The sequence below is a fragment of the Sinocyclocheilus grahami genome, unplaced genomic scaffold (genome assembly GCF_001515645.1).
Source record: "Sinocyclocheilus grahami isolate Dianchi unplaced genomic scaffold, SAMN03320097.WGS_v1.1 scaffold592.1, whole genome shotgun sequence".
Lineage (NCBI taxonomy): Eukaryota > Metazoa > Chordata > Actinopteri > Cypriniformes > Cyprinidae > Sinocyclocheilus > Sinocyclocheilus grahami.
This window is the reverse complement of record NW_015505771.1, coordinates 57,995-130,083: the sequence shown is the minus strand read 5'-3', so window position 1 is coordinate 130,083 and position 72,089 is coordinate 57,995. Positions and strand designations below refer to the sequence as shown.

Below are 72,089 nucleotides of genomic sequence, written 5' to 3'. Positions count from 1 at the left end.
CTCTTCTGAAATGCTGGAGGTCCCCATTTGTTCTCATTTAATCTTAGTATATCTGTCTAGGAAAAACAATTAAAGGGGTTATATGATGCGATTTAAATTTTTCCTTTCTCTTTGGAGTGTTACAAGCTCTTGGTGCATAAAGAAGATCTGTAAAGTTGCAAAGACTAAAGTCTCAAATCCAAAGAGATATTCTTTATAAAAGTTAAGAGTCAACCACACCTACCTAAAACGGCTCGTTCTAACACGCCCCCACATGTCTACGTCACGATGTGGGAAGATTTGCATAACGCCGCCCAAATGTTCACGCAAAGAAAGAAAGTGTAACTTTTATTCTCGTTGTAGTATTGTTGCTGCCACCATGTTGTGAAGATGTTGTGAAAGTGAATCTACTTTGTTTGGCCTTCCAAAAGAGGACGATATCCGCTTCGTCATGCCTAGAGCTGATCCGTGCTGGTCGCTGAGGAAATACATCAACTTCGCGCTGTGGATCGCCGGATCGGCTTTCACCGTGGACGAAGTGGAGTCCAGCCCGGGGTCGTCACATGTGGTTGCCGCAAGCCCGCAGGCCTCCGCTCACTCTAGGCCGCCATGTGTGATGCAGTGTTTCGTTGTGAAAGCAAAACTACTTTGTTTGGCTTTCCAAAAGAGGACATGACTAGAAATCAGTGGTTAAGTTGTATTTACAACACTGTTCAAGGACCCTTCAACCCAAATATTCAAAGATATCTCATCTGTTATTTTTCTTTGTTATGAGAAGACGCACAGGCATCTGACTTTATTTCAATTGATGATATTTAAATTAAAGTTCCCTAGATCTTTTTATTACAAAATGTTTGTTTCTTATATAACCTTTATTGCTTGAATTGCTTCTCTTTTTTAAATAAGAAAGACTCACAATAATGCAATAGCACTGAGTGAAGCACACACTCACACACACACACACACACACACACACACATAACATGACTCCTGTTCTCTTCCATAGCACTTATGTACTGTATCACTTAAACACACTGTTCTGTAACAAAAATAAAACCATAAATGCAATGGGAACAGACAGTGATTACTATACTAGCTAAGATGATAAATTGGCTGATATTTGGCTATTTTTAAAACAATCAGCATTAGATTATAACAATATCCACATGGCTGATGAACAGTATTTTTCAGTCCCAGAATGTACTGACAGTTTTGTCACATTTTCAGTACATAATGTGTAAATAAATATTCATCTAAATTCAGATGTTTTGCGTCTAATCCCATATGGCAAAAATATATATTCATATATATATTTTTTCAAAATATTTCAAAATATGTCCCAAAAAGTATTGCTAAAATAGATAAAATACAAAAATATATTTTTGATAAATGTTTAGTAACTTATATTTTCTCTTCATTATTTTTAACCATTTTAACATATTTTTATATTTTTTCTAGTTTTCTACCTATATATTTATATTGTACAAACTATATTTAAAACATTTTGCATTTACCCAAAAGTACATTTTGTAATTTATTTGAAGGCTTAATAATATAATAATATATTTAGCATTTGAAGGTTTAAACTAAATATATTTTCAATCTGAGAAATATATTTCCTCAAATTATATTCATATTGTACATACAATACATATTTGGCATTTAGCCTGTCATTTTTTTCCCCTGTCCTTTTAAGTCAATTATTGAAATAAATAACTCTTTAAATATACATATAATAATCAGTAATATACACTTACATCTGTCTCAGCCATTGAAAAATACTTCTAAGAAATGTGTTTATACCTAAACACTCAATTTATTCTTCGAACTGTAAAAAAAATGATAATTCAAGTATGCTTTCTAACTGTCTTGGTATTACAAAAGTTTAGTCGTTCATAGTCATCCACCCAAGGAGTTAAAAGCCACTTGACTTTCTCAGTTTGGTTAATGATCAATCACATCGAAACTAGGCCGGCTGTTAACAAACAGACCGTATCAGCAACACATTTAACCTTGTGACTGAATTATCACCAGTGTCGCACAGGCCACTGAAACTATTAAAGGATATATGACTTCAAAACACACTTTCAAACCGCTCCCAGTCTACCAAAACAAAAGGTCTAGATTGACTATCACAAACTATTTAGAAGAATTAAACTGCTTGTCCCATGGACGGTTGCTGGGATGCTACTAGAGCCTATATACAGTATATAACTTGGACAATTAAATGCATGGGCATTTCCCCTGCAAAGTACTTGGTGTTGCAGCTGTTTGCTCCAAAGACTAGCAATAAGCCTGATACTTAGGCAAAACACTTCATGCCATTTTGATCTGGGTCTGCCACTCAATTAGTGACCATGTGTTTCTTCCTCCATGCACTAAGAGGTGATAAAGAAACTCACCCAATCACTTAAACACACTGTTCTGTAACAAAAATAAAACCATAAATGCAATGGGAACAGACAGTGATTACTATACTAGCTAAGATGATAAATTGGCTGATATTTGGCTATTTTTAAAACAATCAGCATTAGATTATAACAATACCCACATGGCTGATAAACAGTATTTTTCAGTCCCAGAATGTACTGACAGTTTTGTCACATTTTCAGTACATAATGTGTAAATAAATATTCATCTAAATTCAGATGTTTTGCGTCTAATCCCATATGGCAAAAATATATATTCATATATATATTTTTTCAAAATATTTCAAAATATGTCCCAAAAAGTATTGCTAAAATAGATAAAATACAAAAATATATTTTTGATAAATGTTTAGTAACTTATATTTTCTCTTCATTATTTTTAACCATTTTAACATATTTTTATATTTTTTCTAGTTTTCTACCTATATATTTATATTGTACAAACTATATTTAAAACATTTTGCATTTACCCAAAAGTACATTTTGTAATTTATTTGAAGGCTTAATAATATAATAATATATTTGGCATTTGAAGGTTTAAACTAAATATATTTTCAATCTGAGAAATATATTTCCTAAAATTATATTCATATTGTACATACAATACATATTTGGCATTTAGCCTGTCATTTTTTTTCCCTGTCCTTTTAAGTCAATTATTGAAATAAATAACTCTTTAAATATTCATATAATAATCAGTAATATACACTTACATCTGTCTCAGCCATTGAAAAATACTTCTAAGAAATGTGTTTATACCTAAACACTCAATTTATTCTTCGAACTGTAAAAAAAATTCAAGTATGCTTTCTAACTGTCTTGGTATTACAAAAGTTTAGTCGTTCATAGTCATCCACCCAAGGAGTTAAAAGCAGCAGGTGGGAGGTGAATGTACAGTGCTCTCTTCCACCCTCAATACCACGACGGAGGTGAGACCTTGAGCCAGGCACCGAACCCTCAACTGCTCCCTGCCCACTGCTCTGGGTGTGTGTGTGTTCACCACTCTACTCAAATTCAGAGTATGGGATACCATACATGGCTACACGTCACTTTAAATTATTTATCATACTAAACTGATTTAGTATACTACAATAATCATCTTAATAATCATCTCACTCTCATGATCAGTTCTATCTTGAAATGAAAGTTCTGGGCTATTAATAACATAATATGTATTATGTTTACTACAGACATATTATATATATATATATATATATATATATATAGATTTAAGGAAATAATGCTGTCATCAGTTACTCACCCTGTTGGTCCAAACCCATTAAAGTTTTGTTTCACATGTCAATCAAGTTGTGTTCGAGCATCCATTTGCCATATTTGATGAGCCCTATTTAGATCCGCTGATCGATGTTTATATGTGACTAAAAGCCTAAATTATATGTTCATCGAATGAAGTGATCACATCTCTTCACAGGACTTGGATTAAACCACTCAAATCAAATAGATTTCTTTTACAATGTTTTTGAAAATCTTAATGAAAAAAAAGCACTTCCTGTACGGATTGACACACTGGGGGAGTTGAAATTATGGTCAGTGGCGATACTTTGATTGTAGACTTTAAAGAAAACATAAATTAAATGTAGTGTCTAAAGACATTTTGAAACATCCTGTAACTTTAAATGGTACCTCTTGCGGGTCCACGTAGCAGTAGTGGTACAAGTACTGGTTATAAATGGGAAAGCCGGCCCCCATTCCTGTCACACTGCTGCCATAGAGGTTCTGACACATCATAAGCATGGGGTTGTAGTATGAGCTGGTGGAGCTTTGGGCCATAGGGTTCACTCCTACAATGTACACAATGTTTATAATGCCCTGAATCACTGCCATTATAGAACAGACAACAAGCACCACCAGGTAGAACTTCCTGCTGCGGAACGTGTTTGTTTTGGAGAAGCTGGCTGCAAAGAACCCCAAAGCGATGATGAAGTTTATGGCAGCGACGGCAATCATGCTGGTCTTTGCCGAGTAAGGGGTCGGGTAAGAATTGTAGTAGCCTCCATATCCACTTCCGTATCCATACCCACTGCCGTATCCATATCCACTTCCGTATCCATATCCACTTCCATATCCAGGATAGCCAGAATGTCCAGATCCATAACCTAATCCATACTGCATGTCCCAAACCAGAGTCGAGGCCACACAGGCAAAGATTCCCAGGCAGAGGATTATAACGGTTCCTACCATAATCTTCACAATTCCCGGAGGGGAGAACCATTTGTAGAAATGCTGTGGTACCTCCTCACCCACATAGTAAGATCCTGGAGCTGGAGGGTAGGGATCAAATTCACTCCTTGGGTCTTGGAAGCTTCCTGGTGGTCCAAAGCCATTGGAAGGTGGGGTGTACATCGGGGGACTATCGTAGGGTTGTTTCTCAAACATCTCTCAAAGATGTCCAGTGACCTGCTAAAAAAAAGCAGCAAATTAATTTATAAACATGAATATCATCACTTGGGTGTTACAGGCAGATAGAAAATGTCATAAGTTCCTCATTTACTGTTTAAGACAAGCTAAATTTCTGAAATAATATTTTAAGACATATCAAAAGACAAACAAAAAAAGCATTCCAGTCTAAGATACACAATAGCTTTATGTAAGGAACAGATGTAAATTTAAGTAATTGTTAATTGAAAAAAAAACTGCCTTAATTATTAAATGAAAAATTTATTAAATGCTTTTATTTTAAAAACATATTAATGAACTAATATTAAATTACATTTAAAAAATGATGTGAGTTTTATATAAATCATATGAATTTACACATATACCGTTCAAACGTTTGGGGTCAGTAAGATTTTTTATGTTTTTGAAATAAGTTTCTTATGCTCCCCAAGGCTGCATTTATTTGATCAAAACTAGAGAAAACACTGCATATTTTTTAAAACCATGATAAATATTTTTTTCTTTCAGTATTCTTTGATGAATAGAAAGTATTTTGTAACATTATAAATGTCTTTGCTGTCACTTTTGTGTATAAACAGGAGCTGCAATGGAATATTATACATAAATAACCATAAGCATAAATAAATACAAAATAGAAATTTATTTTTTGAAGGTTGACAGACAATCCTTGTGTATCCTGGAAAATAGGGCTGCCCTCGACTAAGGATTTTTCTGGTCGACTAGTAGTCGTTCATTTTAAACATTAGTCGACTAATCGCACGTTTATTAATAAACCATTTAAATCACGAGCCTTCAATTGCCTACATAGCCTAATAAGCGCTCAAGCACACACATAAAACTTGTCACAGCACACCGGCAGAAGTAATGATGATGAATGTGTCAGGGAAAAACAGTAAAATTAAACTGCATTAACATTTTAATAATCTATTGATAAACTAGTGTTTTCGGCTTAAGAGATGAATTTGGCGACACTGACTCGTCATCTCCACAGTAGTGGATGCGCCTTCATGCAAGTTTCATACGGATTACATAATCTGTGAATATTTGGTTTTTAAGATTTGAAATGTTTCATTTGAAAGTAGACATTTCAGTCTTTATTAGATATATTTTTCATGTCTCTAAGGCAAGTATACATGGAGTTTCGCGCTGAAGTTCACAGAGACCGAGGCGGCAGAAAGCGCATCCTTGTTTGCTTTCATTATTTTACAAAAGCGCAAAGTTTTGTTGTTATAGTGAGTGCACACAAAGAAACGTAGAGGCTTTACAAATTCAAAAGATGTATTACTCTTATCTGTTACTCTTATAGTATGACCAAAATGACGGAGTATTTTAAGAGCAAGTGACTGCACCGGCGCCTCCATCTGTCATGCTGTGAGCGCGCTACTGTTCAGCTTTCACACTCCTCACAGACACTTAAATAGCGCACATTTTTCTAGGTTAACATTAGATTGAGCGGCCATGTAAAGTTGCTACTACTTACATATTTCAGATATAAGCCATATTTGAGGTCGATGAATGATAGGCGAGCGTTTGGATGTAAAGTTACTGTATTACTACAAAATCCAGCCATTAACGATCTGTCTGTCACGGATTGCGTGACCTCACCACTTCCTGTGGATTTTTTTTTTCTGCGACTAAGCGACTAATAAAATTTTGGTCGACCAAGCCTCTTCTCGTCGCCTAAAGTTTAGTTGACTATTAGGGGGCAGCCTGGAAAACATAACAACCAGTATACAGGCTGGGAACAAGACAAGTGTGAGTAAATAATGATGGGATTTTCATTCATGGGTGAACTATCCCTTTAAATGTCTTAAGTCAGCACATCAGCAAAGACATCAATTAATACACAGGCCAAAATGACATTACCCGAAAACACAAGCCTGAAATAACTGTGCTGTTCATCAGTGTGAGGTAACAACAGAGAGTATAGTGGAGACATCGGCACCAGGGATCAGAGTCTGTCCACACAAAGCCGCTGTTTACAGGCCCGACCGTGGGAGTTAAACTCAATCTCAACCATTGTCCAGCCCTGACTTTGAAATGCATAGATTTAAATTCTGGCCAAATACAGCGTTTGTTTAATTTCAGATCATATGCTCCAGGGGTGAGGTCCCAAACAGGGCAAAACCAGACAGAATAGGCATCAAAAAGTACTCAACAAAAATATGTTATAAAATATGTCTAACACTATAGGAGGAAATATGTTGGTTACATTTCAACGTTAGCTGTACTTTTATGTTACCGTGAATACACATTTGTAATCAAATACAGCACAATCCACTGATTTATTTTTTTTGTTTGTTTGTTTTTGCATAAAAAACAGGTGTGTCTTTCTGACACAATGCTCAAAATTTGTAAAGTTTTTAAAAAAGTTTTAAAGTTAGATGTAATATGAAAGTCCTTGTATTGAAGTTCTGAAGTTGACTTTCAAGTTGATTTTTACGGTCTTCAATAAAATATAATAATTAAAAATTTTTAAATATAATATGAAATATATTTAAAATGTAAAAATATTCTAAATAATTCTGAATTTATGTCTTTATCCTTAAAATTGTAATGTCATGATTTTACTGTTTTCAATAAAATATCATATTTAAAATAATTTAAAATATATATATTTTTAAAAAATTTAAATAAGAATTATTCAAATTTATAATGTCTTATGTTTTCAGTTGTAATGTCATATTTGTAAACGTCTTCAATAAAATATAATATTTAAAATAATTTAAAATGCAATAAAGAAAATCTCAATATCTACAGCAGCATGCAAAACCACAACAACAGAAGAATGCATACTACACTTTCAGTCCCTGGCCAAGGCCTAGATAAAGCCATTTATCTGGTTACTATGTGTTCACCTACTCCCCGGCCTCTCCCAACTTCTCTCCTTTGTTATAGCAAAAAGTCAAGCCTGCACTCTGCATGGTCACCATGGTAATAAAAGCCTGAGGTAAAAAAAAAAAAAAAAGGGTTGGATAGAAAAACACAAGAGCTTCACTGTCTAGGCCGCTCCAGAGTGAGGGTGCCTACGTAGGCAGATACAATTGTAGTGATCAGGTATCCTCAAGAGAATATTTTCCTATTTACCAACACACCACAGTTTTGTTTTGATTTAATTTATGATTAATTAATGTAGAAGTACAATGGTAAAATGTTGGCATCACATCATAACACAATGGTACTTTAATATGTACCATGGAATGTACATGGTAGTGCAAGGTATTTCAAAGAACGCTAGCATACATGACCGAAAACGTGGCATTACTGTAGCATTAAACTCTGTATACTGTATAAGTAAAACATTACCATGGTAAGAAACATGATTTTTCCATAGTATTTGTCCAAAAAGCTTGGTACTGTCGTAATATTATGCACAAAAGTAATATGGTATTTTTGAAGCAGATGATGAAGTATAAACTCCAGAGACACCAAAAGTGGGTTAGCTTGGAGCAAAGATCACAAAAGCTGTTATTGTTTACTTTGCATGTCTTAGTAAAAACTGCTGCATGTGTCTATAACACACTACAATTAGTTTTAGTCACTCTTGTTTTTGTTTTGTTTTTAAAGTGAGACAACAACAATGATTTTTTTAATAAGAGGCTCAAAAGTATTAGTAGCTACAATATATATATATATGCTAAATATTTATAAATATTCATATTTTAAAATATATATATAATATTTTTATGAATATCTAAAATACATACAAATCTAAAATAAAGACAAAAACATTCTTTACCTTTTTGAATCTGTCTTCACCTGAAGAAATAAAGATTTTTTTTATTAATATCAATATTATTTTCTCAGATTTTTCTTTTTCGTCTTCAAATTAAATTTTCAGTTCGATTTTTTTTTTAAATGAAGTAGGTGAGAGTAAAGGTGTTGGCTGAGACAGTTGTCCAGATCCTCTCTCTCTCTCTCTGTTTCTCTAAAGCTCGCTAGTCCACCTGCGCCTGCATGCACTGAAGCACATCTGATTCTGCACGAGTCTCTCTGTATCAGACGGTTCTCCAGTGCTGCTGACTCCCCTCAAAAAGCTGTGGGTGGAAATGCATGAACGGCTGTAAAAGTAAACTTCCTTCAGAACAAGAAGTTTACTCGATCTAATCTAGAGACGTGACTCGTCCGCACTCTGCAGTTCGTCAGTCAAACCAGGTTTAATCCCATTGGACAAAAGCCGCAGAGGGCGGGTCATTCCTTTAGAGCAGGGATGGGCGACTGGCCGCTGGATCATATTAGACTCGGATGATCAATTTTAAAACATTTGAAAAGCAAGTCACGTAAAGATTGCTTTCAGTTTATGATGTTAAAGGGGTCATATGATGCTGCTAAAAAGAACATTATATTGTGTATTTGGTGTAATGAAATGTGTTTATGCGGTTTAAGGTTCAAAAAACACATTATTTTCCACATACTGTACATTATTGTTTCTCCTCTATGCCCCGCCTTTCTGAAACGCGTCGATCTTTACAAAGCTCATCGGTCTGAAAAGCGAGGTGTGCTCTGATTGGTCAGCTATCCACTGTGTTGTGATTGGCCGAATACCTCAAGCGTGTGACGGAAATGTTACGCCCCTTGCCATATTGTGATGCTTGCGGCAACCACATGTGACGACCCCGGGCTGGACTCTGCTTCGTCCACGGTGAAAGCCGATCACACAGCGCCTTCAGGACATGGTGGCAACAACAACAATACTACAGCGAGAATAAAAGTTACGCCTTCTTTCTTTGCGTGAACATTTGGGCGGTGTTGTGCTAATCTTCCCACATAGTGATGTAGACATGTGGGGGCGTGTTAGAACGAGCCGTTTTAGGTAGGCGTGGCTGACTCTTAACTTTTATAAAGAATATCTCTTTGGATTTGAGACTTTAGTCTTTGCAACTTTACAGATCTTCTTTATGCACCAAGAGCTTGTAACACTCCAAAGAGAAAGGAAAAATGTAAATCGCATCATATGACCCCTTTAATACTATCTCCAACCAGGAGAGGTCGCTAGTTTCCAGCCGCTCCCCTATTCATTTCAGCGTAGGACGTGCACTCTAATGTAAACATTCACTAACATTAGAAAATAATAAATGAAAAACTGACCATGAAAACAGTATTTTCAAGTCAAGATGGTAAACAGATGATCTTTTTACCAAGTTCAAGGGGATACCCATATGTTTGGAAATCTGTATTTTATTTAAATCGCCATCACACCGCTGCTCACAAACAACGGGGACGCCAGAGCTGCACTTGCCTCAAATTTCAAAGGCAAAATTCATAGTCAACAAAAGCTTTTTGCCAAATGCATGACAGAAATGTTTGCACTGGACTATGTTCTTATTAGCGTTTTCGCGGGTCCTTAAAACGTCTTCAGTTCAATTGTTTACATTTAAGGTCATGCAAACTCTTAAATGGTACAAAAAGTCTAAATTATAAGAGTTCTTTGGGGACGGAAATACAAGAATTGCTATATGGATTAATATGACGATTAAACTTCAAAAGGCTGTGATTTCACTGAATAAAGTTGAGCGCTGCAGTCAGCTTTGTGTACTGCGGTTACTGGGGACACCACTATATTTCTGCAGTTCCGAAAGTGACACCTGCTGGCAGAGAACGAATTTGCTTTTTCAAAAAGCCCGTCTGCTATTTTTGCAACGTATTTTTAAATGTGAACCAGTGGATCGACAAAAAGCGAATGCATTATAAAAATCTAAACAATTAAGACACTAAGATACATTTATATGTTATTTAATATAATAATTCATTGATAATAATTGTTTAAATTAATATAACAATTGATACTTTTGACTAATCCCTTTTCTTAAAAATTGTTTAAAGGCTGAAGTGTGAAGTGCAAGTGTGAAGGTCTTAAATTTGATTTGAAAAATCCTGCAGATACCAGGTTATTTTAAGGTACCATTTGGAATAACTTTTTATTTTTTAATTAAGCCCTTTAAAAAAATTTAAATAAAAAAACAGCCATTTAATTTATTAAGAAATATTCCAGATTATTTATTTATTTATTTCAATAGTTTTTTGTTGTTTGTGATTCCTTGATGACATCACCCTACAAGAAGTGACATAATCTGTGGTGGGAAAAACTAACTGAATAAATAAATAAATCTCAGCAAGTGGATCAGTTATGGGTGTATTTAATTATTTCTGAACACTAGAACATTATATATATATATATATGTTGATAAAATTATATATATATATATATATATATATATATATATATATATATATATATATATAATATTTTTTTTTATCACATTCTCTCTATCAAATTCAATCTCTCACTCAGGATTAACTAATTTAGCTCTTTATTTCCACACTGTTCGACGCCATTTGCTAATTTAATTGTCAATAATCAGGTTATAACAAATAAAGTTCTTGGTGTTTGAGAGTGGTTTTAGTGTTGAGAGATAAGCAGGTTGCTAAATGCTAAACAGCCTTAGTTCGTACATTTTTAAAGCGCAATATGTTCATAGCGCTGTTAAATAGAGCATTTTTTAAGACTAGTCTAAATAGTTTATATATCCGGCCACAGTTGTAACTGCACTAACTTTTATATCTGTGAAAGAATAAAAATTAGCCAAGAATATAATAAAAAATCATACATCCGATTCTTTGTTCTCATATAACTCTTAACATTCTTTTTTGTAGATCTGTTTGTGTTACCCTTTATGGACAAAAAGCACTTAGCCTACAACCACTCAAAATGTGCCAGGTTTATTTGTTTTGGTTCTTAAATATTAATAAATACTCAGGGCAAAAACAGTGGACCTGGGAGGAATCTTGAGTGGAGACATGGATGGGGAAATGCAGAAAGTGCTTATTTTATTTTATTTTATATATATTAATGAAAATGGAATTTCCACACCAGAGCACTTTTGTGGTAAAACAACTTTGTGGCAGAAAAATGTTGGTGTAAATTCTGACTTTTTTTTTTTTTTACAGAATGTGTGAACAGATGGAGTAAGTTGAGGTTGAACCAATGACCTAAACTAACTAAACTGTAATGTGTCTAAAAGTGCTTCATCAGTTTGCTCCAAATCATCCAAACTCATGACATGATTGAAACTCATGTGGAAAGGGAAGAAACCCATTTTTGGATACAATAGCCACACTCACCACATGCAACCCTTCTCTAAATATAAAAATGATTGCCTCTACATGAAAATGCTGTCACATGGTTTATTTTAGCGGCCTAGAGACAAAGCGTCAACTTACCTTGTAGTTCATTTTACCCTGTAGTCCTTCCTATGTTTTTGGGAGGGGAAAAATAGGTCATTTAAATGAAAGGAAAAAGAGGCAGGGAGAAAAATATTGAAACTTTCAGTGTTTGAGCAATTTTTGGATACAATAAATAAATTACATCAACAGGCAGTCATTTCGGAAGTTCATCTTCTTCTTCTTTTAAGATTTATCTGTAATTTCTTAATGTAGGCCTACTCATAGCATTATGCCACTAGGCAGAGCCTGTGTGATTGTACAATCATTTGAGAAAGTGATCTTCATTCTGAATAGCTATTAATGTGCATTTAACTGTATTTTGATCACGTTTATGCATACCGTGCTTGTCACTGAAGCGCTTTGTAGCGCTGAAGTCAATTACTAAAACAAGGCATAATGCAAGAAAGAATTTCAATGAGGGTGAGATGAGACATGTTTGTCCAGATCACAGCACCCACTGCTTTGAACTGACTGAATACATCAACTTTCACAACTGCATATGTAAGAGATAGCCTAATGTAGGCTATAGTTAGCGGGTCATTACTGCAATGTTATTTCATAATGAAGGTCTACATTATCTGTCAGGCCATCCAAAATGTAGATGAGTTAATTTCTTCATTGGAACAGATTTGAAGAAATTTATCATTAGGCCTACATCACCTACTCACCAATGGATCCTCTGCAGTGAATGGGTGCCGTCAGAATAAGAGTCCAAACAGCTGATAAAAACATCACATCATCACATATCACAACGTCTTGTGAAGCGAAAAGCTGTGTTTGTAATAAACGAATACATCACTAAGATGTTTTTAACTTCAAAACATTGCTTCTGGCTAAAATACGAGTCCTCTTTCCATAACATTGCTTTCTTCAGTGAAAAAGTCAAAAGTCTCTCCTGAATCATTATTATGGTTATTATGGACTGTTTTGCCCAGAAGCATTCATTTGAAATTAAAACACCATGATGGGTTTGTTTATTACAAACACCTGCAGCTGTTCAATTAAAAAGACTTTAATTGATGGACTGGAGACGTGTGGATTACTTATGTATTATTGTGATGTTTTTATCAGCTGTTTGGACTCTCATTCTGACGGCACCCATTCACTGCAGAGGATCCATTGGTGAGCAAGTGATGTAATGCTCAATTTCTCCAAATCTGTCCCGATGAAGAAACAAACTCATCTACATCTCAGATGGCCTGAGGGTGAGTAAATCTTCAGTACCTTTTGATTTTTGGGTGAACTATTCCTTTCATTTTCTTCCGCCAATCCACAAAATTGTGAGTGAGCGCACAAACGCAGAGGAGTTCCAGAAGAATAGATGGATGGCTGAGCAATGAAATAAATAAATGCACTTGTGTTACAGGTTATAAAGTGTCTTGTTCAGAGTGGCCTAAAAATACTGTCCATTTTCTTCAGCCCAAATGTTCTATGCATGGTTAACTGGGAGTAATACAGGAACTGCTATTCTTAGATTGTGCGCCACATTCTGCGTCAGTACTACTGCTGTTGTCTTAATATGGACCAAGTTAAAGGTTAGTGGATTTGAACCAATGAAGAATCAATAGCAGCTATGTAAAGACAACATGTCAAACAAAGACAAGATATATAAAAATGCAATGTGACCAGGTAGTGGAATTGTTAATTTATTTCTTTATATTGGAGCCCAGCATTATGTAAATCCGCTACAGCTTGGTCAACAAGGCCAAAGACACACAGTAAAGGCAGTTTGCTGTTTTTCAAACCCGTAATGACAATCACATCTTGATGCTTTCGTTCTAAACCTAGAACTGGGAACCAAATTGGTTACTTCATGTAAGTGGTAATGATATCCAAATGTGGAATTCATCTCCTGTTGTTCGCTTCTACATTTTGTTAGGTAATTTTTTTTTTTTTTAAGTCTTTGATCAAGGAATGCATGTTTTCAACTATGCTGCCGCTCTGCTGTAACATTTTGTATATCCTCTACAAGCTATAAAAATCTAGGTAAATAATAAAAAAGGAACCTCTGTAAAAAAAAATGAGAAGAGAAAAGAAAAGAAAGGAAAATTTAAGAGAAAATCATCCTTTAGGTCAGCATCATAATTTGCATTGAAACATGCAAGGGGGTGTACAGTATTTCTTTCCCACCACATCCCCAGGCTGTCTTAGAGATTGCCTGAGCTAAAGATGCTTTAAGGACCTTTGGAAGCTCTGCTGGAATCTTATTTGGTCTTTCACACTTGTTGGAAAAAGTGTGCTTGAATATTGTTTAAGCCTATATTATTCTATAAGACCTCGAATGTCATCAGTGTAATATAAAGAAAATGTGTTGTGACTCATGGAAACATTTATCAGCTGATAGCTAAAATTTTCTAGTCTGCAAAATATTCATTTGACAAACAAATGTAATCTTTCTTGCTTGTTTTTAGGCATTTCCTAATATCTGGTTGCTTTTTTTTTTTTTTTATCTAGTAATGATTAATCAATCTGAACATGCGACTTCCAAAGGCCCTTCCTCAGCTTCTATGAGATGGACAATTCAACAACAATTCTATTTAATGGATTAAAATACGAGCATAGTACTTAATACTGTGCAGTATATACTGTATACAGAACTTCTTCTTCCATTGAATTTGCAATATTCAACAAATGTGTAGTTGTTGTCACATGATCTTATAACATCCCTAGTGAAAAATAAATATACTAAAATGAATTTGAAATACATTTATTTCATGCTAAGTATACTACAAATACATTTACATATTTATGTACTTTCCAAAAATATCCTGCAATTGTACTTTTGGTATACTTAAAGTCTGCTGAACTGTAACAACTAGTTTTGTACTTGATGCACTTTAATTGTGCGGAAGTAGTGCTGAAGCCCATCTAAAGATATACTGAAGTATATTTGATTGTGCTAAAGTGGAACTATTGCAAGCAGGGTGCGATCTACGGGGGAGCTAGGGGGAGCTCGGCTCCCCTTAATAAGACATGGGCTCCCCTGAAAACGTGATTTGTGAAATTTTGGGGGGTCTCAAAAAATATTGACAATGTGTTATTTTGACGTGCAATTTCAGTTTTGTGTAATGTGATCATCGTACATTATTATGTGTAAAATTGCAAAAATATCGTTCATTCATGCATGACGGCGATTTAAACCTAATTCACTTCAATAAAGATAACTATACATGCTATTCTTGTCATGAGCATCAAGGTGTGGGGGCGCTGCGGTGCAAATTCCACTCATGTTTAGTACATGTTAACTCAAAGATTCGTAGAAAAATATAAACGTTGGACTCTGTGGTCGATTCTGTGTTAAGGTAAGGCATGCTATTCACAATTAAGTGTTGTGGCTGGGTTGTTAAAGGTCTGCGTGACTCTCGATGTTTTAGGCCTAACTGAACGGAGGAATTATGGTATTCTACTGTAGCCTGACGACGAGTAACTTTAACCGTTGTTCATGTGAACTCAAAGACAACCAGTTGCTTTGTTTCTAGACTATTTGTGGGTGGCTGTTTGTTGTTTCACCTATCAATTCGTGTCGATAAAGTATAATAGAGTAAATCCTGTATAGTGATTTATCCTATATAGCGCTTTCATAAAGCAAGTAGTGCATACACTTGTAGCTGTTATGTATCTTTGTAAGGCATTGTAAGCCAAAAAAAAGTGGGCTCCCCCAAAGTCCACGGTATAGTTTGAACACTGATTGCAAGCATACTTCAGATACACTTTAAATATCTTGCATTTAAAGACCAATATTATTCAAAGATCATACAATCCTCATCAATAGTGACATTAAAACATTTTAGGTTTAATATTAAGAAATGTACATTGTGCACAAGTAGTACTCTATAATTTTTAAGTCTCAAGCAATATGTAAGGAAATATGTTAATAGATTTGAACTATACTTAGTATGAAATAAATGTATTTTAAATATATTACTTTTTTAGTAGGGATTGTATGTTTAGTTCCTTAATATTTTGCATTTTGAGGGGATTTCAAACAATATTCACCTCTAAATTATTCATTTATTTCTATTTAGACTAATACAATTATTAGGAAGGATATTTCATATTATTTCAAATTAATAAAGTGTTTAATGGCATTTAAAATATTTTTTGCATTTCACATTCATTTTCTTTGGCGAAGATCGTAAGTGTGACTTTTCATTTTACGTTTTTTCTAATCGTGTCCACAAGTATTTCTTCATTTAGTAAGTGCCACAAAAGTCCCTACGGTTTTTTCCATTCCGATGAAGCAAAAAAATTGAAACATTTCCAAACATACACTTTTTTTTGTCTGAAATGACCAAGGACATGTGAGTTAACTGAATTTTGGGTAAAAATTGTCTTGTTTTAATGTCAAAATGTTTTATACTTAAAAACTACTAACGCTAAACAAGAAAACTCGAACGCATTGCATTGTGAGATACGGTATTCAACGCAGTGTTCTCTGGCAAATGCTATAGGGAATTTTAATGCATACAGAAAATGTGCATACTGTATACAAATATATACTGCAGTAAGAGTAAGTAGTATGCTAGTATGCTATTCAGAACATAGCATATATCTGTAATCACTGCCTATCTGGTGACTTCCTCTCCCATTTTTCCGTCCTTCTCAATCCTCTGTATTCCCATGAGGTTAGCTCCATTTAATTCTCTGTTTCCAAACTATATCTCTCTATATAAATCCATTTCTCCCCCTGCAGTCTGAATCCAGTCCATACTATACAAGGGCTTTACAAAAAAGCTAACTTTAAACAGCCATACAATGGCTAAACATAAACCATATCTCTACCATGATGCGTTTATTCATTAAATTTTTATTCCAGTGTGTTGAAGTTGTCATTCTTGTTAAGGTTTTAGTACTAAAAGTATATTTAGCAGTGTAAGTTGGTGATAGAGGTGTGTAGGAGTGTGTGTGTAGGTTTAGAGTATGGTTTTGAGTGTGTGAGAGCGTGCTAGCCGCTATCGGAGGACGTGTGTGGTGCGGTAGAGGGTGATCTCCGCCGGTGCACGGATGATGCCCAGGAGCGTTCGGAGGTCTGCGAGGAGGGGCGCGTGAAAGTGAATCCGCGCTGGGTCAGCCCGTCCAGCAGGTGGTGCTGTTGCTGCTGTATGGCTTGTGAGAGCAGGCCAGGCAGAGCCTGCAGACTGTTGTTTATGGAGTCCAGTTTTGCCTCTAGGTGACCGATCCGTTTTTCCAGCTCCTCACTGCGCTCCTGCAGCTCTGAGACCAGGTCGTACATCACATTCTGTGTCTGAAGAAGTGATAAACACACTTAGTAGACATAAAAATGCAAGAATCACACATACATATACCCTGTGTTGTCTAGTGACATGGAAAAGTAAGCACATTTTCTGACAACAAAAATGAAAACATTAAGATAAAATATTGAAGAACATTAAAGAAATATAAAAAACATATTATTAAAAATTAAAAAGACACAAAATACATATGTACACAAATACGTTGTCAAATAACAAATTTAAATAAAATTCCCATTGTTTATTCAGACACAGACATCACTTGCCAAATAATATGAAGGATGCAGGTCATGCTGCATACTGTATATTATTTCACATACTATTTTAGAGGTTCAGGTAACATGGTCCAATTTACCTGAATTTACCCTAAGTGCGCAGTTTTCACATATGAGCACACATAGACTACCGTGCAAAAGTTTGGGGTTGATAAGACGTTTGAATGTTTTGAAAGATTTTTTGCATTTATATGATCAACAATACAATTGTGAAACATTATTACAATTTAAACTAACAGTTTTCTATTTGAGTACATTTTAAAATGCAATTTATTCCTGTGATGCAAAGCTGAATTTTCAGCATCTTTACTCCTGTTTTCAGTGTCACATGATCCATTATTATTATCATTGTTGAAAACAGTTGTGCTGCTTAATAAACCTATCCATTCCATAGAATAAACGTACAGTACATGACCATACTACAAAACGACCAACATGTCACTACAGATCTACTGACTGCTAAAGACTGTACACACCTTTGCTAAGTCCACCAGTGTGTTTGCTTGATCATTCAGCTTCCTTTGCTCCATCTTCACACTTCGCAGTCTGGGGGAAAAAAATGAAGCCAGGGAGCAGGTGGACAGACAAAGAGAAAAAGATGGGCCACAAGGAAAGAAGACACACAGATATACAAGGGAGACAGGAGTTTATAGAGGAAGGAGTGCAAAAGCAAGTGCAGGAGGTTGTGATGGGCAGGGAAAAGAGGAAGAAACAGAGTTTGATAATTAGGCTGAAATCTAGAAGGTATAAAGTGTCACATAATGAATGTTCTTCCATTAAATGATGTGCCCACATGCAAACATTTACATTCCAGTTCGGTCCAGTCAGACATGCAAACTTATTCAGCCACAGGAGGTCAAATGAAAAAAAAAGAAGGGGTCGAAAAGAACAACAGTTGAGCCATTGTCCCAAAACTCCATAAGCATATGGATATAATACTGCCTCAAAGTCAAGAAACTGTACTGCAGATTTTTTTAGATGGTGATCTGATGCATATAGAAACTCTCAGCAAAATGTAATGGACAGTAATGAAATGCAGTAAGACATTATGAAGTAATAAAAACTGTTAAAAAAGATTTTAAAAAAGTTGCTATAAAGTCAAAAGATTTTAGTTTGAGATTGAAACTTTTGTTAAATTTTAATTTTGTTCTCTTGAGATTTTGTAGAAAAATGGTACTTTATACATTTTTAATATACATAAATTTGTATTAACATATATCTCTATACATTACACACACACACACACACACACACACATAGTATAATTTATTATGTTAAAATCTTGATTCAGTATATGTACTATATATAATATTTTCAAAAATAATAGTAATAATATTTAAATAAACTCACATACTTGTGGTCAGAATTCATGTTTGAATTTATATTTTCAAACAAAACCTGAAAGTCAAGTAAGCTTATGTTAATCACAGACTTCAATTTAAATGTAAATCATAGACCATAAACTAAAAATGTTAAAATCCTATTCTAGTTTTTCGGCTGACTGACAGGCCTACAAACTGACGTCATGACTAAGCAGCTCTGTTGCAACATGAATGGTGCAAAATGTGTGAAAATACAACCCAAACACCACCTTTGTCAGCAGTGTGACGGCACGGCGGACATTCAAACTCAATAGGATGTAGTAGAAAACATTCATTATATTGTGTCAGACTGGAGCCGGTGTAATATGGAAACAGATGAACTGATAAAGACACAGAATGTGGACACACGGTTTGTGCTCCATGGTAATGACAGATATGCTAACAATGACGCATTAGCATTAACCTAATTTCAGTGCCTATTGAATTCAGAAAGCTAACACCAGAAACTCTCTAGATACACATAACTGGGCTTTCCTCTAGGAAAGCACGAACAAAACCCAGAAAGGAAAGGGGAGTTTTTTATCGAATTTTAGAACAATTTCTTGAGAAAAATGCTCGTCAATGATACTCACATGCAGAATATAAACATAACATGATGGCTTTTCGTGTCTTAATAAAAAATATTATAAATGCCTTCTCCAGAGTTAACCAAGCAATCTAAACCAACCCCAACCATCTGTTTGCTTCAAACTCTCCCATCAAAAAACGAAAAACAAGTGTGAAAAAACTCAAGTGTGCAAGCTTTATGGAAAATAAAAAGTGGACACTTTGCACTTTTTCACATGTGCTTGCACTGTCGTAAAGATGAACTCTCAATTTTGGGACGGCCAAAATTGGTCTGTTTGTTTCTGTACCCAGACCTCCATAGTTCCCTGCACTCCAGATGCAATTGTTACCTTCTCCACAACACAGGCCGATTTGCTGAGTTTATGAAGCATTTAATGTGCAGATATTTATAGAATTGTATGATTGTATGCATTAGGCAAGGGAATGTTTATGTGGTCTCGTAAAAGTGAAGGCCAAATACATTATAAATGAATCGTTGTGTCCAGCAGTTGCGCTTTTACTTTGACTGCGTGCCAAACAGAGGCAGGACTGGCGATTCACATCAGAGAACCTATAACACGGCCAGAAAATCTTACTGCACTTAAACGATTAGTTCAGCTAAAAATGAAAATAATTCTGTTCATCATTTAATCAACCTTATGTCGTTCCAAACCTGCATGACTTACTTTTTTCTGTGGAACACAAAAAGAGAAATAATGCATCAGCTACTACTGTATTTATTCATTTATTTAAATAATCTTATTAAATTAATTTAGATTTTAACCTAAACTGAGGTATAATAAACACTACAAAAGTATTCTTTGGTTTATGAAGATAAATGTAGATATTTAGTATTACATGTGTAATTACTATTCTATTTATTCATTAATAATAAATGATTCAAATTTATTCATTAATTCATTAATTTAGATTTTAACCTGAACTGAGGTACAAGAATCAATTCTTTAAGTATTTGTTTCCAGTTCCTTTTGTTTTATCAACATAAATGTAGCTAGTATTATATTTAACATGATATATATTAATTACAATTTATTTAAATTATCAGTCAGATCATTCAATTCAATTCAACAAATCAGACATCGGTATTTTTCTCATGAACTCTCACGTTTTTTTTTTTGTTTGTTTTTTTTAAGTAGCACATAAGAAAGGATGTCATATGTATTTGGAACAACATGATGGTAAGAAATTACAGAATTCAAAATTTTTGGGTGAACCTTCCCTTTTAAAAGCGACCAACCAAGTGAAAGGGAACGAGTACCAAATGCTTGTGTCTAAACTTCTAATGCAGTCTTATAACATTCACATTCGATATTTCTCTAAGTGTATCTCCATAAGAATGATTTGCAACAGATTTGTGTTTGCGAGAAAACACTGCAGACCAGCAGACTTGCAGGTTTTATGACTAAAAAGGATGAAAGTGCAGTGTGAGGTTCTGTGGAAATCTGGTACAGGCTAGATGAATGAATTTCGGACATTGTGGCATCTGATAAATTTGAAGCTGAGAAGATGTGAAGAACCTTTCCCTCCAAATACCTTAACAGGTCGGTGAACTATGTAAATGCAATTCATCTAAATACCGTAATGGATATCAATGCTAAATAAAAATGGAGCCCAGCTTCAAATGTTTTCAATGTTCATCATGTTGGTTGATATTGCTGAGTAAGACTTATAAAAATGAAAAAGGGTTCCAATGGTAAAGAAAAAAAGAGAAGACATGACTTACTTCTGAGCTCTGCAGTGATTTAAGGCAAAACAAATGGAACACAGAATACATTTTTTTTAAAAACTCAAATTGCACACCACACCAAATGACTTTTTTAAACTTTTATGACTGACTGAAAAAAAAATCTGTCATTTGATTTGCATCACCAGGCCATTTAGCAACATTTTGATGTCACTTCAATTTTTCATAATATTTCCGTAAACATTGAATAATATATATGAAAATATTTTCTCTCTCATGTATCCAGGTTACGGTCTACACTAAGCATGTTACAATACCAATGATATTTTATTATGCTCCATAAAAGTTTCAAAGCAAAAACTAATATGCTATGAGAAACAGTCTTTTATTTAAAAAGTGAAATATTAATATAAATATAAACATTAAATCAAAGCAATGGTACAGTATGTAGCCTTTAAGTATTAAGTAAAATTAAGTAAACAAATAGACAGTCAGCAATAAAGAACAAATCAAGAATTAACAGCAGTGAGTGGGTTCTCTCTTCTTCTTTGCCAATATTATTGTTTGCTCAATATTAACATGATAATAGGCAGTGGCATGCATTTACACTTTAAGCTCCAATGCACTGATCAGATATTGTGAGAAAAATCTTTTTTATTTTTTTTTTTACATTTACTTACAATCCTACTGAGTATACATTAACATCTCACCAAGACAGTAATTTTTAACTAATAAGTGCATCTGGTCATTTATGCACACAATTTATGCTGCTTGTCCGATATACTAACTCTGTACTATCCCTAACTTCTTTTATTTTTGGCATCATCAGCATCAGGATTTCCCCCCATGATCTAACAGGTAAAACTCCCAAGATCTTAAAATGCTGTGGCAATAAATTAGGAAGGAAATATGAGGTTGAGATAGAGTCTAAAAGGTTCAATTCCGTTTCCATAACTCTATATAAAAAAACTTTATGCGAGCAGATTCTCTAAATTGGAAAGCGAGAACTTTAACTAAATCCAGTTTTAAGCACAATATAATACATATAAAACACAAATGCAGACAGCACAAATAGCAAAAGGAAGATTACAAATGTTGTAAATATACGTACTGGTGAATGGCCTGCAGAAACTTGCGCTGATGTTTCCGGACCTTGGCATGGTCAATCTTCTTCACAAGCTTTGTGTGTTTGTAGATTAGCCATGTTTCCCTGAGTACATTAGCAGCCGTGTTTTTCACCTGTGAGTAAATGAAATCCAGATAAGAAACTTACATTAAATATTCATTTTAAAACATCACTACAGCTAGTGTAGACAAAAAGACATACAGTATGTTTGGAAACTTACTACGCCATAAAAATATTAAAAGTAATACTACAGCATTAAATGCTACTAGTTGTAGACTCTGGAAGGTTCTGGTGAATTAGCAATATGGGTGAGATATGCCTGCCAGATTTTGTCAAGAAGATGATCTCATTAAGGGAATGTTGGCTAGTTTCCACGGCTTATGCAGCATCAACATTTGGCAAAAAGGGCTTTTTTGCCAAAGTGAGTTTGAATGTGCCGTTTAACACTTATTTTATACTTGCTTGGATTTCACTTAGCTACAATTCTGTATATTAAAATAGGCTCACTCTTTTGCAGAGTTGAGTGTCCATCATAAAGTTATGGACATGCTTTTCAGCCTTGGTGAGCTCTAGCTTCCTGGCTACGACAGCCACCACTAGGGCAGTGCAACCAGCCCCCTGGAAACACACAACACAAATCAAACAAAATCATTAAGAAAGCTTTTTATATACAGTTCCTATAAAATGGCTTCACAGTTTGATGGCGTTATGGCTGAGTGGGTATTAATTGCTATAAAAAATATGCAGATGAACTCACAAGGGTGTAAATGTCTCAAAAATAGAATTTTTATACACAGTTCCTCTACATAACGGCTTTATGGCCTGATGATGTTAAGGCTGAGTGGACACTAATAACTGTAAAATGTCTGCAGATAAACTCACAAGAACATCAATGTCTCAAATGTAAGACTTGTACATCATTTGTGCATAATTAGAAGGGTAAAAGAGAGACGCACCATGATTCCAGTAAGGAGACACACTCCCTTCCCACAGTATGTGTTAGGCACCATGTCTCCATAACCAATAGACAGGAAGGTTATGGAGATCAGCCACATGGCTCCCAAGAAGTTACTGGTGACTTCCACTTTATCATGATATCTGATGAGATAAAATGACAAGAAAACAAGCTGGGATTAATTTCATAGAGTGACTAATCAGCATCTCACAGGATAATTCTCAAAAAAGAAAACGTGTTTAAAGGTGACCCCAGTACGAGTTTGTAAAATATAAATAAATAAAACAAAAAAAGTACACATTTTAATAAATTTAATTAATGTAAATTATGAAAAAAATAGATTATTTTAGATTCAGGTTAAAATCTTAATTAATTAGTTTAATTTAGATTATTTAAATAAGTTAAATAAATTAAGAAATATAATAATAGCTACATTTATGTTGACAAACAAAATGAACTAAAGAAAAATACTTGAATTGATTCTTGTACATTAGTTCAGGTTAAAATCTAAATGTATTTATTATTTTGATTATTTAAATAAATTTAAATAAATGACTATGAATACATATAACACTGTCTACATTTATGTTAAGAATGAAAATTAACTGGAAGAAGACACTTAAGAGTGATTCTTGTACCTCAGTTCAGGTTAAAATGTCAATTAATTAATGATTTAGATTATTTATATCATTTCAACAATTTTAAAATAAATTAATAAATATAACATTAGATATAATAAAACTTACATTGACATGACAAACAAAATTAAATGAAAAAATGACAAGTTAATCTTGTATCTCAGTTTAGGTTAAAATCTAAATTAATTCATTAGTTAGTTTCTTTTAATAATTTAAACACATTTGAATAAATTAATAAATACAATAGTAGCAACATTTACGTTGACAAACAAAATTAACCTGGAAGAATTTTTTTTTTAGAGTTACTCTCGTACTTGAGTCCAGGTTTTCCAACCCATATTTTTATAGATTTTCATTGATTTGTCCCATACTACATAAATTATATAGTTACAAAAGCTATATACAAACAGTCTCTTCGAAATTTAAGCAGCACTGCACATTGACACTGGTGCACAGCTGAAATATACAGGTACACTTTGCATTAGGGGTCTTTGAGAAGCTCAATTACATTTGAAGGGTAATCTTAAAGGCAACCTAAAGTGCAATATCACAAAGTATTGAATGCAGCAGCATATATCAATATTCAGGCCTGACCATACTGGATAAACAAGTGGACAGCCCAAATATAAATCAAGGTGCCTTTGTGCACAGAATTTCAAAGGTGTGCTGTCCATATTCTGCTCGTATAAACGAGAGGGCAGCCAAGGCCCATTAGATGGCTTGCTCTTGTTCCCCAGTGTTCTAGCTCGGTCTGGTGTGGAGAATGAGTCTGTGTAAAACTATTGTGACAGTCACAGTCCATTACACAAGCATAAAACATGCTGGCAGTGTAACCAAATCCAAAGCTGCCATGAACTCAGATAATGCACTGCTCTGACACTATGGGGCACACATGTCGATTTCAACCAAGGCACTTTAGCATGATCTCAAATCAGAGAACACTTGTTTGAGAGCTTCATTTGTACATATCACAGAATCTTAAACATAGATTTGTCCCTTACAGAAATTTATCACGGTAACTGCCAGTTACTAAAAGTAAGTGCTACTAGAATAAATCTGTGGTGACTTGGTATTTGCTGGCATTACTGTAAAAATATATAAATAAAATGGCAGAAACATTCTGAAAGCTTTGCACAGTAGCAACAATCGTCGCAGTAACTATATTTTGGTGACACTTTTGGAGGTTACCATGGCAAATTTCTGTAAAGGGAACAGCATACCATCTATGTCGATTCTTTCCGGACAAAAACACATTCATAACAAAATAGTTTCAGAAACATTCACCCCAAACACCAAATATGAAGAATAAAACAATTAAAAAATGATGATGATGTCAAAGTTTCAGTACAAGGTCTTCTCTTGGCCTCAAATTGATGTTCCGTCAGCATGAACAATATGTCCATGTGCTGACTACGGATTAAATCTACATTTATGCTCAAATTATTCAATCAGTGAGCGTCCAGCTTCTATGCCCATGAATTTAACTGAGGACTCATTAGCTTGAGTGCTATTAAACGAGGCCCGTCGTCTAGCCTGCCGACAAATGATTTAAAGTGAAGAAGTAGCTGTGGCCATTTAGGGGTGAAGCGAATGGAAATACAGAGTCTCGGAGGGTTCCAAAGGTGCTGATAAAGCACCTCTCCGTTCCTCCGACAGATTCATCCACTGTAACCTTACACAAGACATCAGAATACAGAAAAATAACAAGCTAGCATGACACCTGACTAGCACATTAGCTTAGTTGGTGTCCGCAGCACTTTTTCTCAACCACACTGCAAAAAATTCATTTTCTAAATCGAAATGTCTTTCCAGTAATAATATATAGGCATACTTAAAACAAAATAAATTTATCTGAAAAACAAAAGTTTTTATTGTTTTAAATATACACCACACTCACACACTAGCCAAATTTAGTTTATTCTCATTTTAAGTTTATTCTTATTTTTGTTTTATCCTTGTTCAAGATCCAGATTTAACTTACACTTTTATACTTTTATTTAATTCATGTAAAAATATGCCAGTCTACAGTTGTGCCATTATTTGCATATTGACCAACTGATAAAGTATTATCTTAATGTACTAAGCTATTACCAAAATAGTGAAAAATATCACTAAGAACACAACCAATATTGTGTGGAAGAAATGAAAGTCTGAAAAAGATACTTAAAGGACTGATTCTTGTACTTCAGATCAGGTTAAAAACTAAATCAACTAATTAATTTTGTTAGATTAAATCATTTCAATAATTATTTTTAGTCATAAAATATGAAAAAGCATCATAAAATATTATATTTTAAAATCTATATTAATCAAACAATGTTTTTACATTTCAATAACTTAACAGTTTCTATAATTTTTGTATTTATCATTTTATTTAATGTAAAAATATGCCAGTCCTCAGTTGTAGCATCATTTGCTTCATGACCAACTGTAAAGACTTACCTTAGTGTACTAAGTTACCACGGAAAACAAAGAATCTCTATCACTATCAATACAACAATGCTGTAATTTTGTGTGGGGAAAAAGTTAAGATAAATATCTTATCAATCAATAAATATAACATCAGAATGCTAAGAATGGAATAAACAGAATGCTAGCAATTCTCGTGTGATTCATTTATGTCAGCTGTAAACTTTCTCAGTAAACAAATTAAATAAACTTTGAAAAATGTGACTATATTCTATAAGTCCGGGTCAAAAGTGGTCGTAGTTGAAGAAAACACATATATACACTATGGACTATTGTTGTGGTGCAGTGCATTGAAGAAAAAGCAGGTAAGAAGTGGGAGCAGAACCTGGCTAAAGGGCTCAGGATGAGCTTATTAGCATAGCTGTGCTGCTCTCTCTATGTTTATGGGTCATGACAACATACTGGATCTTTATTCTCCCCCTAGGTCTAAGATGGCATCTTGGTAAGAATAGCACTTTAGAGCACCAGAAAAGGTCAAATATTTGACAGCACTTTAGGAAAAGAACAGGCTGCCATGAACATGATGACCACCATGTTGACACATGGTGTCAGCTGCGTGAAAATCCCAAAATCCAAAGAATGACTCAAAAATTGAATTACCCAACATTAAGGCCACTCATTATCAGAGGCTATAAGATGACAGACCATTTATAGGAGAAAACAAATGGATCTGAATTTGAAAATAAAAAGAATTTGGGATTTCCAGGATGCCAGCAATTTGCCTTTTTGCAAGTATGGCTCAAGAGAGATGAGCAGAAGCTAAGAGCCAAGTGATAGTTTTTCCTTGCAGATCACAGACTCACTTTGGACCCCTATCCAGCAGCAGCCATGTGGGAGAAACATAGAACAAAACCATAAACAATGAGACACACACACATCCGCATGCCACTGATGTCACATTTTAAAGGCAACAACACAGGGTCTTGACCAACTTCGTTGGATGGAAAGAATTACATAAATAAAGGAATTATTCACTCAAAAATTTAAAATCTGTAACACTTTAGTTTAGGGACCAATTCTCACTATTAACTAGTTACTTATTAGCATGCCTATTATTAACATATTGGCTGTTTATTAGTACTTATAAAACACATATTCTGCACGACCATATTCTACATCCCTAATCCTACCCAATACCTAAACTTAACAATTAACTTTACTAACTATTAATAAGCAGCAAATTAGAAGATTATTGAGGCAAAAGTCAGAGTTAATGGTTTGTTAATAGTGAGAACTGGACCTTAAAATAAAGCGTGACCGAAAAATCTTTTATTTTTATTTTTATTTTTTTAGGGACTTGGTCTGTCAAGCTTTAAAATGACAAGAAAGCACCATAAAAGTATGATACAAGTAGTCCATATATGTGGAATATTCCAATACTTCTGAAACCATATAATAGCTTTGAGTGAGGAACAGACTGAAATGTAAGACAATACTTCTAATAAACTCTGAAATGGATTATAAAAGCTGTACAGATGACAAAAACAGAATGTCAGCTTTATGGCTCTAGGTTATAATTTTGATCTGTTCATCACACAAATTATTGAATGACTTCACAAGACATGGTTGCATGAATGAAATGTACTACTTTTATGGTGCTTGATTTGTCATTTTGGAGCTTGACAGCCTCATTCACTTACATATATGGAAAAGAGATATTTTCAGAGATTTGTCATCAGAAGTTCACATTTTGTGTTCCATACGTTGAAAAAACAGACTAATTTTAAAACAATTTTGACTTAGAAATTGCTAGTAAATTTCACAATTAATAACAAAGAAATGGCAAGTAACACTAAATTAAATATGACATTTTAAAGTAAAAAGACTGATACAGTATTTTACTTGCAAAAAACTACTCCAATAATCTTTAAACTTCAATTTTTATAGAAAGTTATCTTTAAAGAAAGTTTTGGATCAAAATGAGGGGTGAGTTCATTTTTGGGTGGAATATTCTTTAAATACTCCAAGTACAAACAGTGTTTCTTAAGAAATCAAAGGTTTATCTCACCTCTCACAGACATGAACAGTCCAGGCAGCAATGATCCATGATGATATGCTGAAAACCAGCAGGACCGTGCCTGGGCAGATAGTCATCAAAGTCTTCATGACAAAGCGTGTGTTAAAGTTGATCTTATTGAGGGCTCCGATACTGCGTGATGAGGCGTCCGTAAAGAGCTTACTGTGCAGGAGCATGACCCGGCCAATCAGATACAGCCGCAGGAACATGGGGATGGAGAGGATGATGTCCACGTCTGCATCCGCCACAGACGGGGTGTAGGTGAAGGCCAGGCGGGCGGTCCAGGTGAAGACGTACTGACCTGGAATGGGGTGGATGGCACACACCAGCAGCTCCAAAACGATGAAGAAGATACGCTCGTATGTCATGGCTATCCGCCAGTCATCTGCTCCATTGTCAACCATGAAGAGCTAAAATTTAGACAGACAACAAATTTGAAGGCTTTAATGGGTGCTGCAGCAGAATTGTGATCTTTTTCATTAAAAAAGGTAAACATCTTTAATTAACCTTAAAGAATTGGATGAGAATTGATATTAGATGTTACATACAATATATTATATCAAATTAAATAACTATAATATAAATTACACATATTACAACAAATTAATTTCTAAACATTTTAAAAACAAGATAAATTAACCTGCTTGAAGTACATCTGCATGGGTATATATATATATATATATATATATATATATATATAAATAAACAGTCTAATATAAACAATATGAAAGCATTCTCTGTGGTTTTAGTATTATGACTATATGGTTTTCTTCTCTTTTATTTCAATGATTGTGTTGTACACAACCTGCAATCAGGAATAAAGGTTTTTTAATTGTTCATCCACTCAGTAATTTGACCATCATCTGATGTTCCAAGTCATTAAATAATGCTCACAAAGCAACTGATTGACAGGCCTGTATTAAATTACATCTCCTATTAGCTATAAGCCCGACTTGTAATAACATCATTAATCAAAATCAGTGTCTTCTCTATAAAGACCTCTTAATGGATAGGTAAAAAAGCACAGACACTGAAGGCAGATATCAGGAAATACAAAAGCCAGGGTGACTTTTCATTCTGCTGCTACTAGAAGTCATTAGGAATTGGCATAAGTGCTTCCTCTGTAATCTTTTAGGCTCCCGTCTCAATCTCTGCTCATGTTTATAGCTTCCAAGGCTAATTCGGCTACTTACCTGAATCTCTCGTGCGTGGTACATAATGATCAGACAGAGCAGAATTACAGTAGAGAGGCTAATAAGGCATTTCAGTGCAAATGAATATGAGGATTCCTGCAGAGACATTGAAAAAACAAAACAAAAAAACAACTACATTAGTTTACATTTTTATGTTCTTGCAGCTTAACTGTTTGCAGCTTAATCTTTCTCATGAGAATCTGATTCCCAGAGAACATGCATACTAAGAAAACATATTAAAAAATATGCCTTTACTGCACTGTATGTTGCTTTGGACAAAAAGTGTCATCCACAAGAGTAAATATATTTAAAAGAGATAGACAAACACCATTTCTTGACGGCTGCTGTGTGTGTACTGTACTGAGTCTCTCACATGTGCTAGATGAAGCATACAGCAGTTTGTGGAGTTTGAACTTTGTAGGATTCATTTATTTATTTTTGTGATGCATGAAAGCTACCTATATAGAGAATTTCAGTTTTTAGCAATTAGCATTAGCATTTTCAAGTTACGGATTTGAATATGTATTTTTGGAATACTTAATAATTTTGGAAGTACTTGATTTAAGAGTAAAATAAGGTCTGTGGTTAATATTACTTGTTCTATAATCAAAACCACACACAGTCCCACTTTCAAACTGAATTTTAAGCATTTTTTTAATGTTGCCAAGTTCCTGCTAAGAAGTTGTCACAAGAATACAACACCCCTGAGTTAGACTTAAACCAGCTAGTTGAGCCTATGATTTTTTTCAGAAGGGAAACGTAGCTTGTTCTTTTACCTATTCATGCGATTTAATGGTTTAAAATGCTTGAATGTTTAAATTGGCAACACGTGCAAATGATCAACTACGATCCGTTTCACCCCTACAAGCGAGTGAACAATGCGAATCAAGGAAGGAATTTTATTTCACTATTCAAGATATTCCATCATACCTTCTGATAAAAGAATGCAAACACTTGTAATTGTAATACACAATGTAATTGTCAAGAGCATGCTATGACGATTTCATTGATTGATGCTTTCTGGTGCCTCTATCCATTAAGGAAGTATGCACAAAGTAGCTGATGTCAATGATGAATTTATCTTTTAGTGTCTTTAAACGGTCATAAATAGATCACTCCTGGACTTCAATATGCTGCAGCATTTAATTACATGGTATAAATCAAAGTACTAAGCATGAAGATGTATAAATCTAGCACAGCTTAACATGTGAAATCTTGTGATGCATCACTGCCCTGTTGAAAAAGACCATCTTACACAAGCATGAATTTTAATGGTGGTTCAGGCTGGTTTACGTTGTTGAGTGCTGGTCTAGCCTGTGGATAGCATAACCATCCTCTTTTTACAAGATAGTGGGTTTTCTTGGTGAAGCAGGTTGAACTTAACTACAAGTATGTGTTTTCAACCAACATCCAAAACAAAAGCGTGCTAGTACACATACAGCGGCCTCAAAAAGTACTGGACACTTAAAACAAAAATCTAGGAATGTCTTATTCCTATCCTAATCCTATTAACCTTCAAAGAGTGTTGTTTTAGCATTATTTATATACGATTATAGGGTAACACTTTACTTCAAGGGGTGTGCATAAGACTGACATGACACCTTCATAATCATGACATGACACATGTCATGAATAGGAAGGTTTTTGATGCATGTTTATGACAACTGTCATTAAGTGTCATTCGTTCAGTTATTTCATTTTTAATGCAAATATGACATTATTTGACCTAACCATAGCCCATAACAAAGACATCTCAAACAATGTCATCTTTGCATTAAAAATTACATAACTGAGTGAATGACACTTAATGACAGTTGTCATAAACATGCATCAAAAACCTTCCTATTCATGACATGTGTCATGTCATGATTATGAAGGTGTCATGTCAGTCTTATGCACACCCCTTCAAGTAAAGTGTAACCCATTATAGTATTGATACTTTGAGTTAGCTTTTATTTTTATATTTTCTGCTGGCTGTGCTGGAAGACCATCTTAAACCAGTTTAGACTGGCAAAAACCAGCTTAGGAATCAATTGGTTAAAGGCCACTGAAAAAAAGCTTTAGCATAATTTGTTAGGAAATGGTTGCCACTTGGTTAGATATTTTTCATCTACTGCAATGAAATTCAGACATTTTTAATTGTGAAAGATCACCAAAAATGGAAATTCTGTCATCACTTACTCACCCATGTCGTTCCAAACCTATATGACTATGGAACACAAAATAAACATTTTGAAAAATTTTGGTAACTAAATAGTTTCGTTCATAGCTTCCCACTGATTTCCATTGTATAGACAAAACATGAGGGTGAGTAAATGATGACACAATGTTACTTTTTTGGGTAGAGACGGGGATTTAAGTGTCTAGAAAACTCTTTGAGGCCATTCAAAACTTCAAAATATCAGTGTCTGAGGTTACATGTGCACTTTCACCTTTGTATAAACTCCCCAGGAGAGTTCGGTCTCCGTCACCATGACAACAATCCCAAACATTCCAAAAATCAGGGCGTAGTCGCTAAGGCGCTTGCGTTTTTCGAACAGCACCCTCCGGTGCCCGAGCTTATAGCCAATGTCCTTGTTCTTCTTATGCGGAGCGCTGCATGGTCTTTGCCTCACAAGGTTCTCACTGGACTGCTTACTAGGGTCTTCCCCGTTCCCTTTGGAGACCACCACCTCCAGGCCGGAAGTGTGCAGGGTCTGCAAAGGCTGTGTCTCAGAGTCCAGCTCTGCTAGGTTCCTCCGGGACGCCCCCAGACTGCCGAGTGGTCTGACTATGCCCCCATTGTACTTGCAGCTGTTCATGGCTATCTGAGGATACTGTGGGCCGCCGTGGGACAGGGAAGGCCGCGATCCAGCATGGCTCAGCCTGTTGGCATCCGCATTCACCTGCCAAAAATGATAAGATATTTGAAAGATTTTATCATTGTCTTTTGTGTCCAGGAGCTTGTGTGATGGCTGAGGAGGAGAGCACTACCAATTCGCAACAATGCTGATTTAATGGACATTTCTTTGGAAAATGACATTATATGCCAGCATCTACAGGGTTTATAATGCATGTGGAAGGAGAATCGTCTACGGACCGTGACTACTGAGAAATCTTTTGGTAATGTGAAATCAACTATTTCTTTTAAGAACAGGCTAATTTATATGACAAACATCACATCACTATAATAAACAAAAACTTGAAATTGAAAAATGCATAAAATAATAACATTTTAAAGTAAAAACAACACTCTAAAAATGTCAACAGCTAATGGCCAATCTATTCTATCATCAGTAAGATTTATTTTGAAAGAAATGTATACTGTTATTCAGCAAGGATGCTAAATTAATAAAAAGATACAATGATACAAAAGATTTCAATTTCAAATAAATGCTGCTCTTTTGAATTTTGTATATATCTGTATATATCATATAACCCCGAAATATACATTTTAAACACAATATTACAGTTTTTACTGCATTTTTACAGTAAATGCAGCCTTGGTAAGCATAAAAATATTATTGAATGATAGTGTAATGATGCTACTGTATTTAGAATACAAATGAGTTGCTAAAGTGACATACTTTCTAAAATTAAAACTTATTTCACATAATATTTACTCAATTAAAACAAATCAGACAACAGAAATTGTTTACTTTGTATAGAGGAACACTAAAAGTTTTTTTTTTTTTTTTTTAACTGGCCAAGTGGCCAAATATAATCTCTTATACCAGTTTATCACTAGTATTCAGTAACTTGGTTTTCCCAGTCCCAGTAAAATACTACGGAGGAAGTAGAACAGGTAATATTACTCTTAAACCAATAGGCAAAGAGAAGGTAACACATAAGTCTCACATGCAAAGTAGCAAAAAATAGATCCTAAATTCTAAAGGTTGAAATTTGCCATAAAAAATGTTTAGTGTTTTGGTTCAACTTTTTAAAAACATTAACATTATCAGTGCACCTGGGAAAATGATGAAAATATATATATTTTTTAAATCTGTAAAAATAAAAAAGCTGTAACATTGAAAGCATGAGATCATGCAACATTTTTCACAGTGTTTGGAATTTAGTGAATATTTCACCTAATTATATTAGGGTTGAAATTTGCCATAAAAAATGTTTAGTGTTTTGGTTCAACTTTTTAAAAACATTAACATTATCAGTGCACCTGGGAAAATGATGAAAATATATATATTTTTTAAATCTGTAAAAATAAAAAAAGCTGTAACATTGAAAGCATGAGATCATGCAACATTTTTCACAGTGTTTGGAATTTAGTGAATATTTCACCTAATTATATTACAGACCAGTAAATACAGTAAAATACTTGCAATAATTATTAAGAAGACGATACAAAAAAACTTGCTCACAATAATCTCACATTATTAAATTATTTCTGAACTGAATTTTTAATCTGAATTTATACTGTTCTAATTTCCATGGCAATAAGGATCCGTTTCTGTTATCTAGCTACTGCTGCTGGGCTGACACAATGCCAACTCATTTGCAGAGACCTACTTCTGTAATGTAATTTTCTGATAGGCAGCGCACAACGTAGACCCACATTCTAACCCACTAGAGAGACACCAATGGATTAGAAATGACAGCTGCTTTGAAAACAGTACTGTGAATACATATACAAACATACCCAACATACACCGCTGATTAAGCATAGTTAGCCAAAACTAGTTGTGGCACCACCTGAAAAATTTTCCTGTCACAAACCTGGTTTTGCTGGTTTACCTGAACCTTTGTAAAGACCAGTGATCCAAAATCACTGCTTGAACCTCTATCCTCCTCACCATAACTTACAGTTTTCACTGTATTTACTTGAAAAATTCTGTTTATCCATGTTACTGCACTGAGCTGTACTGACTACATCTATGCAGATACTGCTACTAGATACTGACGCTTAAACTTAGGTTACAAATAATACCATTCAGGACTAGAAAAAAAAGTATTTAAGACCCCCAAGAGTAAATTTCTATCAAGGCCCCTTGTGTGCGACAGTTCTCATGGAGTCTTTCACATGGCTTTCTGCTGACATGGCAACAAAGAATATATATTCTGTACAGCTTTTTGTCTGTCTCACTTTTTGTGTTTGTTTTCCTCAAAACAGACTGTGGGAACCAAAAGTACACTCTTGTGCTATCTGTACCCTTCTGTATCTGTAGGAACACTCCGAATATCCAATTTAATATACTATAATGCACACTACAATACTACACATTTCTAGAAGGCCTAAGAATTTTTAAAGATAATCTCTAATCTAATCTATAAAAAATAATATTTTATATAATCTATATTTTGTTACAATTGCATGCATTTTGTTGCTTAAATGTGGTTTGATAAAAAGTTTAAATAATTCATAGATGGCAAAAAATAAAGTACAACATAAAAACTCCACCAATTAAATACGACCCAAACCTAAATGTAACAAAACCAAACACCTAAACCTAACCATCACTCAACTGTAACATTTTCATACGATCAAAATCATAACTTCATTATACAATACCATCATGTTGTACAAATTATTTGGATTTGTAATGAGAGTGTGTTGGAAAAGCAAACATGGAGAAGTATTAAAGGGGTCCTAGTATGCTTTTTCACTTTTTCAACTTTAGTTAGTCTGTAATGTTGCTGTTTGAGCATAAAAAAGATCAGCAAAGTTACAAAGCTCAAAGTCCACTTCAAAAGGAGATATTTTATTTAACAGAAATCACGTTTCAAAAACTACAACGAACGACTCGTCTGGACTACAACACATATTTTCCGGGATTTGTGAAATCACAAAGATCGACGAATGGGACTAGACCTGGTTGAGCTGCACTAGAGAAGGCAACGAGTGTTATCACTATGTCGGAGACACGCTAGCTTTCCCAAGGCAGAAGAACTTACAATCATCCGGGCTTAAATTGTGCTCAAATTGATTTGATTTTGATGCAATATTTACACTGAAGCTTGCAGCTATGGTAAGGGGCGTGACATTTCCCGACCAGGCGCCGAGTGCTGCCAATCACAACACACACTGGCCCAGCTAACCAATCACAGCACATCTCGTATTTCAGAAGGCGGGCCTTCATTTGATACAGGAACTATTCGAGTCGTTCATGCCAGACTGGGGAGAGAGGTGTTGTAATGTAAAATATGTGAAAAATAATGTGTTTTTCGAACAAACTAGTATGAGAGCCTGTTCTAGTACACCCCCAAAACAAAATCAAGACTTTGTAAAAGAGCATAATAGGACCCCTTTAAACATTAAGGACAGAAAGCCACTTAAAGCCCATTCACACCAAAAACAATCATGATCACGATAACAATAACTAGCATTCCACACCAATGCACAATAACATTCTGTTTATAATAAGCACACGCTGCAGTTATGTCATCTGCCACTTTAAATGCTCAAGCTCATTAAAAGCAGGATGGATTAGCTGTCAATATTTTTATCGTTCATCAGCTGGAAAAAGAAAAATCGTTCTGAAAGTGATTCCAATGATATTGTTCCTCTGTGCCGTCATTGTTATATTATAGTTGTGGTGTGGACTCTCAGGCCTTTACTGTAGGAAAACATACATACTTTGGAGTATATTTGGAGAACTTCTACTTCAACACATTTCTCTGAAATACTGCAGGCTATTTCAGCTAGAGAGAAATATATCAATTGTCCTTGTACCACTTATGTGTATATTGTGTTTTAAAATACAATGGAGTAATAGACATCATAAAACAGACCCAAAGCTTCAGAACTGATTTCCTACAAGCAGCGACGGTCTCTATGTTGAAAGAGCTCCAGGGATCAATTGCAATACATAGCAAAGCTCCTGTCAAAACTTTCACTCTTTCCAAGGCCAACATGGTCTGCCAGTTGCCAAATGAGCTCTTTTTTCCCATCAATGTCCAGAGAGAGCCAGAAGTCAATTGTGTTATTAGTCTTTCTTCCTGGAAATGTTAAAAGGTACAATATACTAAAAACTGTTCCCAAGAAAATAATGTGAATATTGATATTATCCTGAAGTTTAATCTATTTTAATGTTTTTTTTTTCCTGTGACAGTAAAGCTAAATTTTCTGCATGCATTATTCCAGTCTTCAGTGTCACATGATCCTTCAGAAATTATTCTAATATGCTGACTAAGTTGCTGCTTAATAATATACAGAAATATGATATATTTCTTTCAGGATTCTTTGGTGAATAGAAAGTTTAAAATTGATTTGAAATAGGATTTATTTGGAACAATGTAAAAGTCTTTACTGTCACTTTAAATATTAGTGGTTGGAACTGTATGTATATATAGATAATATATATGTATGTATGTAAGTATAACGGTTGCCAAAACATCGCTAGGGCCAAATATGGTGCTGAGCTCAGAAGCCTCCAAGCAGATCATCCTCTTAGAACTTACAGTCCCCTGGGAGGACCGTATCGAGGAGGCCAACGAGAGGAAGAGAACCAAGTACACAGAGCTGGTAGAAGAGTGCCGAAGGAACAGCTGGCGTGCAAGGTGCGAGCCTATAGAGGTGGGATGTAGAGGGTTTGCAGCCTGGTGTCCAGTGCTACCTGGACACAAGTCGGGGCTTGATCAACCCCGGCTGGGTCGTCTGGGTGAGGGTGTCTGATTGTTGAAAGACCTGAAACACCCGATGACCCCAGGGAACATCACTGATTGTGTGTCCAGGAGCATCACTAAAGTATATACAGTCATGTGAAAAAGTTAGGACACCCTATTGAATTCCATGGTTTTCTGTATCAGGGCATAATAAAAAAATATCTGGTCCTTGGCAGGTCTTAAATTTTGGAAAATAAAACCTCAGATTAACAGCAACACATGACATATTGCACCGTGTCTATTTATTTAACAAAAATAAAGCCAAAATGGAAAAGCCATGTGTGACAAAGTTAGGACACCCTTACTGTTAACATAGGAATTAAGAGGGTAAGTAACAGTCAGGCACTGCTAATCAAATACCTTTGATTAACTGATCATCAGCAAGTGTGAGCACCTCCATAAAAGCAGAAGCTTTGGCAGTTTGCTGGTCTGGAGCCTTTAGGTGTGTTAACACAATGCCAAGGAGGAAAGACATCAGCGATAAACTTAGAGAAGCAATTGTTGCTGCTATCAATCTGGGAAGAGTAATACGACCATTTCCAAACAATTTGTAGTCCATCATTCCACAGTGAGGAAGATTATTCAAAAGTGGAAGACATTCAAAACAGACACCAATCCTCCCAGGAGTGAAAGTCCCAGCAAATTCACCCCAAGATCAGATCGTGTAACGCTCACAGAAATGGCAGACAACCCAAGAACTTCACCGCAGACTATACAGGCTTCAGTTAAAATGTTAAATGATAAAGTCCATGACAGTACAATTAGACAAATATGGGACAAGTATGGCATGTTTGGCAGGCTTGCCAGAAGAAAGCCTCTTCTCTATAAAAGAAACATGGCAGCACGGTTTAGGTTTGCAAAGTAGCATCTGAACAAACCATAAGACTTCTAGAACAAAGTCCTTTGAACAGAGTAGACGAGATCAAAGTGGAGATGTTTGGTCATAATGCACAGTGCCATGTTTGGTGAAAGCCTAAAGAGCATATCAACACAAACACCTCAAACCAAAAAGTCACGCATGATGATTTTGGGCTTGTTTTGTAGCCACAGGACCTGGACACCTCACAGTCACTGAGTCGACCATGAACTCCTCTGTATACCAAAGTATTCTAGAGTCAAATGTGAGGCCATCCATCCGACAGCTAAAGTTGGGCCAAAATTGGGTCATGTAACAGGACAATGATCCCAAGCACACCAGCAATTCTACAACAGAACAGCTGAAAAGAAAAGAATCAAGGTGTTGCAGCAGTCCAGTCAAAGTCCAGACCTCATCCTGACTGAAATGCTGTGGCGAGAGACGTTGTAAAGAAGAGTGAGCCAAAATTCCTCCAGAACGATAGACTGTGAGAGACTTATGAAGTCATACAGAAAATTATTACTTCACGCTATTGCTGCAAAAAATGGAGCTAACACAAAGGTGTCCTAACTTTGTCACACATGGCTTTTCCATTTTGGCTTTATTTTTGTTAAATAAATAATGACACGATGTGATATGTAATGTGATGTTGTTCATCTGAGGTTTTTTCCAATTTTAAGACCTGCCAAGGACTAGATAATGTTTTATTATGTCCTGATACAGAAAACCATGGAATTCAATAGGGTGTCCTAACTTTTTAATTTTCAAGTGACAGTATAGTCCAATATATTCCAAATGATCAAAGCTGTTCTAGACACATTTAAAACATATACATATATATATATATATATATATATATATATATATTCTGTACATGGAGAAATCCCTTACTTTTGATTGCAGACCTTCAGTATCTTGGCAAATCCCCACACAGTTAGTGACATTGATCTATTCTGAATCTCTAGAGGAGGCATTTTTTAAGCAAAAGTCTCCATTTGCTCTCTATTTAATCACATTGCTGTCAAGAGAAACAATTGGGATATTACAGCGATCTCATTTGTGATTTTTCTTTCCAATGGGATGCAGCACAATGTAACTTCCAACATAAATAACAGCACAGCTGCTGTAACAACAAAGATGCACAAAGCTAGAAATTCTTTGCATGACCATGAAGAGTCAGTTAAAATACACAGCTGCACGGTCGGAGAACATTTTTATGCTGATTTGGGATACATCTACAAAATTGATCATATATTACTCACAAAAACAACATCACATACGTCAGAATGCTGTTCATAGACTTCAGTTCAGCATTCAACCTGCTCATCTCCATTTTGATGCAACAGGCTAAGAATGTACCAAGTTGCAATGGCGTTTTCATTGGCTCAGCCTTACAATTGCACATTTCGCAAATTTTCCTTATTAACCAATATTCTCTTCTGTGCGTGTCAAAGCTGAAGGGCCCTTAGACTTCACCCTCCCCTGCTTCTTCATTCCCCTCTCAGCAAGCTTTGATCTGTACAAATTCAATTTAGCAAATCTATTTTGACATTGAATTTTAACTAATTCAGATGTGGCATCGGACTCTCTGTTCCTCAGGTCTCTTTCTGAAATGAAATGTCTGCAGCAGACATGAGACCTGATTACAGATCCCACTATTTGAGAATATCTTTTCTAACTGCTCTCCAATATTAAAATGTGATCTTTACAACCAGACATCTTCCCTCGTCTCAGGGCATGTTCAATGTAAGAGACAAAGTAAGAAAAACATTTGTATGCGACTTGTTTAAGCCGTTATGATTTTTATGTAGATTGAGCCATGATAACTGGAGCAGGCTATTAGTTAGCATTTCAATGCCAGTTGCCTGGCTGACGCAGGACCATCAAGGGTTTGCAATTAGAAATCTACACTCTTTGCTCAACCACAGAACTTTTTGAGCCAATCAAAGGAGCTAGAAATGCCATGTGATTAATCATTCTGAACTCAAAAAATATTTAGGCAAATTTCAGATATACAGTCCCAACCACTAATATTGGCACCCTTGGTAAATATGAGCAAAGGTGGCTATGAAAATAAATCTGCATTGTTTATCTTTTTGATCTTTCATTAAAAAAATTAACAAGATTCTACCCTATCATTGAAGTAAAACAATTGAAATTGGGGGAAAACTCACATTATGAAATAAATGTTTTTCTCCAGTGCATGTTGGCCACAATTATTGGCACCCCTAAAAATTCTTATGAGTAAAATATCTCTGAAATATATTCCCATTCATATTTACCATTTTTTAGCATGCCAGGGTGACTAAGAGCATGAAATTGTCCAGCCATGACTTCCTGTTCGACAGGATTATAAATATGAGGAACACAAAGGCCAAATTCCCTTAATCATCCATCACAAAGCCAAAAGCATCGTAAAACCAAAGAATATAGTTCTGATGTGCAGAACAAGATTGTTGAGCTTCACAAAATAGGAAGTGGCTGTAAGAAAAGAGCTAAAGCATTGAAAATCCCCATTTCCACATCAGGGCAATAATTAAGAAGTTCCAATCAACTAAAGATGTTACAAATCTGCCTGGAAGAAGACGTGTGTCTATATCATCCAAATGCACGGTGAGGAGGAGAGTTTGAGTGGCCAAAGACTCTCCAAGGATCACAGCTGGAGAATCGCAGAGATTAGTTGAGTCTTGGGGTCAGAAAGCCTAAAAAAAATAATCAAACAGCCCCTACATCACCACATATTGTTCAGGAAGGTTTCAAGAAAAATCCTCTTCACTCATCCAAAAACAAACTCCAGCATATTCAGTTGTCAGACATGGCTGGAACTTCGAATGGGACTGGCTTCTATGGTCACATAAAACAAAAAAAGAGCTTTTTGGCAGCAAACCCACCAGATGGGTTTGGTGCAAACAGGGATAAAAAGTACCCCATGCCCACAGTTAAATATACTGCTGGATCTTTAATGTTGTGGGCCTATTTTTCTGCTGGAGGTCTTGGACATCTTGTTCAGATATTGGCATCATGGATCATATCAAATACCAACAGATAAAAAAAAATCGAAATCTGATCTGTTAGAAATCTTATAATGGGCCGTGGTTGGATCTTCCATCAATGATCCAAAACAAACATCAAAATCAACACAAAAATGTGTCACTGAGCACAAAATGAAGCTTCTGCAATTGCCGTCTCAGTTCCATGATCTGAACCCTATAGAAAATGAGTGAGGTGAACTGAACAGAAGCACCACCAACATGGAGCTCGGAATCTGAAGGATCTGGAGTGATTCTGTATGAAGGAATGTTCTCTGATCTCTTGTCAGTTGTTCTCCAAACTCATCAGGCATTATAGGAGAAAACTCAGAGCTGTTATCTTGGGAAAATGACGTTGCAATAATTGGGTGCCAATAATAGTGGCCAACATAAACTAGAGAAAAACATTTATTTCATAATAAGATCAGTAAGATCAATAAGACTCAGTCCCAAACCCTTCACTAGCAACATTCCTGATATGTAATAAGAAAAAAAAAGCCAATTTCACTATTATTATTGCTCATACATATCATTATTGCTCCATCCCAAAACAATTCATCTCGCAACAGTAATACAGACATGAATGATGACTCAAATCATGCCTATTACATCTCTAATGAACTTTTTTTTTTGCATGGCGGATGATTTTATCATCTATCATCTTTATCTCTGAAAAAAAAAACATAAAAAATGTAGCTTGTAGGCAACAAGCAGTTGGCCTAGGAACAAACAAATTAGCTATAACCTAACAATGCAGTTGAAACTGGGAATACTGAAAAAAATTGTCCGGCCAAATCCAGCATCATGAAAAGTAGCCAATAAATTTGATTTATAGGTTAAAAAGACTGCATTTACATCCTCAAGCAATTGACTTCATAAAATCATTTTCATCTTTTCCCAAGTGAAATTTAGTGCGCAGTCACACAAATAACTGCAGGTGCTCTCATGGGCTAAAAGACAGCAAGAACAAAAGTAGCAGAATCAAGAACACTGTTTCCAAATCAAATTTGACTGTTTCCACACTTTATTTTACAGTGTCCTTGTTACATGTTATGTACTTATTTTAGTGATAACAGTAAATTCTGCATAATTACATGTTAACTAAACCAACCCTATTCCTAACCCAAACCCCAAAGTTGTTGTTAATTAATTAAAATTACTAGGTACCTAATACTTAGAACCTAAATGTATAAATGTACAATTTTTCTTTTTGTAAGTTCACTTTTTTTGTTGCTGTTGTTGTTGTTGTCATCGTCGTCATCACACTATAGAAAACGAGAATGATCAGGTATTTAAAAATAGATGGATAAATGCCAGAGTATGTTAGTTTCAGAACATATTCTTTTATTAAAGGAATAGTAAAGGAAAAAAATGAAAATTTGCTGAAAATGTACTCACTCTCAGCCTCAGGCCATTAAAGATGATGAGTTTGCTTTTTTAGCATCACAACACTTGCGCAACAAAAGATTCTCTGCAGTGATGGGTGCCGTCAGAATGAGAGTCTAAACAGCTGATAAAAACATCATAATAGTCCACAAGTAGTCCACACAACTCCTGTCCATCAATTAACATCTTGTGAAGTGAAAAGCTGTGAGTTTGTAACAAATGAATCTATCATTATGGCATTTTAACTTTAATCCACTGTTTCTGGACAAAAGTCCATAATCCATAACTATTTCTCTGGTGAAAAAGTCCATCCCCTGTTGTCCTCACATATCAAAATCCACTGACATATTTGTTTAGAAATGTTTCTGCTTGTAAACTCTGCTTGATCTATGCATATTTCTCTCTTGATTCAGGCGAAAAATGACTTTTTCACTGGAGGAAGCGTTATTATGAATTATGGACTCGTATTTCAGCCAGAAGCATTGGTTTAAAGTTTAAAATACCTTGATTTGTTTATAAGTATAAACCATAGACTGTAAAAAAAAACATGGACGTAGTGTCCATGATGTCACTCGTAGGGTTCAGAAGAGCATTTTTGAAGCCTAAAGTTGGGCGGAGCAGACCACAGCGCGTCACTCCTGGATAATCGAAAATGAGCAAAAAGGCGGGACGTGGGTGAAGCTGCGGCGCTACTTGCTGAAGCCACACCAGTGGTGACATATGGTGACAGCAGTGCTGCCATGCAAAGACAAAACACCATAACTTCGTTTTTGGTCGAAATGAGTGGTAAAAATCAAGTTTGAGATCATTTTCATTAAAACATCTAATTGCCAGATTTCCAGTGTCCTACCCATAATAAATTTTTTCTGGACAAATAAAAATCTTTAAAGCCATTTTTCTAAGTTTTACAGTCTAGCGAGTTTCACACTCTGGAGCAGAGCGGCAGTCCACCGGTCACACAAGTGGCCACGCCCTTAATTATGCAGAACTTTAAGGCTTAATATAATTTAAACGGATGAGTTATAAACAAATTCACCCCCCTCACAGACCAAAAGCACTTTTTGTACCAGGCTGTAAACATTTTTTTTTCTGCTGTAAAGTTGGGTATTTTAACATGGGGAGTCTATGGGACTGACTCCCTTTTGGAGCCAGGCTCTAGCGGTCAGTCAATGAATTGCAGTTTTAGTCACTTCAAGCGAGAGACCAGGAGGTTACCGCTTGGTATAAACACACAGATTTTCGCTTCACAAGGCGTTAACTGATCGACTAGATTTGTGTGGATTATTGGGATGTTTTTATCAGCAGTTTGAACTCTCATTCTGACGGCACCCATTCACTGCACAGAATCCATTTGTGAGCCAGTGATGAAAAGCTACATTTCTCCAACTATGTTTCTTCATCGGAAAACAAACTCATCTACATCTTGGATGGCCTGAGGGTAAGTACATTTTCAGCCATTTTTCATTTTTTGCATGAACTATTCCTTTAATAATCTATACTATCCCAGCAATACACTGTAAAAAATTACCGTGAATTTAACGGTAAAAGACTGTAAAAATGCTACAGTAAAAACCTGTTAAATGGTTACGTAAATTTTATGGATTTTTTTTTTACAGTGTAGGGTTTGACATAGTCTGACTTCCAGTAAATACAAACACACATATCATATAGGTATTGCAGAGCCCTCGGCCTGTTTCAGTTCGAATACACATGGAGACAAGAGAGCTCAGCCAATTATACTCTCCACAAATTACCCTTGATTAAGCAGCAGAACAACAGCTGCAGAGCAACAACACCCGGAGATTCTCCCCTCTGCCTGCTCGCTCATACTGAACCAGTCATTCCCTCAACATCCACGGCACATCCCAGTGCTTTCACTCCCTCTCATGCACAATCAAGAAGAAGCCTAACTGTAAACTCTGCATAAATATTTACATAATTATAACCCCCCCCCCCGAAGAGAATTCTGCATAAATGTGGTTTTCCTAAAAGACAGATTTGTACAAACAGCTAATTGTGTTTTTGAGCTCCCAGGGTTATTTTACTTCCTACCAATGCTGTGCATCAAACAATGAATTAAATAAATTAATCAAATGCCACAGGTAGAACAACCACTTTTTTTTAGAACAAGCACAATGCAGTCAAACACAAGAACCAGTCAAGCGGAGAAGAAACAGGCACTGACGCAAACAACAGGAAAGACTTATGGGAGATTTCATGGGAAGAGATCACTGATGGGTTTTACCTCCATCTGCTGTGCATTGTGAACTAAACTGATAATGTCTCTCCGTTCTAGCAGTGATGTCTAACCCATCATGAATAATACAGGCCTGAAGTACGTTAGTGCCACTCAGGGGGGCTTTCCCTTGGCTTGTACTGGCAGAAAATGGAACAGCTAGGCAGAAACAGGGTCGACTCTCCCACAAGGAATGAATGACACTGATTTGCCTTTCTGCCTTGCTTTTCAGCCCCCGGTCCTTTCAGGCCACGAATGCTCTGACAGACAGATAGATAGATAGACAGACAGATTGATAGATTTCGAGAATAATGCTTAGCTGTTACTCACATAATGAGGTAGAAATATTCAGGGTTAGACTACATACGAATGATGCAGGTGTAGGAATGAATGAATTCTCCATAATGCTTACTTACTATTAAACGCCATCATGGGAGTCATGGACAGCCTGTTGCAAGCACCCCCCGCCTGTTCTTTCTTTCCATGCTTTCGAGGTTAACACGAATACCAATAGCAACTACAAAGCCTCTGCATCTACACGGCCGAAATTTGGTGTTAAAAATGGCAAGCGATTTCAAGCATGACCTCCCAGTATTGCGCTGCCTGCGTAATCGGGTGCATTGATAAAACTAGCCACCTGTTAAGCATAAACTTCATGGATTTTTTTTTACAGTGTAGGGTTTGACATAGTCTGACTTCCAGTAAATACAAACACACATATCATATAGGTATTGCAGAGCCCTCGGCCTGTTTCAGTTCGAATACACATGGAGACAAGAGAGCTCAGCCAATTATACTCTCCACAAATTACCCTTGATTAAGCAGCAGAACAACAGCTGCAGAGCAACAACACCCGGAGATTCTCCCCTCTGCCTGCTCGCTCATACTGAACCAGTCATTCCCTCAACATCCACGGCACATCCCAGTGCTTTCACTCCCTCTCATGCACAATCAAGAAGAAGCCTAACTGTAAACTCTGCATAAATATTTACATAATTATAACAACCCCACCCCCGCGAAGAGAATTCTGCATAAATGTGGTTTTCCTAAAAGACAGATTTGTACAAACAGCTAATTGTGTTTTTGAGCTCCCAGGGTTATTTTACTTCCTACCAATGCTGTGCATCAAACAATGAATTAAATAAATTAATCAAATGCCACAGGTAGAACAACCACTTTTTTTTAGAACAAGCACAATGCAGTCAAACACAAGAACCAGTCAAGCGGAGAAGAAACAGGCACTGACGCAAACAACAGGAAAGACTTATGGGAGATTTCATGGGAAGAGATCACTGATGGGTTTTACCTCCATCTGCTGTGCATTGTGAACTAAACTGATAATGTCTCTCCGTTCTAGCAGTGATGTCTAACCCATCATGAATAATACAGGCCTGAAGTACGTTAGTGCCACTCAGGGGGGCTTTCCCTTGGCTTGTACTGGCAGAAAATGGAACAGCTAGGCAGAAACAGGGTCGACTCTCCCACAAGGAATGAATGACACTGATTTGCCTTTCTGCCTTGCTTTTCAGCCCCCGGTCCTTTCAGGCCACGAATGCTCTGACAGACAGATAGATAGATAGACAGACAGATTGATAGATTTCGAGAATAATGCTTAGCTGTTACTCACATAATGAGGTAGAAATATTCAGGGTTAGACTACATACGAATGATGCAGGTGTAGGAATGAATGAATTCTTCATAATGCTTACTTACTATTAAACGCCATCATGGGAGTCATGGACAGCCTGTTGCAAGCACCCCCCGCCTGTTCTTTCTTTCCATGCTTTCGAGGTTAACACGAATACCAATAGCAACTACAAAGCCTCTGCATCTACACGGCCGAAATTTGGTGTTAAAAATGGCAAGCGATTTCAAGCATGACCTCCCAGTATTGCGCTGCCTGCGTAATCGGGTGCATTGATAAAACTAGCCACCTGTTAAGCATAAACTTCAGAGTGCATGCATAAACGATGCGTATTTCATGCGCACGAACGAGTCAGTGTATGCAGGCTTACCTTATAGCCTTCGTGTCTGTGTTTATTCTCCTCGAGCCACAGGCGACTGTCAGATGACAGCGGGCTGCTTTTACTCCGCGGCGAAACGGAGTTCCTGGCTCCCTGGCATCTATCAGGCGTCCACGCACGGGCGTGATGAGCTAGATTCCGCTGCTGGCCTGATCTCAGGCTGTCGTTGTCACGGTGCTGCAGCAGCAAAGCCGGCTGCTGGCTTCTCAGCTCCCCGGATCCCCTCACGCAGCAGTTGGGCAGGCTGCTCCTCAGCAGCCGCTGCTGCTGAACCTGTAGCTGGAGGGAAGGTGGAGGGTTGTGATGCTGCTGCAACAGCTGTTGATGCTCTTGCAATCCGCAGCTGCACGAACAATGATCTTGTTGGCAATTCGCAGTTTTGGCAGCCCCTCCAACACTCTGCTGCCGACTTAGGGAGGGTTTGGAACAGTCTGCGAGACTTGGGTTGCTCCCTTGGCTTTTGACTGGTGCTTCCTGACTGAAAGTGCTGGGAAGATTCTCTTGGCTCTGTTTTGGCAAGGGGTGAGCGGTCTGAACAGGGCCACCCCTGTGCTCTGCGTGTTGTTGTTGTTGGTGGTGGTGCTGATGGACGGCTCCCGAGTAGCGATGCTGCATTCCCGCCTCACCTGCGGCGGAGTGCCGCTTTGCGTTGCATTGATCCGGCACCCTTTCGCTGCGCGCAGCCCCGGTGGAGTCAAGAAGGCCCGTTTCATTGGTAGGTTTAACCAAGACAAGCCTCATCACGTCACTATGGAGTTACAGGGAGCCCCGCCTTCATGTGACAGTCCAAGTGTTTATATGAATGAGTAAATTAAGAAAAGCGCACAGTACGCGGTTGCGGATTGAGGTGGGTGTGGGGAAAGCAGACTCCCCGAATAAAAGGCTTGAACCCCCCTAAAGGAAATCGAAACAAAAGGTTGGGGCGTCTTAGTTCAAATACATTTTTCATATAACTGCAGGTTTAACGAACAAACGCTAACAAATAAAAGTTGTGTTCGCCTGAGAGTGTAACCATAGCAACAGCAAGCTGCTCGAGCGATTCCATTGCGGTCAGATTCGGGCGATGTGTGCGTAAAGGGCGAGAAGTGTTGTTTAAGATTTAAATATCACGGAAAACATTAGTGTTTGTTTAAAAATAATATTAGGTTATTGACATTGAGCTAAATATCGCCAGATTACAGTTCGTGTGCGCAAGAGGAACCTAGACCGATTACGTCAAAATCGAATACTTTTTCAATTCGTCTAGATTTTCTTAGGAGGTGGTAATGGCTTAATGGTGAAGGATCTAGGTTGCTAACACAAATCCTGCCGGTTTGGTCCTCCGTAAAGGTGACTCAGGAATTCGAGAGATACTGAAATCACAGTCCTGATCTGGCAGCATTGCACTCATGGCTGGTCAAGGTGAATTGTCCACGCAGTAAGTGACATTTAAGTTGTTTTGCATCGGCAACTAAGGTTTGGCCATTTTAATAACGTAAGATTGTGTGTAGAAATGACCAATTGTAATCAGTTAAAAAGATGGGACTAAAAATCGTACTATATAATGCTGAAAACATATTTACAATAATAATAATAGGCCTAATAATTCTGCAAGCTGTTTAAAAAACCAATTTGTTATCATTTTCTGTGAGTTGATGGCCAGGTTTATCATGCATCTCCAAGTGACCTGCAAAAAGATCAGAGAATAAATGGACATCAGTTTAAATGAAATCTGCCTTTGTGTTCTCAAACAATAAGCTATGCTAGTATTCAGTTGTATTCCTTCTGTCAGCACATGCACCTAAACCAATATTTGAAAAGCCTTGAAACCCAAGAGTAAAGTTGTTTAGATTGCAGGATAGTAGTGTCTGTTTTCACAGGATGGAGTGCTGATGTCAGAGAGGGTGATGCCAAAGTTTGGAGTTGAACTTCAGAGTGGATCTGGGGCACAGATGAAGAAAGCCGGTAATTTGATCTTTTTCATTAAGTAATTAGTCCTGGAGACCTGTATGGGTTCCTGGTCAGAATGAAGTATCATTTGCTTGCTGGTTTTGGAGGCAATGTTGCTTACAACCACATGAATTATTAATTCCCCTTTCCCAATCCATGTTCAGAAATGTATGTGTGTGGGATTGCCGGCTGAAATGACCCCAGTGTGGCATTTGGAAGCGTTTAAAAACAAAACAAAAAACTCTTTTCAGTTGTCAATGCTAGAGTCAGTTGTTTTGTGAGGTTACAGGCTGAACATTTCAGAATGAACACCAGAAGAGTATTTGTTGAAGTGAATAGGAAATTTGTTTGACCATTAAACACATTTTACATCTACTCATATTCAAATGATAAATAAATAACACTTAAGGTTTAATCTGTTAATATGGAACATAAACTGACAATAAAAATACTGTTAACACTTTACAATAAGGGCATGTTCATTAATATTAGTTAACCTGAACTAGTAATGAGCAATATACATTTTTTTTACAGCATTAATGTCAATTCATTAAAAATACAATTCTTCATTGTTAGTTCACATTAACAGTGCACAGTGCATTAACTAATGTTAACAGATACACTTCTGATTTTAAAAATGTATTTGTAAATGTTGAAATTAACGTTGAATTCATATTGACATTAATGCTGCAGAAGCTGTTTTACCTGTTGTGAAATGTTTCTGAAATACTTTTTAGAATGTATTATTTCTTGGTTCATTTCTGCACATACTAATACAATTATATCACTTCAAGTTATAAAAGTTAATGCATATAGTATATTATAGTTTGTTACTAAATCAAGATTAATAAATGTCATTAAAAATGTTCTTTGTTGTTAGTTCATGATACTTAATGCATTAACTAATGTAAACAAACTGAACCTGATTGTAAGGTGTTAACTAAGTAGTACATGTCATTTTCAGCAGACAGAATCTGTACAACTGTCTACAATCATTTTTTGTTAAATTAAATGAAACAATCTCAACGCATTTCTTTAGTCTGACATCAGAATCAGACCTCCTCGGAGGGACCAGATTGTAATTTGTAAAACCACTCAGGGCCTGGAAACGGCACACCATACAAACAGAGCAATTTTATGGGCTATCAGGTATTTAATATCCTGGTATCACTTTTACAACAGAAGGGCCATCTGTTTTCTATATTAACCTGTACAAGAGAGTGAACATAAGTAATTCTTTTTAGCAATCAAGCTGACAGCTCTTATATAAAGGCCTCTCAGTGTGCATTATTTATATATCTCCTCCTACCGTTCCACCTGTTCATTAAACTGCATTCGAACTTCTTGCCCACAGCTACGAGGAGGTTACACACACTCTAAATATAGATTTTTACCTTTAATTGCCTTTCTGCTGATCTTGGATCATTTTCTTAGAAAAAATCCAGGCCTGAAGAAAAGCAACACTGCCTCAAGATCAGCGGTATGAGACTGATTCATATATTTCTGAACGGCTCAGGAAAACATTGTGAAACGGTTGTTCCTGTGTTGATTTTCCATTTGCACTAATGGTGCTGTCATTGCAGATGCTCTTTTGTATGAAGAAACGCATGTTCCTGTCTAACGGCTAGAGAAAGATGGAGAGGCCCTGTCACAAGCAGATGAGTGTTCATTACTTTACCCTTGACGGGGGGTTTGGGCAGCGGGAAAGAGATTTCACGCTAATTTGTGGGATGACACCTTAGCCATTTACAATATAAAACAAACAGACCGTAACACCCTTGATAACACTTTGGCCCTTTATAAACACAATTTTGAGGTAACTTGTGATTAAATATCTCCCTCTATGCCATAAAACAGATCAAAATGGATATTAAAACAAAATAAAAGAGTGAATGGCTTGTGCGTCATAAAAACAAAGGATATTTTCCCATGCGTCATGCATAATCAAACACGGCTGTCCGAAAATACAGTATGATAATCTGCTTTGAGCAAACTGTTAGTTAAAACTGAAACAGGAGTAAAATCTTAAGACATAATGCCTAAAATATGTGTAAAAATATTGTACAATAATGACTTTTTTTCTAGCATTTACTCAGGAATGACACCTGTTGATTAGACCTGTATTTGCTGAATGAACTTTCCAAAAGGTTCAATCTCTGCATACAAGATTTTAAAAAACATAAAAATCTGACATATAGATATACAAACACTAATAATTGTAAACAGCGTCATCCTTACCTTAAAGCAGCGTCCTTGTTTCCTTCGGCGAGCATGTTAGACTTGGCTCCCCTAACATACGTGAGGTTTGAGTGATGGGCGCTTTTCCGAGAAAACAGGATTTAGTCATCAGACATGCAGCTTTTTCCTCAGACGCTTGTCAGATGTAGGGGGCCGGCCGGTCTCTCTTTGAGACGCATAATTAGGATGCAGGCTGAAGAAAGGACAGCCCAGCTTGATAAGGGTTGGCATGCAAATGGATAAGGAGACAAAGAAACAAGCAGCACAGAGAGACAGAGGGAGAGCAAAACACTATATGTTGCACACACCACAACACTTTCTGCTTTAAGTGTCGGGTATCATTATTGCGTCCACTGCTCGGGTTGGCTGAGGTAGTCGAATACATTGAGGTCTGCTGATAAGGAAATAGAGGGGAGAGAAATCTGCGATTGATGCTCAGCAGTTCAAAGGCCTTCCCAAACCCTCTTATCTTTCCCGCCACAGAGACAGCTCAGATAAAAGAGCAACACACATCACAGCAAGTGTTGGACTGAAACATGGATACGTGAGATGTACATGTACACAACCAGCAGGGTTCAGAGCGTTGAAGTGTGTGTATTAAGCTTCAGTTTAAGACTGCAGTGAAGAGGGTTGATTTTAGATCGACAGAGGGTTATATTTGGTTAATGTGTGTCATTAAAGAATTTAGCAATGCTAGAGGGACACAGTATAAAATGTGGGAAAATATTTTAGGAGCCCAAAAGTCTTCTAAAAAAGGGCGACTGATTAAAATGCTACTGGTTTGCAATTTTCTATTTTTATTTTTTTTTCTAATTTTATTCTTAATTGTAAAAAAATTAATTGTCATTTTTGGTTAATGTTTGTCACTAAATAATTTAGCAATGCTAGAAGGACAAAATGTGGAAAAATACAGTGGGGCCTAAAAGTGTACTAAAAAATGTTTGAAGAAAAATGCGATATGCGATAACTCATTAAATAATGCGATATTCGAAATGCGATACGATAATGCTTAAAGTGCCACATGCTCAGATGAAACAGTTTCTCTCAGCTGTTGCTGAGTCAGTTCTGTGAACTTCTATAACTATCTTGTGTCATATATATATGGTTATTTGTATGTATGTATGTACCAAGAGTTCCTGTAAGACCACAACAAATTCCTTGTGTTTGCGCACACTTAAGTGGTGAATAAAGCTCATTCTGATTCTGATTCAAATAAGAAAGCACCCCTACAGCAACTTCTGAAAGTGAACGGTATGTTTTTTACTCGAGCATTACATAAAACTGTCATTTTAACATTAGTGTAATCATTTTAACATGAGTTTAGGAACTGAATAATAAAAAGGAAAAATAAAAAACTGCTTAGAATTTACTCTTTGAATTCAATATGCACTGATTCTTATTTAAGCTACAAAAGTTATTTAGGTAAGAGCAGTTAGTGATTTTCTCTTTGTCTTTTGTTCATGGCCCCAAATATTGCAAGCTATAGCGATATGCATATTGCGATATGTACATTTGCGATATTTCGATATATTGCACAGCCCTACTATATATATATATATATATATATATATATATAAATAATATTTGTTTCACATCTTTCTAATATATTTCTATATCTATTTTTTTAATATAAAACAGTGGCTGTTATTTTTAGTAAATGCTTGTCACTAAATAACTTAGAAATGGTACAAAATGCGGAAAAAATACAGTGGGGCCCAAAAGTCTACTAAATAAAAATTTTTAATTAAAATGCTTGTTTTGCATTTGTCTTTTTTTAAATAAAAATGTTCAGCATTTTTCTAAACTAATAATTGTTATAATATTTTTTTTTATTAGTTTTGGTTAATGTTTATCATTAAATAATTTAACAATGTTAGAGGGTTATGGCACAAAATGTGGTAAAAACTTAAATTCCACTAATTTATTTTTAATTTTTTAAAAATTAAAACAAACAAACAAACAACATCTGCTAAGCATTTTAATGTATTTTTCGAAGCAAATTATTATTGCTTTATTTTTAAATTAAAAAATATGTTTCAAAACTTAAAAGTTTATAAGTTAAATTAAAATATGTAAATGAATTTCCTAGTTTTGGTGTTAATGAGTAGAATTAAATATCACTTAAACAAAACCTGATCATGTTCTTCAGCATTTTGTGCTGCAAAGGCAGGTAACATTTTCAATGCCACAGACTTGTTCATTGACTACCTCGATCTAGAATGAATAATGGCAGACTTTGCATTTTGTGGTAGACAAATGCGGACCGTCATCAATCACTGATGCTTGGAGACTCTGCAGATAAGGGAACTATGTGCTATTTTAGGCCTGATGCTCTCTAAGACAGCAGGGTCTCTCCCTCTTAGATTCATCATGCTGTGTGGAGTATCAGTTATTTTATTCAGTTTGATCTTGTGCGTAGACCACTCATTCAGCAAAGAATTCTGCACTTAAGAAGCCCGGTCTCTAAAGCGATCTTGATAAAATTATCACGATGAACCAGTGCTGCTAATAAAGATTAGCCAAATATAGTCACTGCCCTTGAGTGCAGGGAGGGGATGTTTTTTAATTAACACTCTCAGTGGGTCACAACTAATAATGTGCAAATAGGTTTAAAAATAAAACAGCATTCTTATGCGAGTAATATCTTTGCTTTAAAACCCCCTTGGCTCAGAGATATTGAAGTTGATTAAACTACTATTGTTTCACAATTGTCTTCAAATATTGCCATTATTATTGTTTTACAGACAGTTATGTCAGAGTTATGAAAAGGACACATTCATTAAATCATTCTGTGTGGGAGAAGTGTTTCAATGGAAGGTAAGTAAATGGGAGAGGTTATAGCATGATCTCATGATGACCTACAGTTCTTTTACTTTGACGCTGCTTGATGACACATTATGGCCATAAATTACCTTAAGTGCTAAAGAGCGTTCCTGCCGAGGATAAAGGTGGCCACTGGGAATTATCCAGCCTGCAGGCTAATTTCCTTCCCTTCCGGAACGTCCCACAGGGGTCAGTGACCATTCATGTTCATCGCTTGTGTACCTGCAGAGACGTTATTAAAAGCAAATCTATCACGTAAGCTGCAAGGACCTTTTTAATGTGGTTGAACGAGGGAAAATGTCATCATGGGTTAGCAGTTTTCATGAATTTTGTGCGAAATAAGACCTGCAACTCTAAAAAGTCAATTTTAGGGGTCAAACTATTAAAAACAATTAAATACTATAAAATTAAAATGTAAAATATGTTAGACAAATTAAAGATCAAATCGAAATATAAAATTAATATATTAAATATATTTTAATATTTAAAGTAAATGTACTATGTAAAATGTTTATATATAGCAAAGGTTGCAAGTAACAGTTGTAAAGTTAGCCTAAACTAAACTGCGATCCATCCATCATTTGGTGTGACTTATTAGCTAGTTTTGGACCATATGTTGGTTTGTGGTTCTCTGTTCCTCAGCTCAGAGGAAAAATATTTGTTTTATCATTTTTTTTTTCTTCTTACAATAACTTGGGTATCAAGAGATGAGCTCAACTTGACAAATGCAGTCAACAATACAATATTTGCAAAATTAAACTGCGATCCATCCATCATTTGGTGTGACTTATTAGCTAGTTTTGGACCATATGTTGGTTTGTGGTTCTCTGTTCCTCAGCTCAGAGGAAAAATATTTGTTTTATCATTTTTTTTTCTTCTTACAATAACTTGGGTATCAAGAGATGAGCTCAACTTGACAAATGCAGTCAACAATACAATATTTGCAAAAGAGAAACAAACTTGGGTTAGTCAAAACAGACACCAACTTCTTCCTGAAAAATAAATTAAATAAGAGACCAAAAAAAGAAAGTAAACTGCAGCTACAAACTGTTTTGCATCATACAAGGCCATTTCTTTTAAAGGAAAACATCAGCAAATGTAATAATAGCGGTTTCTTCCTTTTTATTTTTTTCCAAGAGCCACTGAGAGTGATTGTACTCCTCCACAGATGCGAAGCACAGACCAGAATGTGTTTGCACTGCTTGACACGTGTGTATGGCAATCCAACAGCTATTAGTCCACTCGCCTTTGGGATGTGGAGACACGGTTCCATACCAGGTCCAAAGTGCATTTTCAAAACAAAGAGCCATGTAAGATCAATCAAGCACACAAATCTCTATCCATAGCATCTTAATTTAGAGCCATTATCAGATCACCTTTCTCTTCTCCATAAATATCAAACCAGAAGGTGAACCCTAATGATTATCTCACAAACACTAAATAAAAAAATTTAAAACTTGCCTCAGGTTAACCACACTTCAGGTCATGTTCTGCATATTAGATGAAGACATTAATAAATGAACTCAACACAGCAGTAAAACATGTTATGTGGAGGAAAGGTGTGCTAGTTGAGAATCCACTCTGCGTTCACTAAAAACCAAACCTCGAAACTTCCCATCAGCTCATAGGCCATTGTCTAGCAGATAAGCGAATTAAGTTCATACATCATCAGACATTTATTGAATAATTAGTTAAATAATCCAAGTTTGTCTGAGTTCACATATGAGGTGAGGGTGCGAATAGATCAGCTGTTCATGTGTAAATTTTGTGTCCAAATTTAATCGTGGTGCCTTTTTGTATTTGTTAGGATCTGCGCCGAGGGTCAGACTTTAAGTGCCCTTGTGTTGGTTTACTTGGAGTTGTAGGTGGCCACAAGTTGGTTGAGCGGGTTTTCCGGAGACTTTGTCCACTCCTTCTTGAGCTGTTGTTTTAGCTGGGAAAGTCGCATATTGGGGTTCTCCATTTTAAGGCGCGCCATGTTTGCTTCTTCAAACGCAGCGTAGGCGGCTTTCATACGCCGCTCAGGGTGTCGATCCAGGTCTTCCTTAGTGCTGAAAAACAAGCATGAACCAAATGTTGAACGACATCTAGCTTTAAAAAAAGGCAGATAATAAACAGATTGTGCCAATACTAGTCAAATCTATATAGTGAGTGTGTTAAATTATGTTCTTAGCCTTTCCTTCTTGTGACGGGGTGGCCCAGAGAGAAGTCACAAGAGTTTACACGTAAATAAATGGCAGTTTATTGTACAATCAATAACCAGAAAAAAAAATGTGCACAACACTATGCATACACTAGGACCCTTATTTTGAAATGTCTTCTCTTTATACTTCCAGCTGCTCATTCAAAAAGTTGAGGGAGAAAAAAAAGTATGCACTCTTACCTCCATCAACAACATATTAAAATATAAAAATGTTGCCATAATTCATTATCAGTAAATCACAAGCGATCACTTGTGTAAAAAAATAAATAAATGGCTGGTATTCATTTATTGCAAACAGCTCTGAAACAGCAAACCTGTAGAACATGCAACAGCGCCACGTTTTGACTTTGAATGCGTAACACTTAATTAAATCATAGGCTTTTGAAGTTTAATAATCACATTAGGTGCGTCGTGATTCCTATTTTCCACCTTAAAATTCAAAGCATCTAAAATGATAATTATTAGGCTTTTTGTTGTACCCTATAAGATATTTCATACTTTTTATCACCTTTGACAAAACCTTTTGATAAAGACTTTGGAAGAAGAGCACAACCATCTGAGAACTGTGACTCTTACAAATGTAGATCTTTTTAATGTTTGTAGAACAACAGAGTCTCCTTATCACTCCATAAAGTTTTTTTCCAGAGAACAGGATACCTGAGAACTGCGATGGCATCCTCAATGGTTCGGGCCTCCATCGTGCCTTCTTCTGGAACTATCTGATTGACGTTCTCCTCAAGCGGCATCTCCAAGTGGCTTTTCTCTGTAGATTCAAAAAGATACACAAGACTGAATGATGAAACTGAAAAGGCCTATTCAAAACAATAAACACACTTTTATGCTTAGTGTGAAAATAAGGGCATCTTGTTTTATTCATGCAAACTTCCTATATTAGTATGAATTTTGACCAGCAATACAATTTATTTTGTTGTGCAACTCCTGTCCTGATGCAAATAGTGCCTAGTGTCAGCATGACACTAAAATTCACTGTATTTATTTTCTAAATGCAAATGTTACAATGTGAACAACTCTCCAATGCATGCATCTCATTTATTTATTTTTTGACTCCAGATATTATAACCTGGTCGGCTTATAATGTCCAGCATACAACAACTTAAACCCCGCCCCTTTCTTAAAATCAACTGCAAGCACGCAATCAGAACCGCCTCCATCCAATGAACAACCAATGGATTGAACCAAGTCCCTGCTCGTAATTTTTTTCTTTTGCGATAATCTGTTTTATTCAAATGTACACCACAATATGAATAACATTTCACTGTGACTTTAAGTTGTCAGGGTTTCCTTAATGATTGGAGTGATACAGTGTGATAAACAAACAGTATAGCAATAAAACATGGTATCAAATATGTAAAAAAAAAATTTTTACAAAAAAAAGTTTTTTTTTTTAGTGTTAGGGCTTTAGTTTATCAACATGCAAATGTGTGTGTGTGTATATATATATATATATATATATATATATATATATATATATATATATAAAGGGCTTTTTGTGTGGCACACAGGATCGCTGTTTAAAGCATTGAAATCAGCCACTTGTGAGGTTTTGTGATGGTTAGCATGTTGCCTATGTAGGCAGCGCTCTACATCCAAGTCATTGGATTGGATTTGGCCTTACCTTTCACCTTGGTTTCCTTAACATTTTGCTCGCTTTGTAGGTTCTCCTCAATCTGGGCTCGAGTCACTTTACCGGGGGCTTCTTTTGTCTGTTTACCCTTTATCTTGACAACTTCTTCCTCAAAGAGCCTTTGGTTTTCTCTCTTCCTCTCCAGAGCCTCCAAACGCTTTCTCTCCTTATCATCCTGTACAAGCACGCACACACACTCTTTTAAATTACAACTGGACTGATGCTATCGAGGCAGCCTGATGGTCATTAAGCAAATGTAAGTGTAAACTGCAGAGTAGAGTAAAGAAATTAGAGATGCCTCCTGCGCGCTCAGAGTCACTCGGTGTCAGCGCGGTGGGTAAGTAATGGTTACTAGGATCAGACATGGTCTTAACTGTCCACATCCTAACCACCCAGCCACCTTCCTGTTGATAACATCCGCAGAAATGGTGACACAACAGTAAGGAGATACGCATAATGAGATGATACCTTCAGATGTCGAGCAGAGGCTGAAATGTCATTCGTGTGACACAGATAAGCCACACGACCGGCCACGCTCAAGAGCAAACCAAGATACGCTCCTCTCTCTTGACATTTTCACATATCTACAGGTGATAAATTATATTCGTTGAACCCGATCTTCACCCAGTCTCAGGCGGTGGCTGATCTTTAGAAGATGTAAAGGATAAATCAGTGTGTTTCCAGTGCAGGTGAGCTTGCTTGAACACACACAGCGGCCCCAGTGACATGAGGTATAATTAGCAAAATGGCTGCAGTAGGATAACAGCAGCGTGGGTCTTATAGGCCGGCGGGGATCAGATGGCAGCGATGGGAGGAAACGGGAGGAAAGGAACAGGGTGTGAGGAGCTCTTTTCCAGAGCTCCTTACCAACTAGACTGGCACATCATGCCAGCATCGCTGACGCTCAGTACATATGCCAACACTGGCTAAATAATGTATGAAACAGAGGCAGGAGAGAGCCAGGGAGAGAGAAAAGGCACCAACGGCCACCAGAGACCTTTCAAATATTTAGACTACCAAAATATATTCTAATAATTAAAATGTTGAAATAAATTAGTTTTGATGCAGGAAATATATTTATACAGCACTTTTGCTATAAGCTTGTTCCCAATAATATCTAAAGAGATAGTTTAGCCAAAAATGATAATTGTTAACATTTACTCACCCTCATGTTGTTCACAACCTGTGTGCGTTTCTTTCTTCTGTGGAACACATCATTTTGAATAATATTGATAACCAAACCATTTCAGTTCCCACCGTCTTCCATTGTATTTTTTGTTTGGTGACAAAAATACTTCAAAATATCTTTTTACATTACACAAAAGAAAGTAAGTCAAACAACATGAGGGTGAGGAATATGACAATTTTCAGTAAGTCAGTAAGATGCAGTGCAGCATGCAAATGTGTAGTTCACCCAACAATAAAAATATTCTGGAATCATTTACTCACCCTAATCTCATTCAAAACCTGTATGACTGTCTGTCTTTCTACAGAACAAAGAACAGTTATTTTTGTCCATACAATAAGTCAAAGGGGTCCAAACCAACATCAAACCCAGATGACTTACTGCATGGAAAGAAAAAGACTGAGACATTTGTTAGAATATCTTCTTTTGTGTTCCACAGAAGAAAAAGTCATACAGGTTTTGAACGAGATGAAGGTAAGTAAATTACAAACATTTTTTTTTTTGGGGGTGAACTATTTCTTTAACACATTTGCAAGCTGCATTGCATCGTGCTGACTCAGTTCTTGAAATTAATCATTTAATTTGTTATTAACTGTTATTTTCATTTTTGTGAAAAATTGCTTTAAAGGGGTCCTATTATGCTCTTTTACAATGTCTTGAATTTGTTTTGGAGGTGTACTAGAAAATGCTCTCATGCTTGGTGGTTCGAAAAACGCATTTTTTTTTACATAATTTACATTATTCCAATACCTTTCTCCCCCATCCTGGCACAAACGGCTTGATTAGTTCCGGGTTTGAAGAACGCCCGTCTTCCGAAAAACGAAATGTGATGTGATTGGTTAGCTATCCCAGTGCGTTGTGATTGGTGAACAGCTTAGACAGAGTTTCAGTACTGCCCCGCCCCTTGCCAAAGCAGCAAGTTTAGTTAAGGATGGCGTCAATATTGCCATATCAATTTGAGCCGGATTCAGACCCAGAGAATATTGAACAAGAGGATCGCGCAGATATTGCAAGACATATTAGAGTGGTAACATTATTGTTGTTGTTTTTGTTTTGTTGGCTAAATCACGTTTTAGATAGGATGTCAACAACCGCATTTACTATGTACAGATAAGTGCATATGTATTATTTTTATTGTTATTTAATTCTAACATTATAACATGTACAGTTGAATTTATTTATACCATAGTCCAGTGTTTCCCAGGCAGCAAATATATGCAAACTCATTCTCTGCCAGCAGGAGGCGCTGTTGGAGTGGTAGAGATCAAGGTTTCCCCAGTAACGGCTGTACACAATGCAGTGCTCCGCTCAAAAAAAGAAAAAAACACTTTTTTTTTTATCAGACATTACATGCAAGATTAAATGAAAATGACATACAATTTTCTGAATAGTCGGTTTCCTTCAGAAATACAGTGATATAAAAACACCCGCACTCAATGTATGGTAAACACTGTAGTCTCATAATTGAAGTGTAAATTCTGCAGATTACATTATTGTCCAGTATTGTACTGTCAGCAATTTATTATAAAAACGTTTTCATAATTGTAACATACATATTTACATACATAATTATTCAGGTGCATGCGTAATAACTTGCAAAAACTTGAGGCTACAGCAACACTTTTTCTTCGTCGTCGTCTTGTCTGATCAACTCAACCAAGCGTTCGAACCACGACCTCGCCCCTCCCCTCCCTCCAACTATTCGAGTTTCCATAGGCCGTAATTATTTTAATGATATTCTAATGTGCCGCTTTGTGATATCACAAAACCCGGAAAACAAACGCTGTAGTCCAAGCGAGCCGTTCGTTGTAGTTCTTGAAAAGGGATTAAAAAAAAAAAACTAAATATCTCCCTTTAGAGTGGACTTTGAGATTTGTAAGTTTGAATATTTTTTTTATGCCCAAACATACACACTACACACTGACTAAAATTCAAAAAGTGAAAAAGCATAATAGGACCCCTTCAAGATTATGCATGTATTACGACATGGCAGTTAACATATTAAACAGCATTTTCTTTCACTCTAAACCTTTATTACATGTAGATCCGTTGCAATCTGGTCTGCTGACACTGAACTTGGCATAAAATCACTTAGTAGACATAATAAACAGCCAATCACTGCATATCAGTCAATACATTCGTCCATGGACCTCATCCAGGCCTAACGTCAAAATCAAGCTCCATTACTGACAACCAACACTCATCAATATGCGGCATAATTGATAGAGGATATCAGAACTTGCGTGACGGTGTTACTTTAACCCAGTCGGCTTCAGCTTTCATTTTGCTCGTGGGGACCTCATTTCCTGAGCAACCCTAAACCTGACTTGCAATGTATTAATCTATTGTGTGCTAGTCAGACTCACGTGTCTGCTGTTTTAGCGAGGAAGACAGCGGTGTCATTTAGATACAAGATTAGCTGCCAACGGCGGGAATGTTAGACAACATACAGGTGCATCTCAATAAATTTGAATGTCGTGGAAAAGTTCTGTGAGTTTATTGGCGGGGTGCAAACCAACTGGAAAGGGGCACACCGCCACCTACTGTACTGGAGTGTGACGAAGCTGGAACACAAGGAAGATTTTCTATAATCTGTTCTTTAGACCGCTATTTCTCAAGAACTTCATTAACGCTATAATTATTTTATTAAATTCTACTCCTACCTTTAAAATATTATATAAGGTAAATTCCATAATACCCGAAGCTTGCATATACTCATAAGTTCAGTTCTTTCCTATTCATATGTTTTACGTCTAATCAAAACATGCTCAACCGTTTCCATTTCCTGATATACATTACATAAACCAGAATTATCTTTTCCGATAATATGACGTGTTGCATTAAGATTTGTATGACCCATTCTTAATCTTGTATATATAATAAAGTCCTTCCTATTTATATAATGATTAATTTGACCTTGTTTTATGTTACTTTGTATTCTATAAAAAGTCTTCCTTTTTTTTTTTTTTTTTACATGAGTTCCAGTAGTTCTGCTATTTACTCCTACAAACTTGCTTAATCACAGACTTTCCTTCTGCCCTGCTTATAGTGACTGCTATGCTATTATCCATTTTAATTGCTTCTTTGGCCATTTTGTCTGCTGTTTCGTATCCTTACAACAGGCTCAACCCAGCCGTTGGGTAGAAAATATAACAGCATTTTTTAGAGTGCTATAAAATAATTGTACTTTTATTTAATACGCACTTTTTATTTTAAAATATAATAGTGTTACCACACTTTATTATTTTGTTCATTATTTTATGTTAAAAAAACGAAATAAATAAAGTTCAATAATATTGTTATTACTATTATTCATTAATTTTTTTACACACTCTTAAAAATGCTGGGTTAAATACAACGCAGTGCTGGGTAAAATAGGGACAACCCCAGCAATTGGGTTGTTTTGACCCAGCGGTTGGGTTACTACCCAGAAGGTTGGGTTAAACATTTAACCCAACTGCTGGGTCAAAACAGCCCAATTGCTCGGGTTGTCCCTATTTTACCTAGCACTGGGTTGTATTTAACCCAGCATTTATTTAGAGTGCACTGTGTAGTGTGAGCACCATAGACTGTATAGGTGAGCACCAAACCTAATCTCCAGGTGCTCTCATGAGAAACAGACTAAAAAACTTATGTGCACCCCTGTATATATATATATATATATATATATATATATAGGCTATAAAACAATTACAAGAATCTGTGGTGTCGAATGACTCCACCTCTGCTATGTCAATCACAACATACTCCTCCCTTCATATACTGTTATACTGTATGACATTATTTCCTAATTCTCTTCCCGTCAGACGGTCTTCGATTATCCAAATTATCAGCCCAGGAAAATAAATCCAACTCTACTTGAAATAATGCTCACTCACTTTCCACACTGGTCAGTGATAGTGACCATATCTTTAAACCAATTCACTTTTCTGTCCTGTATGATTTAATCACGTGTTGGCCTGTGGAATTTGGTCTTTCCAAACACTCACAAACACTTTTTCCAGGTTCTTGCTTTGGTTAAATGTAAGCTGTTGTTTTTTTTAATATTTAAATATTGTGCAAAAGATATAAATTGCTATATCTTATTTTGTACTCAATCAATTCATCTGCTCTTACCTTAAATGACACTGTGCACTGCATGAGCCCCAGTGTTTGAAAGTCAAGAGAACATAACAGGGGGCTGACTGAGAACGCATTGTGATTTCTGGGTTTGTTGTGGGGTTTTATTATGTTCAATATTATAATGAATAAAATCAGTTTGTAAAGTTGTAATTTTTTGTAGTAATATATATATATATATATATATAGTAGCTTTGTTGTCTGTTTCTTTTAAAAATGTCTATTCAGTTTTTATTAATTTTAGTTTTAGTTATTTAGTAGAGTTAAACTAAATGAAAATGGGTAATGTTGTCTTTACAATTACCTGAAAAGAAAAAAAAAATATATATATATAGAGAGAGAGAGAGAGAGAGAGATATTTCCATTTAATTTGGATGTATGTTTTTAGTTTTATTTTACTGTAATAAATGTATAATACGACCATTATTGAATCATTCTATTTTGAAGTTTTTCTAATTTAATACACAGTTTCCCATAACAAATTTTTGTTTTCTGTATTTAATATGTCCCCTAATAAGCAGGTGCTTTTGGACCCCAACGTGTGTGTGTGTGTGTGTGTGTGTGTGTGTGCGTGTGAACACCGGCTTCTAATAAATGTAACTGTGTGTCAGTATTTAGGAATGAGGTTTGGCAGAGGGATGCAGCTCTTGGGAAGTTTGCAGTTCATTGTAGCCACAGTAAGAAAAAACTCATCATATCATCAAAACGTAAATGGAAATAAATATAATTATTTTTAGTAATATTAAAGCAATATAATAAAATGTATATGTAGAATACTGATCAATAAAGCTTTGAATATCACCTGTACATGTACTTTCAATTCCAATATTTACATTTGTATTTGCATAAAATAAGTGCATACTCTGTGTTTATATGTTTTATATTTGTGTCTAATGGATATGTAACTCTAAGGTTGTTTGGTACTTTCTGTAGCTCCTCTACACTGGAATAGTGATCTTTGCTCCTGCAGTCATCTTGAATCAGGGTTAGTGATTTCCTCTGTTTTAAACGGAATTACTCTGAGTTTCTTGGCTTCACGTGTCTATCGTATCTCAATCCATCAAGTTGGATCCCATGTGAGTGGTTTGAAGTTGTGTTTGTTTTTGCACATTTGCAATATTCAAATCAACCTTTTTCTTCTTTTCTGAATCAAGCCACAGGTCTAAATATGTGGGCATCTCTCTTCTCAACTGGGCTCATCTGCACATTTTCCACAACATTGGTAGGCCAGTGTGAAATCTTTCCAGATCTGGATTTAAATAGAAAACAGTTTTGCTCAGTAATTTGAATTTATGATTATGCCTGCGATATGACCATGTAAATGTTTGTTTGTCAACATAATGTTGTGTTTGTGTTTTCCTGCTGGGTGGTATGAAGGCTGTAATCTGGACAGATGTGTTTCAGATTGTAGTCATGCTCTCTGGGTTCATTGCAGTCCTCATTCAGGGCACCATATTGGCAGGAGGGCCTGCCAGAGTTTTGGAGATTGCCAACAATGGATCCCGCATTAATTTGAATGAGTATGAACATTATCAAATGTTTTGAAATCTGTCAAATTTTCAAGTTAAATTAAATGTTTATTAATTATTCTATTGCTCATTCTCTCTGTGTGTGTTAGTTTTGCCATAAACCCTCAGAGACGCTACTCATTCTGGAGTTTCACAGTGGGCGGCACTATGGTCTGGTTATCCATGTATGGAGCCAATCAAGCTCAAGTACAGCGTTACATATCATGCAGGACTGAGAAACAAGCCCAACTGTGAGAGAATAAATCAATAAAATCTGTCTTTTTTACCATCTAAAATAACCTTTTCAATCTTCTACATTTAGTTTTGTTTACCATTAAGTTTCTCCTAATAGTGATGATAACACATCACAGTTATGGTTTACAAGAACACTTACATATTTCTGTTCCCACTCTTGTGCTGCAGGGTGCTGCTGGTTAATCAGGTGGGTCTGTGTCTGATTGTGAGCAGTGCAGCCACATGCGGCATTGTAATGTTTGCTTTATACTCCAGCTGTGACCCACTGAAGACTGGCAGAATATCTGCATCTGACCAGGTCAATTAATACATGCACAAACAGAATTACCTATACCTACACTACTAATGTATTTTTTGAAAGAAATTGATACTATAATTCCCCATATTTGTATTAAATGTATAAAAATTACAGTACAGACATTTATATCACAAATGACCATTTCTGTTAGGAAGGAAGGAATTGTGCTGAATATTTACTCACCCTAAGGCCATACAAGATGTAGATGCATTTGGAGAAATTAACCGTTACATCATTTGCTCACCAATGGATCCTCTGCAATGAATGGGTGCCATCAGAATGAGAGTACACATGACTTCAGTCAATCAGTTAACATCTTATGAAGAGAAAAGCTGCGTGTTTGTTAGAAACAAATGCACTATTAAGGTGTTTTAACTTTAAACTGATGCTTCTGGCCAAAAAAACAGTCCAAAATCCATAACTCTTTCTCCAGTGAAAAAATCCATCCCCTGTTGTTCTCTCACATCAAAATCCACCAACATATTTGTTTAGAACAGTTTTGTTTGTAAACATTGCTGTGCATATTTCTCTCCTGATTCAGACCAGATGACCTTTTCACTAGAGAAATAAATACAGTATTATGGATAGAGGACTTGTTTGAAGTTAAAAATGCCTTAAAGGGATAGTTCACCCAAAATGAAAATTCTGTCATTAATTACTCACCCTCATGTCGTTCCAAACCCATAAGACCTTGGTTCATCTTCAGAACACAAATTAAGATTTTTGGGTGAACTATCCCTGTAATGTTGGATTTGTTTATTGCAAACATGCAGCTTTTTGCTTCACGAGACATTAATTGACTTGAGTGGTGTGTATTACTTGTGGATTATTGTGATGTTTTAATCAGCTGTTTGGACTCTCATTCTGACGGCACCCATTCACTGCAGAAGATCCATTAGTGAGCAAGTGATGTAATGCTAAATTTCTCCAAATCTGTTCCAATGAAGAAACAATAATCTACATATTGGATGGCCTGAGGGTGAGTGAATTTTCAAGAAATTAAATTTTTGGGTGAAATACTCCTTTTAAGCAACCCAATTTTCTTTTTATTTTTACAGTGCATGCTGTACATGGTTTTGGACATTTTCTGTAACCATCCAGGCTTCCCGGGTCTTTTTCTAGCCTGTGCCTACAGTGGAACTTTAAGGTGTTTGAAACTTTCTGAACCTTCAGTGAGGTGTTGATTATTGCTACAAATGGAATAAACCACCCGCTTCTGTTTCCACAGTACTGTCTCCACCAGCATTAACGCCATCGCAGCTGTTACTATGGAGGATGTAATGAAGCCGTGGCTAATCAGTGTTTCACAGAGAAAACAGCTCTTGCTCTCCAAGTCATTATGTAGGGTCAAAAGCAACTTTTCATTCTTTCCTGTAGTGCAAGTAAACATTTTTTTAGCACTTTATACAATGTAGATTGTGTCAAAGCAGCCAGTGTTAAACAGGAAAAACATGCTGATAATGCAAGAGGACAATAGAAAACAGTCAGTTTATCACTTAAAGTCACTTCAATGTTGTTTCAGTGACGTCATCGTCCAGATCAGTTCAGTTCTCTTCCACTAGTGTCTGTGCAGTCAAGTCAACAATGTTGCCAGAAATTGAGTCCCCAACTAAGCAAGCCAAAGACGACATTAGTGTCTTAAATAGATAAAACATCTCCAAAGTGCAAGCAATAGCTTACTGCATATATTTAGACCATCAACCAAATCTTGCTCTCCACTTATGGATAAAAATCTGGAGATATATGTATTTGATATATTACTTTACATTACATTATACATATCAGTTCATTTACTTTCACTTACAACTCAGTTCTTACCACCTGAAATCCTGTTATTTTAGTATTATTGAGATATTATAGAATTTATTATATTTAAATTATAGTATTTATTAATCTATTCATTTTGAATTTGGTTTTATTTTTATACTTTCATTTTTCCTTATAATTTTAGTTTAAGTTTTAATAATTTAGTTATGTGCTTTTGCCATTTTTATTAGTTTACCATTTTAATTTGAATATGTTTATATAATGTATTAAATAATTATATATTATTTATATTTATATATAATTATATAATTTTAGTATTTGTTGTGCCTTTATTAAAAAAATCATTTTATAGTTAATTGTCATGGAAATTACACAATCCAAAATAATTGGATATAAAAAGGTCTAATTTCTTAATGCTAAATTTTCATTTATTTTTGTCTTGATTTCAATTAATATTGAATTTGTAATGCATTAAAAGAAGACTATTGGTGAGACTTGTTTTTTATACGAAGCTGTAACAACTTATAAAAGTAAGAGACCATGATGTTTTTCTGCAAGTATCTGCTGATATCAATCTGATAATGTTTATAAATTTGACTACAGCACTGTTGTACGGGCTTGGCTGCATTACAATGGCTGTGCTCTCCAAGCTGCTGGACTGGGGAGTCTGGAATAACTGCGGTTTTAAGCAGGTTGTATTTCAGTCTACATGTCTGTGCTCTAACCAGCTTTTTTTCTAATAACCTCAGGGTTTGTTCACAGTCATGGGTGTAGTGAACGGTCCACTGCTGGGAGCATTTGTGCTGGGCATGTTTGTTCCAGCCACAAATAAACCAGTAAAACTCCATAAACATGACGGTCCACCCCACCATATATTATTCTATCGTTCCACTCAATAGTGTTGTAATATTTCTCACATCTTAGGGGGTGTTCTCAGGTGTGGCTGTGGGTTTCTGTCTGTCTCTATGACTTGCTGTTGGAAGCACAATTTATCCTCCCACAACACAAATTATGGGTGTTTTACCCACTAGTGCAGGTCAATGTCTAGCAAGTAATGCAACGCTCAACAGCACCACGGCAGTCGCTGAATCACCTATCCTGGCATCATCAGTCCCTCTGGATTATGGGTGAGAGTCAAAGTTGTATCACATTTTATAATGCTCTGTGACTGCTCTGTGACTTTAATTATTTGCAAAATGTGTTTCACGTGTGAAATATAGCACAGGACTTAATTTTCTTTTTCCAACTAAATTCATACAGTCTTCAAAATATCTATTCAATATCCTACCTGTACTTTGGAGCCCTGTCAACAAGTGCAGTCGTGCTGGTAGGTGTGGTGGTTAGCTACATTACAGGTGAGAGAAACTCACTTACACTATTGCTAACAGAATAATTAAACTAATGAAAATGTCAACAGTTCTTACTACTTATCTTAATGACTATGTGTTGGATTACTACAGGACCTACCAAGAAGTATTCTATCAGTCCTGGTTTGTTACAATGGAACTTGGAACAAAAGACATGCAATGAATCCTGTGATAACGTGGTAAGTTTCATAGTCACATTTACTTGAACTTATAGTCCAGTTCTTACCACATGAAATCACGTGTTGTTTTAGCATTATTTTAAAAATAATTATATTTATTCATATTTTTAATTAGCTTTTTTTAATATTTTCAGTTTTTATTTAAATTTTAGTTTGTTTGTTTTTTTTTGTTTTTTTTAGTTCACACACACACACACACACACACACACACACACACACACACACACGTAAAATATTTTTATTTCAGTTTTAATTTTAGTACTTCAACTTATTTTGTGTTAATTTGCCAAAGCAATATTTATAATTTAAAGTTTAAGTTTTCATTTTATATTTATATTACATATATATTAGATATTTTATTTTAGCTTTATTTCAGTTAACAAACAATATTTTTTATAGTTTTAGTTTTCATTAACAATAACAACGCTGCTGAAATCATATTCTTGTCTCTACAGAATGAAACTATGACAAACAATCCCACCGAAATCCTTCTCAGTCCAAAATAACTTTTTGCCACTGCTGATAAACAAGATGTTTTACTGAACAAAGGTGACATTTAAACAGGTGCAGGATTAGCTTTGTGAAGTAAAAAAAAAGTCAGGTTTCTATTTTCAAACTAAATTTTTAAGAAATTGCATTAATTCAAATTAAAATGACTTCTTGTAGAACATCACACAAAGTACATTCTGCACATATCAAAAATGTCAAAAGTCATAAGCCAAAAGCCATACTAATTTGATTATTTTCCTTTTTGGTTGGCATTACTGAATACCTGACCATCACCACCTGACTCAAAAGATGATTCTTTGACCTATTAAACAACAGTGCCTTCCTTCATGTAGCAGAAGAACCGCTTCTCAATATTATTAACTCGTCGTTGTCTTTAGGTCACGTCCTGGTGGTTTGTTGGAATTCTGAGAGGTGGTGAAAAACGCTCCCGGAAACCCTAAGCTCGTGCCAGGCTTCGGCCTTGTCCTTTCCATTCATGTTCATCATACACCTGTATTGCACCTGTATGTCAGTCCACTTTCATTCCTAGCATTAGTCATGCACACTAAAGTGATCTGAAAGTACTTTAATTAACTGAATGCTTTAATGGTGATATATCACTATGATGTTTTTTTTCTCTAAATGATCCAATAACTCTGTATGTATGATTATTAGTTTGAATTAATTAAGAGAATACAAGTGATTTAACACTACAAAGATCCATTTTATTGACCATGTTACAACAGATTTTTTAACGACATCATACTACCCACAATAATAATAATGCATTTAATTTGTTTGTGGCAGACAGGAATATTATTTAGGTGTCTAAACCTATAAAACAAGGCTCATTAAAGGAACATGGGAATTCCTCAGCATTTCTAAGAAAAGTCACCTGAATGTGTCAGAAGTCCTAAAAAACCCAAAAGACACCAGAATCAAAATGAATTTTTTTCAGTGTTTTCGTTTTGAACCAATGGCTGTGCAATTCAAGCATATTTTGAATATTTGTATCATTTTATACCTGTATCGCATAATAAGCTGTAGAATGATCGCGTGTCCCTGTCACGTTCACAATAAACTGAAATGTCAACACTACTATCAGGTGCACATAATAATTTTACATGAAAGTTTCAAATGGCACTTGGTTGTATCAGGCCAAACGGAAGAAAACCTACTCAGTTGTGCTCTGCAGGCGGAAATAACAAACCCGCTGCTCACTAGCAGAGAAAGAGGAAACCACAGTTTCGCTCTTCCCACGTAAAGAAAGCAACAAACCCAGCAGCTCCAGCAAACACCCTCCCCCTCTCTCTCTCACACACTTATAAATACACAATGCTTGCACTTCATAATATGCAGAGGTGGCTTTGTGTTCAGTTTATGGCCTGGTCACCGGTCTAGAAACCAAGATGCCAGATGAGGCCGACCAGTAAAGAAACATCAAGTGGCGTCGATCTTGCTAAAGTAGTCTGGAAATGATGTGCCTTTGTGGTTTGCCTCTTGCCGGAAATGAGTCTCATTTGATCCCTCCCACCAGAGTCTCACAACAGCGAAACCTGAGTGAAATTTACGCAGCTCTTCACATCAACATGAACAAATCATTAATGTTTCTTCTTAAATAACTTCAGGTAACACCTCTCAGTTGTCTTTATTAGAAGCGTAAAATGAAAAATATCTCGTAGCTGCCATTTCAGAGAACAGGCCAATGGAAGTAATGTGACTTCGAATATACATTTTGTGACTGAGGCGTTGTATGTTTCATGTTTGTCTGCTTGTTTGTACTCGTATTATTGTATTATTGGAATATAATCAGATGTATTTCTGTAATAGGATGTTCCACTACAATATCTAACAGCCAATGACATTATCGAAACCAAATTAAACGTGTGTAAACTAGCCTTTTAATTTAAAATACTTTATGTATATCAAATTCTTTACTGTTAATGGCTTAATATTGGAAATCTAGGGAAAACACCCTTGATTTAGTTTGTTACGGAAAGTACAGCTCGTCAACATGAGAAGGATGAGCTCACTTCAATCAAGCATATGACCACCACAGTTCCAAGAACTGGTGTTAACAATAATCCACTGCTTTACAGTACAATGCTACTGCCTTCTGCTTTGTCTATTGCTTGCAGTAGCCTTCAAATTCTTTTGAGATCAAGTTTGCTGTATTTATGTTTGGGGTCTCTGAGACCCAAATGATCTATGTCTAAAAATAAAAATAATAATTGCTAAATAAATTATTCAAATTCACTTTTGACTTAATTAAAGCTCATTTGACTATTTAAATGACACCCTCTGTTGAATCCCAAAGTGCATACACTTTTTCTAAAATTGGAATGGTGTCTAAAATAGAAATATTGCTTCTGCTTAAGGTCAGTTTTTTTTATAACCGGGGCCTCTGAGAAGAAATGTAACATTTTTGTTTTTATTCTTATTTAGGATGTGTGATAAAGTGGACATTTTATTAATAATCAGTCATAAGTTTAGCAAAAGTCAACCAAATACCTTAATGATGTTTATGTAAATGTTGAAAGGGTTTTTTATAAAGCCCCAAACAGAACATCAGAGTTCATTTAAAACTTTACAATAGCTTCTAACATCAAAATAATTAGCTTTTTATCAGAAAGAACCATTTGACTAATTTTAATTACATCCTATTTTGAGTTACATGCATTATTTTGGAAAGAAAGAACGGTCAATGAACACCTGCATCTGCTGAGATGAAATTATCTATAGTCCTTTCCATCCAATCAGAAGATTACTTCGGTGAGAAGATCATGAGTGAAGAGGAAGAGGTGCCCTTGATGAAGAGTGAAAGGGCTGGCAGTCAGAAGTCCAGCTATGACTCTGCCCTGCAGGTGCACCTGTACTTCAGCCCCAGCTTAAATTCAGAGACCACCTTCACTATCCCCACCGGACACATCACAGCGGAGAGCGTGTGTGTGCTTGCTGCCAAAGCCAGCGGTGAGACACTAACACACTGTCACACACAACATAATCTAAACATTAAAGATGTCTGTTACTCAAGTGTATACTTTTTTTTCCCACGGTTTTATCTTATTTCACTTTCAATATCTATAAAGCTTTTTTTTAAAAGGTGCAACAAGCATTACAATTGTGTTGATGATAACTTTTATAAGGTTGAGGTCTATCTTTTAGATGATGTCTAAAGCATAGAAATTACAGTTTAAACAAAAATCTGCTCATATGTTTTGTCTTTTAATTAAATACATTTAAAAGGGTTGTGCACCAACCTTAGAACAACCTGAATGGAATATTTATATTTTTAGGAATTCGCCCTGTGTTCCACAACCTGTTCGCTTTGGGATCAGAGGACCTTTC

At 35.9% G+C, this 72,089-nt stretch overlaps 4 protein-coding genes and 1 pseudogene across 5 annotated transcripts in view; 2 read left to right on the top strand and 3 right to left on the bottom strand.

Moving 5' to 3' along the window:
• Positions 1 to 8,941, bottom strand: part of LOC107557178 (occludin-like) — a 16,215-nt gene extending 7,274 nt beyond the window's left edge. The window contains exons 1-2 of the mRNA XM_016240503.1: positions 8,566 to 8,941; positions 4,053 to 4,829 (exon numbers count right to left, since the gene is read on the bottom strand). Coding sequence (XP_016095989.1) covers positions 4,053 to 4,805 — 753 coding nt within the window. The 5' untranslated portion in view covers positions 4,806 to 4,829; positions 8,566 to 8,941. The remainder of the gene's footprint in view (positions 1 to 4,052; positions 4,830 to 8,565) is intronic.
• An 8,017-nt stretch (positions 8,942 to 16,958) lies between these two features.
• Positions 16,959 to 47,518, bottom strand: LOC107557189 (small conductance calcium-activated potassium channel protein 2-like). Its single transcript, XM_016240513.1, has 10 exons — positions 46,727 to 47,518; positions 32,041 to 32,493; positions 29,609 to 29,704; positions 28,407 to 28,825; positions 23,293 to 23,434; positions 22,844 to 22,954; positions 22,322 to 22,449; positions 21,250 to 21,258; positions 18,054 to 18,123; positions 16,959 to 17,295 (listed from the first exon to the last, which is right to left on the bottom strand). Exons 1-10 carry the CDS (start codon positions 47,474 to 47,476, stop codon positions 16,996 to 16,998), a joined length of 2,478 nt encoding a protein of 825 aa, XP_016095999.1. The 5' UTR covers positions 47,477 to 47,518; the 3' UTR covers positions 16,959 to 16,995.
• A 7,090-nt stretch (positions 47,519 to 54,608) lies between these two features.
• On the bottom strand, positions 54,609 to 58,744 carry LOC107557177 (coiled-coil domain-containing protein 124-like). The gene is made up of 4 exons (XM_016240502.1): positions 58,739 to 58,744; positions 57,565 to 57,796; positions 56,586 to 56,691; positions 54,609 to 55,776 (listed from the first exon to the last, which is right to left on the bottom strand). Exons 1-4 carry the CDS (start codon positions 58,742 to 58,744, stop codon positions 55,575 to 55,577), a joined length of 546 nt encoding a protein of 181 aa, XP_016095988.1. The 3' UTR covers positions 54,609 to 55,574.
• Positions 58,745 to 63,492: 4,748 nt separating this feature from the next.
• LOC107557195 (sodium/iodide cotransporter-like) lies at positions 63,493 to 68,840 on the top strand (annotated as a pseudogene).
• Positions 68,841 to 70,115: 1,275 nt separating this feature from the next.
• Positions 70,116 to 72,089, top strand: part of LOC107557194 (tyrosine-protein kinase JAK2-like) — a 14,451-nt gene continuing 12,477 nt past the window's right edge. Inside the window, exons 1-3 of one of the 2 annotated variants that reach the window (XM_016240517.1) lie at positions 70,116 to 70,369; positions 71,505 to 71,711; positions 72,038 to 72,089. The exon at positions 72,038 to 72,089 is cut by the window's right edge and continues 66 nt beyond it. In XM_016240517.1, the coding sequence (XP_016096003.1) occupies positions 71,525 to 71,711; positions 72,038 to 72,089 (239 nt within the window). In that variant the 5' untranslated portion in view covers positions 70,116 to 70,369; positions 71,505 to 71,524. Of the gene's footprint in view, positions 70,370 to 71,501; positions 71,712 to 72,037 lie in introns of both variants that reach the window. The other variant, XM_016240516.1, reaches the window with a different exon arrangement.

What these genes read in the sequence shown, in the direction of transcription:
- LOC107557189 (XM_016240513.1), bottom strand. Translation starts at nt 47,476, where the DNA reads ATGAGGCTTGTCTTGGTTAAACCTACCAATGAAACGGGCCTTCTTGAC. An exon ending in ACAGACACGAAGGCTATAAG is followed by an intron (nt 32,494 to 46,726) that starts GTAAGCCTGCAT and finishes CATTTTTGGCAG; the next exon opens with GTGAATGCGGATGCCAACAG. An exon ending in ACCACGCACGAGAGATTCAG is followed by an intron (nt 28,826 to 29,608) that starts GTAAGTAGCCGA and finishes TCTAAATTTTAG; the next exon opens with CTCTTCATGGTTGACAATGG.
- LOC107557177 (XM_016240502.1), bottom strand. An exon ending in TAAGGAAACCAAGGTGAAAG is followed by an intron (nt 56,692 to 57,564) that starts GTAAGGCCAAAT and finishes TTGAATCTACAG; the next exon opens with AGAAAAGCCACTTGGAGATG. An exon ending in GATGCCATCGCAGTTCTCAG is followed by an intron (nt 55,777 to 56,585) that starts GTATCCTGTTCT and finishes CTTGTTTTTCAG; the next exon opens with CACTAAGGAAGACCTGGATC.